Here is a 72,089-nt window from a genome sequence, read left to right as displayed (position 1 = left end):
GTGGATTTAGTGACAGTCAAAATACATTCAAAGGTTTTCTTCAAAAAACTGGCTCAGGGCAGTTCAGTTTCATGATGTTTTCATTAGAACCTGATTCTTACACACCTTTACTGGTTCACGGTACATTCTTAGCCTTTTATGCTCTTAAAATACGTTTCAGGCTTGGAAGAGGCCAAAAGTGGATTTTGTGACAGTCAAAATACATTCAAAGGTTTTCTTCAAAAAACTGGCTCAGGGCAGTTCAGTTTCATGATGTTTTCATTAGAACCTGATGATTACCCACCTCCACTGGTTTACGGTACATTCTCAGCCTTTTATGCTCTTAAAATACGTTTCAGGCTTGGAAGAGGCTAAAAGTGGATTTTGTGAAAGTCAACATAGTTTCAGAAAACTGGCTCAGGGCAGTTGATTTCACTGTTTCATGATGTTTTCGATAGAAACTGATTCTTACACACCTTTATTGGTTTACGGTACATTCTTAGCCTTTTATGCTCTGAAAATACGTTTCAGGCTTGGAAGGAAAACAAAAGTGGATTTTGTGACAGTCAATATAGTTTCAAAGATTTTCTTCAACAAAAGTGGATTTTGTGAAAGTCAAAATACTTTCAAAGGTTTTCTTCAAAAAACTGGCTCAGGGCAGTTCAGTTTCATGATGTTTTCATTAGAACCTGATGATTACCCACCGTTACTGGTTTACGGTACATTCTCAGCCTTTTATGCTCTTAAAATACGTTTCAGGCTTGGAAGAGGCCAAAAGTGCATTTTCTGAAAGTCAACATAGTTTCAAAAAACTGGCTTAGGGCAGTTGATTTCACTGTTTCATGATGTTTTCGATAGAAACTGATTCTTACACACCTTTATTGGTTTACGGTACATTCTTAGCCTTTTCTGCTCTTAAAATACATTTCAGACTTGGAAGAGGCCAAAAGTGGATTTTCTGAAAGTCAACACAGTTTCAAAGATTTTCTTCAAAAAAGTGGATTTTGTGAAAGTAAACATAGTTTCATAAAACTGGCTCAGGTCAGTTGATTTCACTGTTTCATGATGTTTTCATTACAACCTGCTTACCCACCTTTACTGGTTTACGGTACATTTTCAGCCTTTTATGTTCTTAAAATACGTTTCAGGCTTGAAAGAGGCCAAAAGTGGATTCTGTGAAAGTAAACATAGTTTCAAAAAACTGGCTTAGGGCAGTTGATTTCATTGTTTCATGATGTTTTCGATAGAAACTGATTCTTACACACCTTTATTGGTTCACGGTACATTCTTAGCCTTTTATGCTCTTAAAATACGTTTAAGGCTTGGAAGAAAAAAAAAAAGTGGATTTAGTGACAGTCAAAATACATTCAAAGGTTTTCTTCAAAAAACTGGCTCAGGGCAGTTCAGTTTCATGATGTTTTCATTAGAACCTGATTCTTACACACCTTTACTGGTTCACGGTACATTCTTAGCCTTTTATGCTCTTAAAATACGTTTCAGGCTTGGAAGAGGCCAAAAGTGGATTTTGTGAAAGAAAACATAGTTTCAAAAAACTGGCTTAGGGCAGTGGATTTCACTGTTTCATGATGTTTTCATTACAACCTGCTTACCCACCTTTACTGGTTTACGGTACATTCTCAGCCTTTTATGCTCTTAAAATACGTTTCAGGCTTGGAAGAGGCCAAAAGTGGATTTTGTGAAAGTCAACATCGTTTCAAGGATGTTCTTTAAAAAACTGGCTCAGGGCAGTTGATTTCATTGTTTCATGATGTTTTCATTAGAACCTGATGCGTACCCACCTTTACTGATTTGATGTAGCCTTTTATGTTCTTAAAATACGTTTCAGGCTTGGAAGAGGCCAAAAGTGAATTTTGTGAAAGTAAACATAGTTTCAAAAAACTGGCTTAGGGCAGTTGATTTCACTGTTTAATGATGTTTTCGATAGAAACTGATTCTTACCCACCTTTACTGGTTTACGGTACATTCTCAGCCTTTTCTGCTCTTAAAATACGTTTAAGGCTTGGAAGAAAAAAAAAAAGTGGATTTAGTGACAGTCAAAATACATTCAAAGGTTTTCTTCAAAAAACTGGCTCAGAGCAGTTCAGTTTCATGATGTTTTCATTAGAACCTGATTCTTACACACCTTTACTGGTTCACGGTACATTCTTAGCCTTTTATGCTCTTAAAATACGTTTCAGGCTTGGAAGAGGCCAAAAGTGGATTTTGTGAAAGTAAACATAGTTTCAAAAAACTGGCTTAGGGCAGTGGATTTCACTGTTTCATGATGTTTTCATTACAACCTGCTTACCCACCTTTACTGGTTTACGGTACATTCTCAGCCTTTTATGCTCTTAAAATACGTTTCAGGCTTGGAAGAGGCCAAAAGTGGATTTTGTGAAAGTCAACATAGTTTCAAAAAACTGGCTTAGGGCAGTTGATTTCACTGTTTCATGATGTTTTCGATAGAAACTGATTCCTACACACCTTTATTGGTTCACGGTACATTCTTAGCCTTTTATGCTCTTAAAATACGTTTAAGGCTTGGAAGAAAAAAAAAAAGTGGATTTAGTGACAGTCAAAATACATTCAAAGGTTTTCTTTAAAAAACTGGCTCAGGGCAGTTCAGTTTCATGATGTTTTCATTAGAACCTGATTCTTACACACCTTTACTGGTTCACGGTACATTCTTAGCCTTTTATGCTCTTAAAATACGTTTCAGGCTTGGAAGAGGCCAAAAGTGGATTTTGTGAAAGTAAACATAGTTTCAAAAAACTGGCTTAGGGCAGTGGATTTCACTCTTTCATGATGTTTTCATTACAACCTGCTTACCCACCTTTACTGGTTTACGGTACATTCTCAGCCTTTTATGCTCTTAAAATACGTTTCAGGCTTGGAAGAGGCCAAAAGTGGATTTTGTGAAAGTCAACATCGTTTCAAGGATGTTCTTTAAAAAACTGGCTCAGGGCAGTTGATTTCATTGTTTCATGATGTTTTCATTAGAACCTGATGCGTACCCACCTTTACTGATTTGATGTAGCCTTTTATGTTCTTAAAATACGTTTCAGGCTTGAAAGAGGCCAAAAGTGGATTTTGTGAAAGTAAACATAGTTTCAAAAAACTGGCTTAGGGCAGTTGATTTCATTGTTTCATGATGTTTTCGATAGAAACTGATTCTTACACACCTTTATTGGTTCACGGTACATTCTTAGCCTTTTATGCTCTTAAAATACGTTTAAGGCTTGGAAGAAAAAAAAAAAGTGGATTTAGTGACAGTCAAAATACATTCAAAGGTTTTCTTCAAAAAACTGGCTCAGGGCAGTTCAGTTTCATGATGTTTTCATTAGAACCTGATTCTTACACACCTTTACTGGTTCACGGTACATTCTTAGCCTTTTATGCTCTTAAAATACGTTTCAGGCTTGGAAGAGGCCAAAAGTGGATTTTGTGAAAGTAAACATAGTTTCAAAAAACTGGCTTAGGGCAGTGGATTTCACTGTTTCATGATGTTTTCATTACAACCTGCTTACCCACCTTTACTGGTTTACGGTACATTCTCAGCCTTTTATGCTCTTAAAATACGTTTCAGGCTTGGAAGAGGCCAAAAGTGGATTTTGTGAAAGTCAACATAGTTTCAAAAAACTGGCTTAGGGCAGTTGATTTCACTGTTTCATGATGTTTTCGATAGAAACTGATTCCTACACACCTTTATTGGTTCACGGTACATTCTTAGCCTTTTATGCTCTTAAAATACGTTTAAGGCTTGGAAGAAAAAAAAAAAGTGGATTTAGTGACAGTCAAAATACATTCAAAGGTTTTCTTTAAAAAACTTGCTCAGGGCAGTTCAGTTTCATGATGTTTTCATTAGAACCTGATTCTTACACACCTTTACTGGTTCACGGTACATTCTTAGCCTTTTATGCTCTTAAAATACGTTTCAGGCTTGGAAGAGGCCAAAAGTGGATTTTGTGAAAGTAAACATAGTTTCAAAAAACTGGCTTAGGGCAGTGGATTTCACTCTTTCATGATGTTTTCATTACAACCTGCTTACCCACCTTTACTGGTTTACGGTACATTCTCAGCCTTTTATGCTCTTAAAATACGTTTCAGGCTTGGAAGAGGCCAAAAGTGGATTTTGTGAAAGTCAACATCGTTTCAAGGATGTTCTTTAAAAAACTGGCTCAGGGCAGTTGATTTCATTGTTTCATGATGTTTTCATTAGAACCTGATGCGTACCCACCTTTACTGATTTGATGTAGCCTTTTATGTTCTTAAAATACGTTTCAGGCTTGAAAGAGGCCAAAAGTGGATTTTGTGAAAGTAAACATAGTTTCAAAAAACTGGCTTAGGGCAGTTGATTTCATTGTTTCATGATGTTTTCGATAGAAACTGATTCTTACACACCTTTATTGGTTCACGGTACATTCTTAGCCTTTTATGCTCTTAAAATACGTTTAAGGCTTGGAAGAAAAAAAAAAAGTGGATTTAGTGACAGTCAAAATACATTCAAAGGTTTTCTTCAAAAAACTGGCTCAGGGCAGTTCAGTTTCATGATGTTTTCATTAGAACCTGATTCTTACACACCTTTACTGGTTCACGGTACATTCTTAGCCTTTTATGCTCTTAAAATACGTTTCAGGCTTGGAAGAGGCCAAAAGTGGATTTTGTGAAAGTAAACATAGTTTCAAAAAACTGGCTTAGGGCAGTGGATTTCACTGTTTCATGATGTTTTCATTACAACCTGCTTACCCACCTTTACTGGTTTACGGTACATTCTCAGCCTTTTATGCTCTTAAAATACGTTTCAGGCTTGGAAGAGGCCAAAAGTGGATTTTGTGAAAGTCAACATAGTTTCAAAAAACTGGCTTAGGGCAGTTGATTTCACTGTTTCATGATGTTTTCGATAGAAACTGATTCCTACACACCTTTATTGGTTCACGGTACATTCTTAGCCTTTTATGCTCTTAAAATACGTTTAAGGCTTGGAAGAAAAAAAAAAAGTGGATTTAGTGACAGTCAAAATACATTCAAAGGTTTTCTTTAAAAAACTTGCTCAGGGCAGTTCAGTTTCATGATGTTTTCATTAGAACCTGATTCTTACACACCTTTACTGGTTCACGGTACATTCTTAGCCTTTTATGCTCTTAAAATACGTTTCAGGCTTGGAAGAGGCCAAAAGTGGATTTTGTGAAAGTAAACATAGTTTCAAAAAACTGGCTTAGGGCAGTGGATTTCACTCTTTCATGATGTTTTCATTACAACCTGCTTACCCACCTTTACTGGTTTACGGTACATTCTCAGCCTTTTATGCTCTTAAAATACGTTTCAGGCTTGGAAGAGGCCAAAAGTGGATTTTGTGAAAGTCAACATCGTTTCAAGGATGTTCTTTAAAAAACTGGCTCAGGGCAGTTGATTTCATTGTTTCATGATGTTTTCATTAGAACCTGATGCGTACCCACCTTTACTGATTTGATGTAGCCTTTTATGTTCTTAAAATACGTTTCAGGCTTGAAAGAGGCCAAAAGTGGATTTTGTGAAAGTAAACATAGTTTCAAAAAACTGGCTTAGGGCAGTTGACTTCATTGTTTCATGATGTTTTCGATAGAAACTGATTCTTACACACCTTTATTGGTTCACGGTACATTCTTAGCCTTTTATGCTCTTAAAATACGTTTAAGGCTTGGAAGAAAAAAAAAAAGTGGATTTAGTGACAGTCAAAATACATTCAAAGGTTTTCTTCAAAAAACTGGCTCAGGGCAGTTCAGTTTCATGATGTTTTCATTAGAACCTGATTCTTACACACCTTTACTGGTTCACGGTACATTCTTAGCCTTTTATGCTCTTAAAATACGTTTCAGGCTTGGAAGAGGCCAAAAGTGGATTTTGTGAAAGTAAACATAGTTTCAAAAAACTGGCTTAGGGCAGTGGATTTCACTCTTTCATGATGTTTTCATTACAACCTGCTTACCCACCTTTACTGGTTTACGGTACATTCTCAGCCTTTTATGCTCTTAAAATACGTTTCAGGCTTGGAAGAGGCCAAAAGTGGATTTTGTGAAAGTCAACATAGTTTCAAAAAACTGGCTTAGGGCAGTTGATTTCACTGTTTCATGATGTTTTCGATAGAAACTGATTCCTACACACCTTTATTGGTTCACGGTACATTCTTAGCCTTTTATGCTCTTAAAATACGTTTAAGGCTTGGAAGAAAAAAAAAAAGTGGATTTAGTGACGGTCAAAATACATTCAAAGGTTTTCTTCAAAAAACTGGCTCAGGGCAGTTCAGTTTCATGATGTTTTCATTAGAACCTGATTCTTACACACCTTTACTGGTTCACGGTACATTCTTAGCCTTTTATGCTCTTAAAATACGTTTCAGGCTTGGAAGAGGCCAAAAGTGGATTTTGTGAAAGTAAACATAGTTTCAAAAAACTGGCTTAGGGCAGTGGATTTCACTCTTTCATGATGTTTTCATTACAACCTGCTTACCCACCTTTACTGGTTTACGGTACATTCTCAGCCTTTTATGCTCTTAAAATACGTTTCAGGCTTGGAAGAGGCCAAAAGTGGATTTTGTGAAAGTCAACATAGTTTCAAAAAACTGGCTTAGGGCAGTTGATTTCACTGTTTCATGATGTTTTCGATAGAAACTGATTCCTACACACCTTTATTGGTTCACGGTACATTCTTAGCCTTTTATGCTCTTAAAATACGTTTAAGGCTTGGAAGAAAAAAAAAAAGTGGATTTAGTGACAGTCAAAATACATTCAAAGGTTTTCTTCAAAAAACTGGCTCAGGGCAGTTCAGTTTCATGATGTTTTCATTAGAACCTGATTCTTACACACCTTTACTGGTTCACGGTACATTCTTAGCCTTTTATGCTCTTAAAATACGTTTCAGGCTTGGAAGAGGCCAAAAGTGGATTTTGTGAAAGTAAACATAGTTTCAAAAAACTGGCTTAGGGCAGTGGATTTCACTCTTTCATGATGTTTTCATTACAACCTGCTTACCCACCTTTACTGGTTTACGGTACATTCTCAGCCTTTTATGCTCTTAAAATACGTTTCAGGCTTGGAAGAGGCCAAAAGTGGATTTTGTGAAAGTCAACATAGTTTCAAAAAACTGGCTTAGGGCAGTTGATTTCACTGTTTCATGATGTTTTCGATAGAAACTGATTCCTACACACCTTTATTGGTTCACGGTACATTCTTAGCCTTTTATGCTCTTAAAATATGTTTCAGGCTTGGAAGAAAAAAAAAAGTGGATTTAGTGACAATCAAAATACTTTCAAAGGTTTTCTTCAAAAAACTGGCTCAGGGCAGTTCAGTTTCATGATGTTTTCATTAGAACCTGATGATTACCCACCGTTACTGGTTTACGGTACATTCTCAGCCTTTTATGCTCTTAAAATACGTTTCAGGCTTGGAAGAGGCCAAAAGTGGATTTTGTGAAAGTAAACATAGTTTCAAAAAACTGGCTTAGGGCAGTTGATTTCACTGTTTCATGATGTTTTCGATAGAAACTGATTCTTACCCACCTTTACTGGTTTACGGTACATTCTCAGCCTTTTCTGCTCTTAAAATACGTTTCAGGCTTGGAAGAGGCCAAAAGTGGATTTTGTGAAAGTCAACATCGTTTCAAGGATGTTCTTTAAAAAACTAGCTCAGGGCAGTTGATTTCATTGTTTCATGATGTTTTCATTAGAACCTGATGCGTACCCACCTTTACTGGTTTGATGTAGCCTTTTATGTTCTTAAAATACGTTTCAGGCTTGAAAGAGGCCAAAAGTGGATTTTGTGAAAGTAAACAGAGTTTCAAAAAACTGGCTTAGGGCAGTTGATTTCACTGTTTCATGATGTTTTCGATAGAAACTGATTCTTACACACCTTTATTGGTTCACGGTACATTCTTAGCCTTTTATGCTCTTAAAATACGTTTAAGGCTTGGAAGAAAAAAAAAAAGTGGATTTAGTGATAGTCAAAATACATTCAAAGGTTTTCTTCAAAAAACTGGCTCAGGGCAGTTCAGTTTCATGATGTTTTCATTAGAACCTGATTCTTACACACCTTTACTGGTTCACGGTACATTCTTAGCCTTTTATGCTCTTAAAATACGTTTCAGGCTTGGAAGAGGCCAAAAGTGGATTTTGTGAAAGTAAACATAGTTTCAAAAAACTGGCTTAGGGCAGTGGATTTCACTCTTTCATGATGTTTTCATTACAACCTGCTTACCCACCTTTACTGGTTTACGGTACATTCTCAGCCTTTTATGCTCTTAAAATACGTTTCAGGCTTGGAAGAGGCCAAAAGTGGATTTTGTGAAAGTCAACATCGTTTCAAGGATGTTCTTTAAAAAACTGGCTCAGGGCAGTTGATTTCATTGTTTCATGATGTTTTCATTAGAACCTGATGCGTACCCACCTTTACTGATTTGATGTAGCCTTTTATGTTCTTAAAATACGTTTCAGGCTTGAAAGAGGCCAAAAGTGGATTTTGTGAAAGTAAACATAGTTTCAAAAAACTGGCTTAGGGCAGTTGATTTCATTGTTTCATGATGTTTTCGATAGAAACTGATTCTTACACACCTTTATTGGTTCACGGTACATTCTTAGCCTTTTATGCTCTTAAAATACGTTTAAGGCTTGGAAGAAAAAAAAAAAGTGGATTTAGTGACAGTCAAAATACATTCAAAGGTTTTCTTCAAAAAACTGGCTCAGGGCAGTTCAGTTTCATGATGTTTTCATTAGAACCTGATTCTTACACACCTTTACTGGTTCACGGTACATTCTTAGCCTTTTATGCTCTTAAAATACGTTTCAGGCTTGGAAGAGGCCAAAAGTGGATTTTGTGAAAGTAAACATAGTTTCAAAAAACTGGCTTAGGGCAGTGGATTTCACTCTTTCATGATGTTTTCATTACAACCTGCTTACCCACCTTTACTGGTTTACGGTACATTCTCAGCCTTTTATGCTCTTAAAATACGTTTCAGGCTTGGAAGAGGCCAAAAGTGGATTTTGTGAAAGTCAACATCGTTTCAAGGATGTTCTTTAAAAAACTGGCTCAGGGCAGTTGATTTCATTGTTTCATGATGTTTTCATTAGAACCTGATGCGTACCCACCTTTACTGATTTGATGTAGCCTTTTATGTTCTTAAAATACGTTTCAGGCTTGAAAGAGGCCAAAAGTGGATTTTGTGAAAGTAAACATAGTTTCAAAAAACTGGCTTAGGGCAGTTGATTTCATTGTTTCATGATGTTTTCGATAGAAACTGATTCTTACACACCTTTATTGGTTCACGGTACATTCTTAGCCTTTTATGCTCTTAAAATACGTTTAAGGCTTGGAAGAAGAAAAAAAAAGTGGATTTAGTGACAGTCAAAATACATTCAAAGGTTTTCTTCAAAAAACTGGCTCAGGGCAGTTCAGTTTCATGATGTTTTCATTAGAACCTGATTCTTACACACCTTTACTGGTTCACGGTACATTCTTAGCCTTTTATGCTCTTAAAATACGTTTCAGGCTTGGAAGAGGCCAAAAGTGGATTTTGTGAAAGAAAACATAGTTTCAAAAAACTGGCTTAGGGCAGTGGATTTCACTGTTTCATGATGTTTTCATTACAACCTGCTTACCCACCTTTACTGGTTTACGGTACATTCTCAGCCTTTTATGCTCTTAAAATACGTTTCAGGCTTGGAAGAGGCCAAAAGTGGATTTTGTGAAAGTCAACATCGTTTCAAGGATGTTCTTTAAAAAACTGGCTCAGGGCAGTTGATTTCATTGTTTCATGATGTTTTCATTAGAACCTGATGCGTACCCACCTTTACTGATTTGATGTAGCCTTTTATGTTCTTAAAATACGTTTCAGGCTTGAAAGAGGCCAAAAGTGGATTTTGTGAAAGTAAACATAGTTTCAAAAAACTGGCTTAGGGCAGTTGATTTCACTGTTTCATGATGTTTTCGATAGAAACTGATTCTTACCCACCTTTACTGGTTTACGGTACATTCTCAGCCTTTTCTGCTCTTAAAATACGTTTCAGGCTTGGAAGAGGCCAAAAGTGGATTTTGTGAAAGTCAACATCGTTTCAAAAAACTGGCTTAGGGCAGTGGATTTCACTGTTTCATGATGTTTTCATTACAACCTGCTTACCCACCTTTACTGGTTTACGGTACATTCTCAGCCTTTTATGCTCTTAAAATACGTTTCAGGCTTGGAAGAGGCCAAAAGTGGATTTTGTGAAAGTCAACATAGTTTCAAAAAACTGGCTTAGGGCAGTTGATTTCACTGTTTCATGATGTTTTCGATAGAAACTGATTCCTACACACCTTTATTGGTTCACGGTACATTCTTAGCCTTTTATGCTCTTAAAATACGTTTAAGGCTTGGAAGAAAAAAAAAAAGTGGATTTAGTGACAGTCAAAATACATTCAAAGGTTTTCTTCAAAAAACTGGCTCAGGGCAGTTCAGTTTCATGATGTTTTCATTAGAACCTGATTCTTACACACCTTTACTGGTTCACGGTACATTCTTAGCCTTTTATGCTCTTAAAATACGTTTCAGGCTTGGAAGAGGCCAAAAGTGGATTTTGTGAAAGTAAACATAGTTTCAAAAAACTGGCTTAGGGCAGTGGATTTCACTCTTTCATGATGTTTTCATTACAACCTGCTTACCCACCTTTACTGGTTTACGGTACATTCTCAGCCTTTTATGCTCTTAAAATACGTTTCAGGCTTGGAAGAGGCCAAAAGTGGATTTTGTGAAAGTCAACATAGTTTCAAAAAACTGGCTTAGGGCAGTTGATTTCACTGTTTCATGATGTTTTCGATAGAAACTGATTCCTACACACCTTTATTGGTTCACGGTACATTCTTAGCCTTTTATGCTCTTAAAATACGTTTAAGGCTTGGAAGAAAAAAAAAAAGTGGATTTAGTGACAGTCAAAATACATTCAAAGGTTTTCTTCAAAAAACTGGCTCAGGGCAGTTCAGTTTCATGATGTTTTCATTAGAACCTGATTCTTACACACCTTTACTGGTTCACGGTACATTCTTAGCCTTTTATGCTCTTAAAATACGTTTCAGGCTTGGAAGAGGCCAAAAGTGGATTTTGTGAAAGTAAACATAGTTTCAAAAAACTGGCTTAGGGCAGTGGATTTCACTCTTTCATGATGTTTTCATTACAACCTGCTTACCCACCTTTACTGGTTTACGGTACATTCTCAGCCTTTTATGCTCTTAAAATACGTTTCAGGCTTGGAAGAGGCCAAAAGTGGATTTTGTGAAAGTCAACATAGTTTCAAAAAACTGGCTTAGGGCAGTTGATTTCACTGTTTCATGATGTTTTCGATAGAAACTGATTCCTACACACCTTTATTGGTTCACGGTACATTCTTAGCCTTTTATGCTCTTAAAATATGTTTCAGGCTTGGAAGAAAAAAAAAAGTGGATTTAGTGACAATCAAAATACTTTCAAAGGTTTTCTTCAAAAAACTGGCTCAGGGCAGTTCAGTTTCATGATGTTTTCATTAGAACCTGATGATTACCCACCGTTACTGGTTTACGGTACATTCTCAGCCTTTTATGCTCTTAAAATACGTTTCAGGCTTGGAAGAGGCCAAAAGTGGATTTTGTGAAAGTAAACATAGTTTCAAAAAACTGGCTTAGGGCAGTTGATTTCACTGTTTCATGATGTTTTCGATAGAAACTGATTCTTACCCACCTTTACTGGTTTACGGTACATTCTCAGCCTTTTCTGCTCTTAAAATACGTTTCAGGCTTGGAAGAGGCCAAAAGTGGATTTTGTGAAAGTCAACATCGTTTCAAGGATGTTCTTTAAAAAACTAGCTCAGGGCAGTTGATTTCATTGTTTCATGATGTTTTCATTAGAACCTGATGCGTACCCACCTTTACTGGTTTGATGTAGCCTTTTATGTTCTTAAAATACGTTTCAGGCTTGAAAGAGGCCAAAAGTGGATTTTGTGAAAGTAAACAGAGTTTCAAAAAACTGGCTTAGGGCAGTTGATTTCACTGTTTCATGATGTTTTCGATAGAAACTGATTCTTACACACCTTTATTGGTTCACGGTACATTCTTAGCCTTTTATGCTCTTAAAATACGTTTAAGGCTTGGAAGAAAAAAAAAAAGTGGATTTAGTGATAGTCAAAATACATTCAAAGGTTTTCTTCAAAAAACTGGCTCAGGGCAGTTCAGTTTCATGATGTTTTCATTAGAACCTGATTCTTACACACCTTTACTGGTTCACGGTACATTCTTAGCCTTTTATGCTCTTAAAATACGTTTCAGGCTTGGAAGAGGCCAAAAGTGGATTTTGTGAAAGTAAACATAGTTTCAAAAAACTGGCTTAGGGCAGTGGATTTCACTCTTTCATGATGTTTTCATTACAACCTGCTTACCCACCTTTACTGGTTTACGGTACATTCTCAGCCTTTTATGCTCTTAAAATACGTTTCAGGCTTGGAAGAGGCCAAAAGTGGATTTTGTGAAAGTCAACATCGTTTCAAGGATGTTCTTTAAAAAACTGGCTCAGGGCAGTTGATTTCATTGTTTCATGATGTTTTCATTAGAACCTGATGCGTACCCACCTTTACTGATTTGATGTAGCCTTTTATGTTCTTAAAATACGTTTCAGGCTTGAAAGAGGCCAAAAGTGGATTTTGTGAAAGTAAACATAGTTTCAAAAAACTGGCTTAGGGCAGTTGATTTCATTGTTTCATGATGTTTTCGATAGAAACTGATTCTTACACACCTTTATTGGTTCACGGTACATTCTTAGCCTTTTATGCTCTTAAAATACGTTTAAGGCTTGGAAGAAAAAAAAAAAGTGGATTTAGTGACAGTCAAAATACATTCAAAGGTTTTCTTCAAAAAACTGGCTCAGGGCAGTTCAGTTTCATGATGTTTTCATTAGAACCTGATTCTTACACACCTTTACTGGTTCACGGTACATTCTTAGCCTTTTATGCTCTTAAAATACGTTTCAGGCTTGGAAGAGGCCAAAAGTGGATTTTGTGAAAGTAAACATAGTTTCAAAAAACTGGCTTAGGGCAGTGGATTTCACTCTTTCATGATGTTTTCATTACAACCTGCTTACCCACCTTTACTGGTTTACGGTACATTCTCAGCCTTTTATGCTCTTAAAATACGTTTCAGGCTTGGAAGAGGCCAAAAGTGGATTTTGTGAAAGTCAACATCGTTTCAAGGATGTTCTTTAAAAAACTGGCTCAGGGCAGTTGATTTCATTGTTTCATGATGTTTTCATTAGAACCTGATGCGTACCCACCTTTACTGATTTGATGTAGCCTTTTATGTTCTTAAAATACGTTTCAGGCTTGAAAGAGGCCAAAAGTGGATTTTGTGAAAGTAAACATAGTTTCAAAAAACTGGCTTAGGGCAGTTGATTTCATTGTTTCATGATGTTTTCGATAGAAACTGATTCTTACACACCTTTATTGGTTCACGGTACATTCTTAGCCTTTTATGCTCTTAAAATACGTTTAAGGCTTGGAAGAAAAAAAAAAAGTGGATTTAGTGACAGTCAAAATACATTCAAAGGTTTTCTTCAAAAAACTGGCTCAGGGCAGTTCAGTTTCATGATGTTTTCATTAGAACCTGATTCTTACACACCTTTACTGGTTCACGGTACATTCTTAGCCTTTTATGCTCTTAAAATACGTTTCAGGCTTGGAAGAGGCCAAAAGTGGATTTTGTGAAAGTAAACATAGTTTCAAAAAACTGGCTTAGGGCAGTGGATTTCACTCTTTCATGATGTTTTCATTACAACCTGCTTACCCACCTTTACTGGTTTACGGTACATTCTCAGCCTTTTATGCTCTTAAAATACGTTTCAGGCTTGGAAGAGGCCAAAAGTGGATTTTGTGAAAGTCAACATCGTTTCAAGGATGTTCTTTAAAAAACTGGCTCAGGGCAGTTGATTTCATTGTTTCATGATGTTTTCATTAGAACCTGATGCGTACCCACCTTTACTGATTTGATGTAGCCTTTTATGTTCTTAAAATACGTTTCAGGCTTGAAAGAGGCCAAAAGTGGATTTTGTGAAAGTAAACATAGTTTCAAAAAACTGGCTTAGGGCAGTTGATTTCATTGTTTCATGATGTTTTCGATAGAAACTGATTCTTACACACCTTTATTGGTTCACGGTACATTCTTAGCCTTTTATGCTCTTAAAATACGTTTAAGGCTTGGAAGAAGAAAAAAAAAGTGGATTTAGTGACAGTCAAAATACATTCAAAGGTTTTCTTCAAAAAACTGGCTCAGGGCAGTTCAGTTTCATGATGTTTTCATTAGAACCTGATTCTTACACACCTTTACTGGTTCACGGTACATTCTTAGCCTTTTATGCTCTTAAAATACGTTTCAGGCTTGGAAGAGGCCAAAAGTGGATTTTGTGAAAGAAAACATAGTTTCAAAAAACTGGCTTAGGGCAGTGGATTTCACTGTTTCATGATGTTTTCATTACAACCTGCTTACCCACCTTTACTGGTTTACGGTACATTCTCAGCCTTTTATGCTCTTAAAATACGTTTCAGGCTTGGAAGAGGCCAAAAGTGGATTTTGTGAAAGTCAACATCGTTTCAAGGATGTTCTTTAAAAAACTGGCTCAGGGCAGTTGATTTCATTGTTTCATGATGTTTTCATTAGAACCTGATGCGTACCCACCTTTACTGATTTGATGTAGCCTTTTATGTTCTTAAAATACGTTTCAGGCTTGAAAGAGGCCAAAAGTGGATTTTGTGAAAGTAAACATAGTTTCAAAAAACTGGCTTAGGGCAGTTGATTTCACTGTTTCATGATGTTTTCGATAGAAACTGATTCTTACCCACCTTTACTGGTTTACGGTACATTCTCAGCCTTTTATGCTCTTAAAATACGTTTCAGGCTTGGAAGAGGCCAAAAGTGGATTTTGTGAAAGTCAACATCGTTTCAAGGATGTTCTTTAAAAAACTGGCTCAGGGCAGTTGATTTCATTGTTTCATGATGTTTTCATTAGAACCTGATGCGTACCCACCTTTACTGATTTGATGTAGCCTTTTATGTTCTTAAAATACGTTTCAGGCTTGAAAGAGGCCAAAAGTGGATTTTGTGAAAGTAAACATAGTTTCAAAAAACTGGCTTAGGGCAGTTGATTTCATTGTTTCATGATGTTTTCGATAGAAACTGATTCTTACACACCTTTATTGGTTCACGGTACATTCTTAGCCTTTTATGCTCTTAAAATACGTTTAAGGCTTGGAAGAAAAAAAAAAAGTGGATTTAGTGACAGTCAAAATACATTCAAAGGTTTTCTTCAAAAAACTGGCTCAGGGCAGTTCAGTTTCATGATGTTTTCATTAGAACCTGATTCTTACACACCTTTACTGGTTCACGGTACATTCTTAGCCTTTTATGCTCTTAAAATACGTTTCAGGCTTGGAAGAGGCCAAAAGTGGATTTTGTGAAAGTAAACATAGTTTCAAAAAACTGGCTTAGGGCAGTGGATTTCACTCTTTCATGATGTTTTCATTACAACCTGCTTACCCACCTTTACTGGTTTACGGTACATTCTCAGCCTTTTATGCTCTTAAAATACGTTTCAGGCTTGGAAGAGGCCAAAAGTGGATTTTGTGAAAGTCAACATCGTTTCAAGGATGTTCTTTAAAAAACTGGCTCAGGGCAGTTGATTTCATTGTTTCATGATGTTTTCATTAGAACCTGATGCGTACCCACCTTTACTGATTTGATGTAGCCTTTTATGTTCTTAAAATACGTTTCAGGCTTGAAAGAGGCCAAAAGTGGATTTTGTGAAAGTAAACATAGTTTCAAAAAACTGGCTTAGGGCAGTTGATTTCATTGTTTCATGATGTTTTCGATAGAAACTGATTCTTACACACCTTTATTGGTTCACGGTACATTCTTAGCCTTTTATGCTCTTAAAATACGTTTAAGGCTTGGAAGAAGAAAAAAAAAGTGGATTTAGTGACAGTCAAAATACATTCAAAGGTTTTCTTCAAAAAACTGGCTCAGGGCAGTTCAGTTTCATGATGTTTTCATTAGAACCTGATTCTTACACACCTTTACTGGTTCACGGTACATTCTTAGCCTTTTATGCTCTTAAAATACGTTTCAGGCTTGGAAGAGGCCAAAAGTGGATTTTGTGAAAGAAAACATAGTTTCAAAAAACTGGCTTAGGGCAGTGGATTTCACTGTTTCATGATGTTTTCATTACAACCTGCTTACCCACCTTTACTGGTTTACGGTACATTCTCAGCCTTTTATGCTCTTAAAATACGTTTCAGGCTTGGAAGAGGCCAAAAGTGGATTTTGTGAAAGTCAACATAGTTTCAAAAAACTGGCTTAGGGCAGTTGATTTCACTGTTTCATGATGTTTTCGATAGAAACTGATTCCTACACACCTTTATTGGTTCACGGTACATTCTTAGCCTTTTATGCTCTTAAAATATGTTTCAGGCTTGGAAGAAAAAAAAAAGTGGATTTAGTGACAATCAAAATACTTTCAAAGGTTTTCTTCAAAAAACTGGCTCAGGGCAGTTCAGTTTCATGATGTTTTCATTAGAACCTGATGATTACCCACCGTTACTGGTTTACGGTACATTCTCAGCCTTTTATGCTCTTAAAATACGTTTCAGGCTTGGAAGAGGCCAAAAGTGGATTTTGTGAAAGTAAACATAGTTTCAAAAAACTGGCTTAGGGCAGTTGATTTCACTGTTTCATGATGTTTTCGATAGAAACTGATTCTTACCCACCTTTACTGGTTTACGGTACATTCTCAGCCTTTTCTGCTCTTAAAATACGTTTCAGGCTTGGAAGAGGCCAAAAGTGGATTTTGTGAAAGTCAACATCGTTTCAAGGATGTTCTTTAAAAAACTAGCTCAGGGCAGTTGATTTCATTGTTTCATGATGTTTTCATTAGAACCTGATGCGTACCCACCTTTACTGGTTTGATGTAGCCTTTTATGTTCTTAAAATACGTTTCAGGCTTGAAAGAGGCCAAAAGTGGATTTTGTGAAAGTAAACAGAGTTTCAAAAAACTGGCTTAGGGCAGTTGATTTCACTGTTTCATGATGTTTTCGATAGAAACTGATTCTTACACACCTTTATTGGTTCACGGTACATTCTTAGCCTTTTATGCTCTTAAAATACGTTTAAGGCTTGGAAGAAAAAAAAAAAGTGGATTTAGTGATAGTCAAAATACATTCAAAGGTTTTCTTCAAAAAACTGGCTCAGGGCAGTTCAGTTTCATGATGTTTTCATTAGAACCTGATTCTTACACACCTTTACTGGTTCACGGTACATTCTTAGCCTTTTATGCTCTTAAAATACGTTTCAGGCTTGGAAGAGGCCAAAAGTGGATTTTGTGAAAGTAAACATAGTTTCAAAAAACTGGCTTAGGGCAGTGGATTTCACTCTTTCATGATGTTTTCATTACAACCTGCTTACCCACCTTTACTGGTTTACGGTACATTCTCAGCCTTTTATGCTCTTAAAATACGTTTCAGGCTTGGAAGAGGCCAAAAGTGGATTTTGTGAAAGTCAACATCGTTTCAAGGATGTTCTTTAAAAAACTGGCTCAGGGCAGTTGATTTCATTGTTTCATGATGTTTTCATTAGAACCTGATGCGTACCCACCTTTACTGATTTGATGTAGCCTTTTATGTTCTTAAAATACGTTTCAGGCTTGAAAGAGGCCAAAAGTGGATTTTGTGAAAGTAAACATAGTTTCAAAAAACTGGCTTAGGGCAGTTGATTTCATTGTTTCATGATGTTTTCGATAGAAACTGATTCTTACACACCTTTATTGGTTCACGGTACATTCTTAGCCTTTTATGCTCTTAAAATACGTTTAAGGCTTGGAAGAAAAAAAAAAAGTGGATTTAGTGACAGTCAAAATACATTCAAAGGTTTTCTTCAAAAAACTGGCTCAGGGCAGTTCAGTTTCATGATGTTTTCATTAGAACCTGATTCTTACACACCTTTACTGGTTCACGGTACATTCTTAGCCTTTTATGCTCTTAAAATACGTTTCAGGCTTGGAAGAGGCCAAAAGTGGATTTTGTGAAAGTAAACATAGTTTCAAAAAACTGGCTTAGGGCAGTGGATTTCACTCTTTCATGATGTTTTCATTACAACCTGCTTACCCACCTTTACTGGTTTACGGTACATTCTCAGCCTTTTATGCTCTTAAAATACGTTTCAGGCTTGGAAGAGGCCAAAAGTGGATTTTGTGAAAGTCAACATCGTTTCAAGGATGTTCTTTAAAAAACTGGCTCAGGGCAGTTGATTTCATTGTTTCATGATGTTTTCATTAGAACCTGATGCGTACCCACCTTTACTGATTTGATGTAGCCTTTTATGTTCTTAAAATACGTTTCAGGCTTGAAAGAGGCCAAAAGTGGATTTTGTGAAAGTAAACATAGTTTCAAAAAACTGGCTTAGGGCAGTTGATTTCATTGTTTCATGATGTTTTCGATAGAAACTGATTCTTACACACCTTTATTGGTTCACGGTACATTCTTAGCCTTTTATGCTCTTAAAATACGTTTAAGGCTTGGAAGAAGAAAAAAAAAGTGGATTTAGTGACAGTCAAAATACATTCAAAGGTTTTCTTCAAAAAACTGGCTCAGGGCAGTTCAGTTTCATGATGTTTTCATTAGAACCTGATTCTTACACACCTTTACTGGTTCACGGTACATTCTTAGCCTTTTATGCTCTTAAAATACGTTTCAGGCTTGGAAGAGGCCAAAAGTGGATTTTGTGAAAGAAAACATAGTTTCAAAAAACTGGCTTAGGGCAGTGGATTTCACTGTTTCATGATGTTTTCATTACAACCTGCTTACCCACCTTTACTGGTTTACGGTACATTCTCAGCCTTTTATGCTCTTAAAATACGTTTCAGGCTTGGAAGAGGCCAAAAGTGGATTTTGTGAAAGTCAACATCGTTTCAAGGATGTTCTTTAAAAAACTGGCTCAGGGCAGTTGATTTCATTGTTTCATGATGTTTTCATTAGAACCTGATGCGTACCCACCTTTACTGATTTGATGTAGCCTTTTATGTTCTTAAAATACGTTTCAGGCTTGAAAGAGGCCAAAAGTGGATTTTGTGAAAGTAAACATAGTTTCAAAAAACTGGCTTAGGGCAGTTGATTTCACTGTTTCATGATGTTTTCGATAGAAACTGATTCTTACCCACCTTTACTGGTTTACGGTACATTCTCAGCCTTTTCTGCTCTTAAAATACGTTTCAGGCTTGGAAGAGGCCAAAAGTGGATTTTGTGAAAGTCAACATCGTTTCAAAAAACTGGCTTAGGGCAGTGGATTTCACTGTTTCATGATGTTTTCATTACAACCTGCTTACCCACCTTTACTGGTTTACGGTACATTCTCAGCCTTTTATGCTCTTAAAATACGTTTCAGGCTTGGAAGAGGCCAAAAGTGGATTTTGTGAAAGTCAACATAGTTTCAAAAAACTGGCTTAGGGCAGTTGATTTCACTGTTTCATGATGTTTTCGATAGAAACTGATTCCTACACACCTTTATTGGTTCACGGTACATTCTTAGCCTTTTATGCTCTTAAAATACGTTTAAGGCTTGGAAGAAAAAAAAAAAGTGGATTTAGTGACAGTCAAAATACATTCAAAGGTTTTCTTCAAAAAACTGGCTCAGGGCAGTTCAGTTTCATGATGTTTTCATTAGAACCTGATTCTTACACACCTTTACTGGTTCACGGTACATTCTTAGCCTTTTATGCTCTTAAAATACGTTTCAGGCTTGGAAGAGGCCAAAAGTGGATTTTGTGAAAGTAAACATAGTTTCAAAAAACTGGCTTAGGGCAGTGGATTTCACTCTTTCATGATGTTTTCATTACAACCTGCTTACCCACCTTTACTGGTTTACGGTACATTCTCAGCCTTTTATGCTCTTAAAATACGTTTCAGGCTTGGAAGAGGCCAAAAGTGGATTTTGTGAAAGTCAACATAGTTTCAAAAAACTGGCTTAGGGCAGTTGATTTCACTGTTTCATGATGTTTTCGATAGAAACTGATTCCTACACACCTTTATTGGTTCACGGTACATTCTTAGCCTTTTATGCTCTTAAAATACGTTTAAGGCTTGGAAGAAAAAAAAAAAGTGGATTTAGTGACAGTCAAAATACATTCAAAGGTTTTCTTCAAAAAACTGGCTCAGGGCAGTTCAGTTTCATGATGTTTTCATTAGAACCTGATTCTTACACACCTTTACTGGTTCACGGTACATTCTTAGCCTTTTATGCTCTTAAAATACGTTTCAGGCTTGGAAGAGGCCAAAAGTGGATTTTGTGAAAGTAAACATAGTTTCAAAAAACTGGCTTAGGGCAGTGGATTTCACTCTTTCATGATGTTTTCATTACAACCTGCTTACCCACCTTTACTGGTTTACGGTACATTCTCAGCCTTTTATGCTCTTAAAATACGTTTCAGGCTTGGAAGAGGCCAAAAGTGGATTTTGTGAAAGTCAACATAGTTTCAAAAAACTGGCTTAGGGCAGTTGATTTCACTGTTTCATGATGTTTTCGATAGAAACTGATTCCTACACACCTTTATTGGTTCACGGTACATTCTTAGCCTTTTATGCTCTTAAAATATGTTTCAGGCTTGGAAGAAAAAAAAAAGTGGATTTAGTGACAATCAAAATACTTTCAAAGGTTTTCTTCAAAAAACTGGCTCAGGGCAGTTCAGTTTCATGATGTTTTCATTAGAACCTGATGATTACCCACCGTTACTGGTTTACGGTACATTCTCAGCCTTTTATGCTCTTAAAATACGTTTCAGGCTTGGAAGAGGCCAAAAGTGGATTTTGTGAAAGTAAACATAGTTTCAAAAAACTGGCTTAGGGCAGTTGATTTCACTGTTTCATGATGTTTTCGATAGAAACTGATTCTTACCCACCTTTACTGGTTTACGGTACATTCTCAGCCTTTTCTGCTCTTAAAATACGTTTCAGGCTTGGAAGAGGCCAAAAGTGGATTTTGTGAAAGTCAACATCGTTTCAAGGATGTTCTTTAAAAAACTAGCTCAGGGCAGTTGATTTCATTGTTTCATGATGTTTTCATTAGAACCTGATGCGTACCCACCTTTACTGGTTTGATGTAGCCTTTTATGTTCTTAAAATACGTTTCAGGCTTGAAAGAGGCCAAAAGTGGATTTTGTGAAAGTAAACAGAGTTTCAAAAAACTGGCTTAGGGCAGTTGATTTCACTGTTTCATGATGTTTTCGATAGAAACTGATTCTTACACACCTTTATTGGTTCACGGTACATTCTTAGCCTTTTATGCTCTTAAAATACGTTTAAGGCTTGGAAGAAAAAAAAAAAGTGGATTTAGTGATAGTCAAAATACATTCAAAGGTTTTCTTCAAAAAACTGGCTCAGGGCAGTTCAGTTTCATGATGTTTTCATTAGAACCTGATTCTTACACACCTTTACTGGTTCACGGTACATTCTTAGCCTTTTATGCTCTTAAAATACGTTTCAGGCTTGGAAGAGGCCAAAAGTGGATTTTGTGAAAGTAAACATAGTTTCAAAAAACTGGCTTAGGGCAGTGGATTTCACTCTTTCATGATGTTTTCATTACAACCTGCTTACCCACCTTTACTGGTTTACGGTACATTCTCAGCCTTTTATGCTCTTAAAATACGTTTCAGGCTTGGAAGAGGCCAAAAGTGGATTTTGTGAAAGTCAACATCGTTTCAAGGATGTTCTTTAAAAAACTGGCTCAGGGCAGTTGATTTCATTGTTTCATGATGTTTTCATTAGAACCTGATGCGTACCCACCTTTACTGATTTGATGTAGCCTTTTATGTTCTTAAAATACGTTTCAGGCTTGAAAGAGGCCAAAAGTGGATTTTGTGAAAGTAAACATAGTTTCAAAAAACTGGCTTAGGGCAGTTGATTTCATTGTTTCATGATGTTTTCGATAGAAACTGATTCTTACACACCTTTATTGGTTCACGGTACATTCTTAGCCTTTTATGCTCTTAAAATACGTTTAAGGCTTGGAAGAAAAAAAAAAAGTGGATTTAGTGACAGTCAAAATACATTCAAAGGTTTTCTTCAAAAAACTGGCTCAGGGCAGTTCAGTTTCATGATGTTTTCATTAGAACCTGATTCTTACACACCTTTACTGGTTCACGGTACATTCTTAGCCTTTTATGCTCTTAAAATACGTTTCAGGCTTGGAAGAGGCCAAAAGTGGATTTTGTGAAAGTAAACATAGTTTCAAAAAACTGGCTTAGGGCAGTGGATTTCACTCTTTCATGATGTTTTCATTACAACCTGCTTACCCACCTTTACTGGTTTACGGTACATTCTCAGCCTTTTATGCTCTTAAAATACGTTTCAGGCTTGGAAGAGGCCAAAAGTGGATTTTGTGAAAGTCAACATCGTTTCAAGGATGTTCTTTAAAAAACTGGCTCAGGGCAGTTGATTTCATTGTTTCATGATGTTTTCATTAGAACCTGATGCGTACCCACCTTTACTGATTTGATGTAGCCTTTTATGTTCTTAAAATACGTTTCAGGCTTGAAAGAGGCCAAAAGTGGATTTTGTGAAAGTAAACATAGTTTCAAAAAACTGGCTTAGGGCAGTTGATTTCATTGTTTCATGATGTTTTCGATAGAAACTGATTCTTACACACCTTTATTGGTTCACGGTACATTCTTAGCCTTTTATGCTCTTAAAATACGTTTAAGGCTTGGAAGAAGAAAAAAAAAGTGGATTTAGTGACAGTCAAAATACATTCAAAGGTTTTCTTCAAAAAACTGGCTCAGGGCAGTTCAGTTTCATGATGTTTTCATTAGAACCTGATTCTTACACACCTTTACTGGTTCACGGTACATTCTTAGCCTTTTATGCTCTTAAAATACGTTTCAGGCTTGGAAGAGGCCAAAAGTGGATTTTGTGAAAGAAAACATAGTTTCAAAAAACTGGCTTAGGGCAGTGGATTTCACTGTTTCATGATGTTTTCATTACAACCTGCTTACCCACCTTTACTGGTTTACGGTACATTCTCAGCCTTTTATGCTCTTAAAATACGTTTCAGGCTTGGAAGAGGCCAAAAGTGGATTTTGTGAAAGTCAACATCGTTTCAAGGATGTTCTTTAAAAAACTGGCTCAGGGCAGTTGATTTCATTGTTTCATGATGTTTTCATTAGAACCTGATGCGTACCCACCTTTACTGATTTGATGTAGCCTTTTATGTTCTTAAAATACGTTTCAGGCTTGAAAGAGGCCAAAAGTGGATTTTGTGAAAGTAAACATAGTTTCAAAAAACTGGCTTAGGGCAGTTGATTTCACTGTTTCATGATGTTTTCGATAGAAACTGATTCTTACCCACCTTTACTGGTTTACGGTACATTCTCAGCCTTTTATGCTCTTAAAATACGTTTCAGGCTTGGAAGAGGCCAAAAGTGGATTTTGTGAAAGTCAACATCGTTTCAAGGATGTTCTTTAAAAAACTGGCTCAGGGCAGTTGATTTCATTGTTTCATGATGTTTTCATTAGAACCTGATGCGTACCCACCTTTACTGATTTGATGTAGCCTTTTATGTTCTTAAAATACGTTTCAGGCTTGAAAGAGGCCAAAAGTGGATTTTGTGAAAGTAAACATAGTTTCAAAAAACTGGCTTAGGGCAGTTGATTTCATTGTTTCATGATGTTTTCGATAGAAACTGATTCTTACACACCTTTATTGGTTCACGGTACATTCTTAGCCTTTTATGCTCTTAAAATACGTTTAAGGCTTGGAAGAAAAAAAAAAAGTGGATTTAGTGACAGTCAAAATACATTCAAAGGTTTTCTTCAAAAAACTGGCTCAGGGCAGTTCAGTTTCATGATGTTTTCATTAGAACCTGATTCTTACACACCTTTACTGGTTCACGGTACATTCTTAGCCTTTTATGCTCTTAAAATACGTTTCAGGCTTGGAAGAGGCCAAAAGTGGATTTTGTGAAAGTAAACATAGTTTCAAAAAACTGGCTTAGGGCAGTGGATTTCACTCTTTCATGATGTTTTCATTACAACCTGCTTACCCACCTTTACTGGTTTACGGTACATTCTCAGCCTTTTATGCTCTTAAAATACGTTTCAGGCTTGGAAGAGGCCAAAAGTGGATTTTGTGAAAGTCAACATCGTTTCAAGGATGTTCTTTAAAAAACTGGCTCAGGGCAGTTGATTTCATTGTTTCATGATGTTTTCATTAGAACCTGATGCGTACCCACCTTTACTGATTTGATGTAGCCTTTTATGTTCTTAAAATACGTTTCAGGCTTGAAAGAGGCCAAAAGTGGATTTTGTGAAAGTAAACATAGTTTCAAAAAACTGGCTTAGGGCAGTTGATTTCATTGTTTCATGATGTTTTCGATAGAAACTGATTCTTACACACCTTTATTGGTTCACGGTACATTCTTAGCCTTTTATGCTCTTAAAATACGTTTAAGGCTTGGAAGAAGAAAAAAAAAGTGGATTTAGTGACAGTCAAAATACATTCAAAGGTTTTCTTCAAAAAACTGGCTCAGGGCAGTTCAGTTTCATGATGTTTTCATTAGAACCTGATTCTTACACACCTTTACTGGTTCACGGTACATTCTTAGCCTTTTATGCTCTTAAAATACGTTTCAGGCTTGGAAGAGGCCAAAAGTGGATTTTGTGAAAGAAAACATAGTTTCAAAAAACTGGCTTAGGGCAGTGGATTTCACTGTTTCATGATGTTTTCATTACAACCTGCTTACCCACCTTTACTGGTTTACGGTACATTCTCAGCCTTTTATGCTCTTAAAATACGTTTCAGGCTTGGAAGAGGCCAAAAGTGGATTTTGTGAAAGTCAACATCGTTTCAAGGATGTTCTTTAAAAAACTGGCTCAGGGCAGTTGATTTCATTGTTTCATGATGTTTTCATTAGAACCTGATGCGTACCCACCTTTACTGATTTGATGTAGCCTTTTATGTTCTTAAAATACGTTTCAGGCTTGAAAGAGGCCAAAAGTGGATTTTGTGAAAGTAAACATAGTTTCAAAAAACTGGCTTAGGGCAGTTGATTTCACTGTTTCATGATGTTTTCGATAGAAACTGATTCTTACCCACCTTTACTGGTTTACGGTACATTCTCAGCCTTTTCTGCTCTTAAAATACGTTTCAGGCTTGGAAGAGGCCAAAAGTGGATTTTGTGAAAGTCAACATCGTTTCAAGGATGTTCTTTAAAAAACTAGCTCAGGGCAGTTGATTTCATTGTTTCATGATGTTTTCATTAGAACCTGATGCGTACCCACCTTTACTGGTTTGATGTAGCCTTTTATGTTCTTAAAATACGTTTCAGGCTTGAAAGAGGCCAAAAGTGGATTTTGTGAAAGTAAACAGAGTTTCAAAAAACTGGCTTAGGGCAGTTGATTTCACTGTTTCATGATGTTTTCGATAGAAACTGATTCTTACACACCTTTATTGGTTCACGGTACATTCTTAGCCTTTTATGCTCTTAAAATACGTTTAAGGCTTGGAAGAAAAAAAAAAAGTGGATTTAGTGACAGTCAAAATACATTCAAAGGTTTTCTTCAAAAAACTGGCTCAGGGCAGTTCAGTTTCATGATGTTTTCATTAGAACCTGATTCTTACACACCTTTACTGGTTCACGGTACATTCTTAGCCTTTTATGCTCTTAAAATACGTTTCAGGCTTGGAAGAGGCCAAAAGTGGATTTTGTGAAAGTAAACATAGTTTCAAAAAACTGGCTTAGGGCAGTTGATTTCACTGTTTAATGATGTTTTCGATAGAAACTGATTCTTACCCACCTTTACTGGTTTACGGTACATTCTCAGCCTTTTCTGCTCTTAAAATACGTTTCAGGCTTGGAAGAGGCCAAAAGTGGATTTTGTGAAAGTCAACATCGTTTCAAGGATGTTCTTTAAAAAACTAGCTCAGGGCAGTTGATTTCATTGTTTCATGATGTTTTCATTAGAACCTGATGCGTACCCACCTTTACTGGTTTGATGTAGCCTTTTATGTTCTTAAAATACGTTTCAGGCTTGAAAGAGGCTAAAAGTGGATTTTGTGAAAGTAAACAGAGTTTCAAAAAACTGGCTTAGGGCAGTTGATTTCACTGTTTCATGATGTTTTCGATAGAAACTGATTCTTACACACCTTTATTGGTTCACGGTACATTCTTAGCCTTTTATGCTCTTAAAATACGTTTAAGGCTTGGAAGAAAAAAAAAAAGTGGATTTAGTGACAGTCAAAATACATTCAAAGGTTTTCTTTAAAAAACTGGCTCAGGGCAGTTCAGTTTCATGATGTTTTCATTAGAACCTGATTCTTACACACCTTTACTGGTTCACGGTACATTCTTAGCCTTTTATGCTCTTAAAATACGTTTCAGGCTTGGAAGAGGCCAAAAGTGGATTTTGTGAAAGTAAACATAGTTTCAAAAAACTGGCTTAGGGCAGTGGATTTCACTCTTTCATGATGTTTTCATTACAACCTGCTTACCCACCTTTACTGGTTTACGGTACATTCTCAGCCTTTTATGCTCTTAAAATACGTTTCAGGCTTGGAAGAGGCCAAAAGTGGATTTTGTGAAAGTCAACATAGTTTCAAGGATGTTCTTCAAAAAACTGGCTCAGGGCAGTTGATTTCATTGTTTCATGATGTTTTCATTAGAATCTGATGCGTACCCACCTTTACTGGTTTAATGTAGCCTTTTATGTTGTTAAAATACATTTCAGGCTTGAAAGAGGCCAAAAGTGGATTTTGTGAAAGTCAACATAGTTTCAGAAAACTGGCTCAGGGCAGTTGATTTCACTGTTTCATGATGTTTTCATTACAACCTGCTTACCCACCTTTACTGGTTTACGGTATATTCTCAGCCTTTTATGCTCTTAAAATACGTTTCAGGCTTGGAAGAGGCCAAAAGTGCATTTTCTGAAAGTCAACATAGTTTCAAAAAACTGGCTTAGGGCAGTTGATTTCACTGTTTCATGATGTTTTCGATAGAAACTGATTCTTACACACCTTTATTGGTTTACGGTACATTCTTAGCCTTTTCTGCTCTTAAAATACATTTCAGACTCGGAAGAGGCCAAAAGTGGATTTTCTGAAAGTCAACACAGTTTCAAAGATTTTCTTCAAAAAAGTGGATTTTGTGAAAGTAAACATAGTTTCAAAAAACTGGCTCAGGTCAGTTGATTTCACTGTTTCATGATGTTTTCATTACAACCTGCTTACCCACCTTTAATGGTTTACGGTACATTTTCAGCCTTTTATGTTCTTAAAATACGTTTCAGGCTTGAAAGAGGCCAAAAGTGGATTTTGTGAAAGTAAACATAGTTTCAAAAAACTGGCTTAGGGCAGTTGATTTCATTGTTTCATGATGTTTTTGATAGAAACTGATTCTTACACACCTTTATTGGTTCACGGTACATTCTTAGCCTTTTATGCTCTTAAAATACGTTTAAGGCTTGGAAGAAAAATAAAAGTGGATTTAGTGACAGTCAAAATACATTCAAAGGTTTTCTTCAAAAAACTGGCTCAGGGCAGTTCAGTTTCATGATGTTTTCATTAGAACCTGATTCTTACACACCTTTACTGGTTCACGGTACATTCTTAGCCTTTTATGCTCTTAAAATACGTTTCAGGCTTGGAAGAGGCCAAAAGTGGATTTTGTGAAAGTAAACATAGTTTCAAAAAACTGGCTTAGGGCAGTGGATTTCACTGTTTCATGATGTTTTCATTACAACCTGCTTACCCACCTTTACTGGTTTACGGTACATTCTCAGCCTTTTATGCTCTTAAAATACGTTTCAGGCTTGGAAGAGGCCAAAAGTGGATTTTGTGAAAGTCAACATAGTTTCAAAAAACTGGCTTAGGGCAGTTGATTTCACTGTTTCATGATGTTTTCGATAGAAACTGATTCCTACACACCTTTATTGGTTCACGGTACATTCTTAGCCTTTTATGCTCTTAAAATATGTTTCAGGCTTGGAAGAAAAAAAAAAGTGGATTTAGTGACAATCAAAATACTTTCAAAGGTTTTCTTCAAAAAACTGGCTCAGGGCAGTTCAGTTTCATGATGTTTTCATTAGAACCTGATGATTACCCACCGTTACTGGTTTACGGTACATTCTCAGCCTTTTATGCTCTTAAAATACGTTTCAGGCTTGGAAGAGGCCAAAAGTGCATTTTCTGAAAGTCAACATAGTTTCAAAAAACTGGCTTAGGGCAGTTGATTTCACTGTTTCATGATGTTTTCGATAGAAACTGATTCTTACACACCTTTATTGGTTTACGGTACATTCTTAGCCTTTTCTGCTCTTAAAATACATTTCAGACTTGGAAGAGGCCAAAAGTGGATTTTCTGAAAGTCAACACAGTTTCAAAGATTTTCTTCAAAAAAGTGGATTTTGTGAAAGTAAACATAGTTTCATAAAACTGGCTCAGGTCAGTTGATTTCACTGTTTCATGATGTTTTCATTACAACCTGCTTACCCACCTTTTCTGGTTTACGGTACATTCTCAGCCTTTTATGTTCTTAAAATACGTTTCAGGCTTGAAAGAGGCCAAAAGTGGATTTTGTGAAAGTAAACATAGTTTCAAAAAACTGGCTCAGGGCAGTTGATTTCACTGTTTCATGATGTTTTCGATAGAAACTGATTCTTACCCACCTTTACTGGTTTACGGTACATTCTCAGCCTTTTCTGCTCTTAAAATACGTTTCAGGCTTGGAAGAGGCCAAAAGTGGATTTTGTGAAAGTCAACATCGTTTCAAGGATGTTCTTTAAAAAACTAGCTCAGGGCAGTTGATTTCATTGTTTCATGATGTTTTCATTAGAACCTGATGCGTACCCACCTTTACTGGTTTGATGTAGCCTTTTATGTTCTTAAAATACGTTTCAGGCTTGAAAGAGGCCAAAAGTGGATTTTGTGAAAGTAAACAGAGTTTCAAAAAACTGGCTTAGGGCAGTTGATTTCACTGTTTCATGATGTTTTCGATAGAAACTGATTCTTACACACCTTTATTGGTTCACGGTACATTCTTAGCCTTTTATGCTCTTAAAATACGTTTAAGGCTTGGAAGAAAAAAAAAAAGTGGATTTAGTGACAGTCAAAATACATTCAAAGGTTTTCTTCAAAAAACTGGCTCAGGGCAGTTCAGTTTCATGATGTTTTCATTAGAACCTGATTCTTACACACCTTTACTGGTTCACGGTACATTCTTAGCCTTTTATGCTCTTAAAATACGTTTCAGGCTTGGAAGAGGCCAAAAGTGGATTTTGTGAAAGTAAACATAGTTTCAAAAAACTGGCTTAGGGCAGTTGATTTCACTGTTTAATGATGTTTTCGATAGAAACTGATTCTTACCCACCTTTACTGGTTTACGGTACATTCTCAGCCTTTTCTGCTCTTAAAATACGTTTCAGGCTTGGAAGAGGCCAAAAGTGGATTTTGTGAAAGTCAACATCGTTTCAAGGATGTTCTTCAAAACACTGGCTCAGGGCAGTTGATTTCATTGTTTCATGATGTTTTCATTAGAACCTGATGCGTACCTACCTTTACTGGTTTATTAATGTAGCCTTTTATGTTGTTAAAATACGTTTCAGGCTTGGAAGAGGCCAAAAGTGGATTTTGTGAAAGTAAACATAGTTTCAAAAAACTGGCTTAGGGCAGTGGATTTCACTGTTTCATGATGTTTTCATTACAACCTGCTTACCCACCTTTACTGGTTTACGGTACATTCTCAGCCTTTTATGCTCTTAAAATACGTTTCAGGCTTGGAAGAGGCCAAAAGTGGATTTTGTGAAAGTCAACATAGTTTCAAAAAACTGGCTTAGGGCAGTTGATTTCACTGTTTCATGATGTTTTCGATAGAAACTGATTCCTACACACCTTTATTGGTTCACGGTACATTCTTAGCCTTTTATGCTCTTAAAATATGTTTCAGGCTTGGAAGAAAAAAAAAAGTGGATTTAGTGACAATCAAAATACTTTCAAAGGTTTTCTTCAAAAAACTGGCTCAGGGCAGTTCAGTTTCATGATGTTTTCATTAGAACCTGATGATTACCCACCGTTACTGGTTTACGGTACATTCTCAGCCTTTTATGCTCTTAAAATACGTTTCAGGCTTGGAAGAGGCCAAAAGTGCATTTTCTGAAAGTCAACATAGTTTCAAAAAACTGGCTTAGGGCAGTTGATTTCACTGTTTCATGATGTTTTCGATAGAAACTGATTCTTACACACCTTTATTGGTTTACGGTACATTCTTAGCCTTTTCTGCTCTTAAAATACATTTCAGACTTGGAAGAGGCCAAAAGTGGATTTTCTGAAAGTCAACACAGTTTCAAAGATTTTCTTCAAAAAAGTGGATTTTGTGAAAGTAAACATAGTTTCATAAAACTGGCTCAGGTCAGTTGATTTCACTGTTTCATGATGTTTTCATTACAACCTGCTTACCCACCTTTTCTGGTTTACGGTACATTCTCAGCCTTTTATGTTCTTAAAATACGTTTCAGGCTTGAAAGAGGCCAAAAGTGGATTTTGTGAAAGTAAACATAGTTTCAAAAAACTGGCTCAGGGCAGTTGATTTCACTGTTTCATGATGTTTTCGATAGAAACTGATTCTTACCCACCTTTACTGGTTTACGGTACATTCTCAGCCTTTTCTGCTCTTAAAATACGTTTCTGGCTTGGAAGAGGCCAAAAGTGGATTTTGTGAAAGTCAACATCGTTTCAAGGATGTTCTTTAAAAAACTAGCTCAGGGCAGTTGATTTCATTGTTTCATGATGTTTTCATTAGAACCTGATGCGTACCCACCTTTACTGGTTTGATGTAGCCTTTTATGTTCTTAAAATACGTTTCAGGCTTGAAAGAGGCCAAAAGTGGATTTTGTGAAAGTAAACATAGTTTCAAAAAACTGGCTTAGGGCAGTTGATTTCACTGTTTCATGATGTTTTCGATAGAAACTGATTCTTACCCACCTTTACTGGTTTACGGTACATTCTCAGCCTTTTCTGCTCTTAAAATACGTTTCAGGCTTGGAAGAGGCCAAAAGTGGATTTTGTGAAAGTCAACATCGTTTCAAGGATGTTCTTTAAAAAACTAGCTCAGGGCAGTTGATTTCATTGTTTCATGATGTTTTCATTAGAACCTGATGCGTACCCACCTTTACTGGTTTGATGTAGCCTTTTATGTTCTTAAAATACGTTTCAGGCTTGAAAGAGGCCAAAAGTGGATTTTGTGAAAGTAAACAGAGTTTCAAAAAACTGGCTTAGGGCAGTTGATTTCACTGTTTCATGATGTTTTCGATAGAAACTGATTCTTACACACCTTTATTGGTTCACGGTACATTCTTAGCCTTTTATGCTCTTAAAATACGTTTAAGGCTTGGAAGAAAAAAAAAAAGTGGATTTAGTGACAGTCAAAATACATTCAAAGGTTTTCTTCAAAAAACTGGCTCAGGGCAGTTCAGTTTCATGATGTTTTCATTAGAACCTGATTCTTACACACCTTTACTGGTTCACGGTACATTCTTAGCCTTTTATGCTCTTAAAATACGTTTCAGGCTTGGAAGAGGCCAAAAGTGGATTTTGTGAAAGTAAACATAGTTTCAAAAAACTGGCTTAGGGCAGTTGATTTCACTGTTTAATGATGTTTTCGATAGAAACTGATTCTTACCCACCTTTACTGGTTTACGGTACATTCTCAGCCTTTTCTGCTCTTAAAATACGTTTCAGGCTTGGAAGAGGCCAAAAGTGGATTTTGTGAAAGTCAACATCGTTTCAAGGATGTTCTTTAAAAAACTAGCTCAGGGCAGTTGATTTCATTGTTTCATGATGTTTTCATTAGAACCTGATGCGTACCCACCTTTACTGGTTTGATGTAGCCTTTTATGTTCTTAAAATACGTTTCAGGCTTGAAAGAGGCTAAAAGTGGATTTTGTGAAAGTAAACAGAGTTTCAAAAAACTGGCTTAGGGCAGTTGATTTCACTGTTTCATGATGTTTTCGATAGAAACTGATTCTTACACACCTTTATTGGTTCACGGTACATTCTTAGCCTTTTATGCTCTTAAAATACGTTTAAGGCTTGGAAGAAAAAAAAAAAGTGGATTTAGTGACAGTCAAAATACATTCAAAGGTTTTCTTTAAAAAACTGGCTCAGGGCAGTTCAGTTTCATGATGTTTTCATTAGAACCTGATTCTTACACACCTTTACTGGTTCACGGTACATTCTTAGCCTTTTATGCTCTTAAAATACGTTTCAGGCTTGGAAGAGGCCAAAAGTGGATTTTGTGAAAGTAAACATAGTTTCAAAAAACTGGCTTAGGGCAGTGGATTTCACTCTTTCATGATGTTTTCATTACAACCTGCTTACCCACCTTTACTGGTTTACGGTACATTCTCAGCCTTTTATGCTCTTAAAATACGTTTCAGGCTTGGAAGAGGCCAAAAGTGGATTTTGTGAAAGTCAACATAGTTTCAAGGATGTTCTTCAAAAAACTGGCTCAGGGCAGTTGATTTCATTGTTTCATGATGTTTTCATTAGAATCTGATGCGTACCCACCTTTACTGGTTTAATGTAGCCTTTTATGTTGTTAAAATACGTTTCAGGCTTGAAAGAGGCCAAAAGTGGATTTTGTGAAAGTCAACATAGTTTCAGAAAACTGGCTCAGGGCAGTTGATTTCACTGTTTCATGATGTTTTCATTACAACCTGCTTACCCACCTTTACTGGTTTACGGTATATTCTCAGCCTTTTATGCTCTTAAAATACGTTTCAGGCTTGGAAGAGGCCAAAAGTGCATTTTCTGAAAGTCAACATAGTTTCAAAAAACTGGCTTAGGGCAGTTGATTTCACTGTTTCATGATGTTTTCGATAGAAACTGATTCTTACACACCTTTATTGGTTTACGGTACATTCTTAGCCTTTTCTGCTCTTAAAATACATTTCAGACTCGGAAGAGGCCAAAAGTGGATTTTCTGAAAGTCAACACAGTTTCAAAGATTTTCTTCAAAAAAGTGGATTTTGTGAAAGTAAACATAGTTTCAAAAAACTGGCTTAGGGCAGTTGATTTCATTGTTTCATGATGTTTTTGATAGAAACTGATTCTTACACACCTTTATTGGTTCACGGTACATTCTTAGCCTTTTATGCTCTTAAAATACGTTTCAGGCTTGGAAGAGGCCAAAAGTGGATTTTGTGAAAGTAAACATAGTTTCAAAAAACTGGCTTAGGGCAGTGGATTTCACTCTTTCATGATATTTTCATTACAACCTGCTTACCCACCATTACTGGTTTACGGTACATTCTCAGCCTTTTATGCTCTTAAAATACGTTCCAGGCTTGGAAGAGGCCAAAAGTGCATTTTCTGAAATTCAACATAGTTTCAAAAAACTGGCTTAGGGCAGTTGATTTCACTGTTTCATGATGTTTTCGATAGAAACTGATTCTTACCCACCGTTACTGGTTCACGGTACATTCTCAGCCTTTTCTGCTCTTAAAATACGTTTCAGGCTTGGAAAAGGCCAAAAGTGGATTTTGTGAAAGTAAACATAGTTTCAAGGATGTTCTTCAAAACACTGGCTCAGGGCAGTTGATTTCATTGTTTCATGATGTTTTCATTAGAACCTGATGCGTACCTACCTTTACTGGTTTAATGTAGCCTTTTATGTTGTTAAAATACGTTTCAGGCTTGAAAGAGGCCAAAAGTGGATTTTGTGAAAGTCAACATCGTTTCAAGGATGTTCTTTAAAAAACTGGCTCAGGGCAGTTGATTTCATTGTTTCATGATGTTTTCATTAGAACCTGATGCGTACCCACCTTTACTGATTTGATGTAGCCTTTTATGTTCTTAAAATACGTTTCAGGCTTGAAAGAGGCCAAAAGTGGATTTTGTGAAAGTAAACATAGTTTCAAAAAACTGGCTTAGGGCAGTTGATTTCATTGTTTCATGATGTTTTCGATAGAAACTGATTCTTACACACCTTTATTGGTTCACGGTACATTCTTAGCCTTTTATGCTCTTAAAATACGTTTAAGGCTTGGAAGAAAAAAAAAAAGTGGATTTAGTGACAGTCAAAATACATTCAAAGGTTTTCTTCAAAAAACTGGCTCAGGGCAGTTCAGTTTCATGATGTTTTCATTAGAACCTGATTCTTACACACCTTTACTGGTTCACGGTACATTCTTAGCCTTTTATGCTCTTAAAATACGTTTCAGGCTTGGAAGAGGCCAAAAGTGGATTTTGTGAAATTAAACATAGTTTCAAAAAACTGGCTTAGGGCAGTGGATTTCACTGTTTCATGATGTTTTCATTACAACCTGCTTACCCACCTTTACTGGTTTACGGTACATTCTCAGCCTTTTATGCTCTTAAAATACGTTTCAGGCTTGGAAGAGGCCAAAAGTGGATTTTGTGAAAGTCAACATAGTTTCAAAAAACTGGCTTAGGGCAGTTGATTTCACTGTTTAATGATGTTTTCGATAGAAACTGATTCTTACCCACCTTTACTGGTTTACGGTACATTCTCAGCCTTTTCTGCTCTTAAAATACGTTTCAGGCTTGGAAGAGGCCAAAAGTGGATTTTGTGAAAGTCAACATCGTTTCAAGGATGTTCTTTAAAAAACTAGCTCAGGGCAGTTGATTTCATTGTTTCATGATGTTTTCATTAGAACCTGATGCGTACCCACCTTTACTGGTTTGATGTAGCCTTTTATGTTCTTAAAATACGTTTCAGGCTTGAAAGAGGCTAAAAGTGGATTTTGTGAAAGTAAACAGAGTTTCAAAAAACTGGCTTAGGGCAGTTGATTTCACTGTTTAATGATGTTTTCGATAGAAACTGATTCTTACCCACCTTTACTGGTTTACGGTACATACTCAGCCTTTTCTGCTCTTAAAATACGTTTCAGGCTTGGAAGAGGCCAAAAGTGGATTTTGTGAAAGTCAACATCGTTTCAAGGATGTTCTTTAAAAAACTAGCTCAGGGCAGTTGATTTCATTGTTTCATGATGTTTTCATTAGAACCTGATGCGTACCCACCTTTACTGGTTTGATGTAGCCTTTTATGTTCTTAAAATACGTTTCAGGCATGAAAGAGGCTAAAAGTGGATTTTGTGAAAGTAAACATAGTTTCAAAAAACTGGCTTAGGGCAGTGGATTTCACTCTTTCATGATGTTTTCATTACAACCTGCTTACCCACCTTTACTGGTTTACGGTACATTCTCAGCCTTTTATGCTCTTAAAATACGTTCCAGGCTTGGAAGAGGCCAAAAGTGCATTTTCTGAAATTCAACATAGTTTCAAAAAACTGGCTTAGGGCAGTTGATTTCACTGTTTCATGATGTTTTCGATAGAAACTGATTCTTACCCACCGTTACTGGTTCACGGTACATTCTCAGCCTTTTCTGCTCTTAAAATACGTTTCAGGCTTGGAAGAGGCCAAAAGTGGATTTTGTGAAATTAAACATAGTTTCAAAAAACTGGCTTAGGGCAGTGGATTTCACTGTTTCATGATGTTTTCATTACAACCTGCTTACCCACCTTTACTGGTTTACGGTACATTCTCAGCCTTTTATGCTCTTAAAATACGTTTAAGGCTTGGAAGAAAAAAAAAAAGTGGATTTAGTGACAGTCAAAATACATTCAAAGGTTTTCTTCAAAAAACTGGCTCAGGGCAGTTCAGTTTCATGATGTTTTCATTAGAACCTGATTCTTACACACCTTTACTGGTTCACGGTACATTCTTAGCCTTTTATGCTCTTAAAATACGTTTCAGGCTTGGAAGAGGCCAAAAGTGGATTTTGTGAAATTAAACATAGTTTCAAAAAACTGGCTTAGGGCAGTGGATTTCACTGTTTCATGATGTTTTCATTACAACCTGCTTACCCACCTTTACTGGTTTACGGTACATTCTCAGCCTTTTATGCTCTTAAAATACGTTTAAGGCTTGGAAGAAAAAAAAAAAGTGGATTTAGTGACAGTCAAAATACATTCAAAGGTTTTCTTCAAAAAACTGGCTCAGGGCAGTTCAGTTTCATGATGTTTTCATTAGAACCTGATTCTTACACACCTTTACTGGTTCACGGTACATTCTTAGCCTTTTATGCTCTTAAAATACGTTTCAGGCTTGGAAGAGGCCAAAAGTGGATTTTGTGAAAGTAAACATAGTTTCAAAAAACTGGCTTAGGGCAGTTGATTTCACTGTTTAATGATGTTTTCGATAGAAACTGATTCTTACCCACCTTTACTGGTTTACGGTACATTCTCAGCCTTTTCTGCTCTTAAAATACGTTTCAGGCTTGGAAGAGGCCAAAAGTGGATTTTGTGAAAGTCAACATCGTTTCAAGGATGTTCTTTAAAAAACTAGCTCAGGGCAGTTGATTTCATTGTTTCATGATGTTTTCATTAGAACCTGATGCGTACCCACCTTTACTGGTTTGATGTAGCCTTTTATGTTCTTAAAATACGTTTCAGGCTTGAAAGAGGCTAAAAGTGGATTTTGTGAAAGTAAACAGAGTTTCAAAAAACTGGCTTAGGGCAGTTGATTTCACTGTTTCATGATGTTTTCGATAGAAACTGATTCTTACACACCTTTATTGGTTCACGGTACATTCTTAGCCTTTTATGCTCTTAAAATACGTTTAAGGCTTGGAAGAAAAAAAAAAAGTGGATTTAGTGACAGTCAAAATACATTCAAAGGTTTTCTTTAAAAAACTGGCTCAGGGCAGTTCAGTTTCATGATGTTTTCATTAGAACCTGATTCTTACACACCTTTACTGGTTCACGGTACATTCTTAGCCTTTTATGCTCTTAAAATACGTTTCAGGCTTGGAAGAGGCCAAAAGTGGATTTTGTGAAAGTAAACATAGTTTCAAAAAACTGGCTTAGGGCAGTGGATTTCACTCTTTCATGATGTTTTCATTACAACCTGCTTACCCACCTTTACTGGTTTACGGTACATTCTCAGCCTTTTATGCTCTTAAAATACGTTTCAGGCTTGGAAGAGGCCAAAAGTGGATTTTGTGAAAGTCAACATAGTTTCAAGGATGTTCTTCAAAAAACTGGCTCAGGGCAGTTGATTTCATTGTTTCATGATGTTTTCATTAGAATCTGATGCGTACCCACCTTTACTGGTTTAATGTAGCCTTTTATGTTGTTAAAATACGTTTCAGGCTTGAAAGAGGCCAAAAGTGGATTTTGTGAAAGTCAACATAGTTTCAGAAAACTGGCTCAGGGCAGTTGATTTCACTGTTTCATGATGTTTTCATTACAACCTGCTTACCCACCTTTACTGGTTTACGGTATATTCTCAGCCTTTTATGCTCTTAAAATACGTTTCAGGCTTGGAAGAGGCCAAAAGTGCATTTTCTGAAAGTCAACATAGTTTCAAAAAACTGGCTTAGGGCAGTTGATTTCACTGTTTCATGATGTTTTCGATAGAAACTGATTCTTACACACCTTTATTGGTTTACGGTACATTCTTAGCCTTTTCTGCTCTTAAAATACATTTCAGACTCGGAAGAGGCCAAAAGTGGATTTTCTGAAAGTCAACACAGTTTCAAAGATTTTCTTCAAAAAAGTGGATTTTGTGAAAGTAAACATAGTTTCAAAAAACTGGCTTAGGGCAGTTGATTTCATTGTTTCATGATGTTTTTGATAGAAACTGATTCTTACACACCTTTATTGGTTCACGGTACATTCTTAGCCTTTTATGCTCTTAAAATACGTTTCAGGCTTGGAAGAGGCCAAAAGTGGATTTTGTGAAAGTAAACATAGTTTCAAAAAACTGGCTTAGGGCAGTGGATTTCACTCTTTCATGATATTTTCATTACAACCTGCTTACCCACCATTACTGGTTTACGGTACATTCTCAGCCTTTTATGCTCTTAAAATACGTTCCAGGCTTGGAAGAGGCCAAAAGTGCATTTTCTGAAATTCAACATAGTTTCAAAAAACTGGCTTAGGGCAGTTGATTTCACTGTTTCATGATGTTTTCGATAGAAACTGATTCTTACCCACCGTTACTGGTTCACGGTACATTCTCAGCCTTTTCTGCTCTTAAAATACGTTTCAGGCTTGGAAAAGGCCAAAAGTGGATTTTGTGAAAGTAAACATAGTTTCAAGGATGTTCTTCAAAACACTGGCTCAGGGCAGTTGATTTCATTGTTTCATGATGTTTTCATTAGAACCTGATGCGTACCTACCTTTACTGGTTTAATGTAGCCTTTTATGTTGTTAAAATACGTTTCAGGCTTGAAAGAGGCCAAAAGTGGATTTTGTGAAAGTCAACATCGTTTCAAGGATGTTCTTTAAAAAACTGGCTCAGGGCAGTTGATTTCATTGTTTCATGATGTTTTCATTAGAACCTGATGCGTACCCACCTTTACTGATTTGATGTAGCCTTTTATGTTCTTAAAATACGTTTCAGGCTTGAAAGAGGCCAAAAGTGGATTTTGTGAAAGTAAACATAGTTTCAAAAAACTGGCTTAGGGCAGTTGATTTCATTGTTTCATGATGTTTTCGATAGAAACTGATTCTTACACACCTTTATTGGTTCACGGTACATTCTTAGCCTTTTATGCTCTTAAAATACGTTTAAGGCTTGGAAGAAAAAAAAAAAGTGGATTTAGTGACAGTCAAAATACATTCAAAGGTTTTCTTCAAAAAACTGGCTCAGGGCAGTTCAGTTTCATGATGTTTTCATTAGAACCTGATTCTTACACACCTTTACTGGTTCACGGTACATTCTTAGCCTTTTATGCTCTTAAAATACGTTTCAGGCTTGGAAGAGGCCAAAAGTGGATTTTGTGAAATTAAACATAGTTTCAAAAAACTGGCTTAGGGCAGTGGATTTCACTGTTTCATGATGTTTTCATTACAACCTGCTTACCCACCTTTACTGGTTTACGGTACATTCTCAGCCTTTTATGCTCTTAAAATACGTTTAAGGCTTGGAAGAAAAAAAAAAAGTGGATTTAGTGACAGTCAAAATACATTCAAAGGTTTTCTTCAAAAAACTGGCTCAGGGCAGTTCAGTTTCATGATGTTTTCATTAGAACCTGATTCTTACACACCTTTACTGGTTCACGGTACATTCTTAGCCTTTTATGCTCTTAAAATACGTTTCAGGCTTGGAAGAGGCCAAAAGTGGATTTTGTGAAAGTAAACATAGTTTCAAAAAACTGGCTTAGGGCAGTTGATTTCACTGTTTAATGATGTTTTCGATAGAAACTGATTCTTACCCACCTTTACTGGTTTACGGTACATTCTCAGCCTTTTCTGCTCTTAAAATACGTTTCAGGCTTGGAAGAGGCCAAAAGTGGATTTTGTGAAAGTCAACATCGTTTCAAGGATGTTCTTTAAAAAACTAGCTCAGGGCAGTTGATTTCATTGTTTCATGATGTTTTCATTAGAACCTGATGCGTACCCACCTTTACTGGTTTGATGTAGCCTTTTATGTTCTTAAAATACGTTTCAGGCTTGAAAGAGGCTAAAAGTGGATTTTGTGAAAGTAAACAGAGTTTCAAAAAACTGGCTTAGGGCAGTTGATTTCACTGTTTCATGATGTTTTCGATAGAAACTGATTCTTACACACCTTTATTGGTTCACGGTACATTCTTAGCCTTTTATGCTCTTAAAATACGTTTAAGGCTTGGAAGAAAAAAAAAAAGTGGATTTAGTGACAGTCAAAATACATTCAAAGGTTTTCTTCAAAAAACTGGCTCAGGGCAGTTCAGTTTCATGATGTTTTCATTAGAACCTGATTCTTACACACCTTTACTGGTTCACGGTACATTCTTAGCCTTTTATGCTCTTAAAATACGTTTCAGGCTTGGAAGAGGCCAAAAGTGGATTTTGTGAAAGTAAACATAGTTTCAAAAAACTGGCTTAGGGCAGTGGATTTCACTCTTTCATGATGTTTTCATTACAACCTGCTTACCCACCTTTACTGGTTTACGGTACATTCTCAGCCTTTTATGCTCTTAAAATACGTTTCAGGCTTGGAAGAGGCCAAAAGTGGATTTTGTGAAAGTCAACATAGTTTCAAGGATGTTCTTCAAAAAACTGGCTCAGGGCAGTTGATTTCATTGTTTCATGATGTTTTCATTAGAACCTGATGCGTACCCACCTTTACTGGTTTAATGTAGCCTTTTATGTTGTTAAAATACGTTTCAGGCTTGAAAGAGGCCAAAAGTGGATTTTGTGAAAGTCAACATAGTTTCAGAAAACTGGCTCAGGGCAGTTGATTTCACTGTTTCATGATGTTTTCATTACAACCTGCTTACCCACCTTTACTGGTTTACGGTATATTCTCAGCCTTTTATGCTCTTAAAATACGTTTCAGGCTTGGAAGAGGCCAAAAGTGCATTTTCTGAAAGTCAACATAGTTTCAAAAAACTGGCTTAGGGCAGTTGATTTCACTGTTTCATGATGTTTTCGATAGAAACTGATTCTTACACACCTTTATTGGTTTACGGTACATTCTTAGCCTTTTCTGCTCTTAAAATACATTTCAGACTCGGAAGAGGCCAAAAGTGGATTTTCTGAAAGTCAACACAGTTTCAAAGATTTTCTTCAAAAAAGTGGATTTTGTGAAAGTAAACATAGTTTCAAAAAACTGGCTTAGGTCAGTTGATTTCATTGTTTCATGATGTTTTTGATAGAAACTGATTCTTACACACCTTTATTGGTTTACGGTACATTCTTAGCCTTTTATGCTCTTAAAATACGTTTCAGGCTTGGAAGAGGCCAAAAGTGGATTTTGTGAAAGTAAACATAGTTTCAAAAAACTGGCTTAGGGCAGTGGATTTCACTCTTTCATGATATTTTCATTACAACCTGCTTACCCACCATTACTGGTTTACGGTACATTCTCAGCCTTTTATGCTCTTAAAATACGTTCCAGGCTTGGAAGAGGCCAAAAGTGCATTTTCTGAAATTCAACATAGTTTCAAAAAACTGGCTTAGGGCAGTTGATTTCACTGTTTCATGATGTTTTCGATAGAAACTGATTCTTACCCACCGTTACTGGTTCACGGTACATTCTCAGCCTTTTCTGCTCTTAAAATATGTTTCAGGCTTGGAAAAGGCCAAAAGTGGATTTTGTGAAAGTAAACATAGTTTCAAGGATGTTCTTCAAAACACTGGTTCAGGGCAGTTGATTTCATTGTTTCATGATGTTTTCATTAGAACCTGATGCGTACCTACCTTTACTGGTTTAATGTAGCCTTTTATGTTGTTAAAATACGTTTCAGGCTTGAAAGAGGCCAAAAGTGGATTTTGTGAAAGTCAACATCGTTTCAAGGATGTTCTTTAAAAAACTGGCTCAGGGCAGTTGATTTCATTGTTTCATGATGTTTTCATTAGAACCTGATGCGTACCCACCTTTACTGATTTGATGTAGCCTTTTATGTTCTTAAAATACGTTTCAGGCTTGAAAGAGGCCAAAAGTGGATTTTGTGAAAGTAAACATAGTTTCAAAAAACTGGCTTAGGGCAGTTGATTTCATTGTTTCATGATGTTTTCGATAGAAACTGATTCTTACACACCTTTATTGGTTCACGGTACATTCTTAGCCTTTTATGCTCTTAAAATACGTTTAAGGCTTGGAAGAAAAAAAAAAAGTGGATTTAGTGACAGTCAAAATACATTCAAAGGTTTTCTTCAAAAAACTGGCTCAGGGCAGTTCAGTTTCATGATGTTTTCATTAGAACCTGATTCTTACACACCTTTACTGGTTCACGGTACATTCTTAGCCTTTTATGCTCTTAAAATACGTTTCAGGCTTGGAAGAGGCCAAAAGTGGATTTTGTGAAATTAAACATAGTTTCAAAAAACTGGCTTAGGGCAGTGGATTTCACTGTTTCATGATGTTTTCATTACAACCTGCTTACCCACCTTTACTGGTTTACGGTACATTCTCAGCCTTTTATGCTCTTAAAATACGTTTCAGGCTTGGAAGAGGCCAAAAGTGGATTTTGTGAAAGTCAACATAGTTTCAAAAAACTGGCTTAGGGCAGTTGATTTCACTGTTTAATGATGTTTTCGATAGAAACTGATTCTTACCCACCTTTACTGGTTTACGGTACATTCTCAGCCTTTTCTGCTCTTAAAATACGTTTCAGGCTTGGAAGAGGCCAAAAGTGGATTTTGTGAAAGTCAACATCGTTTCAAGGATGTTCTTTAAAAAACTAGCTCAGGGCAGTTGATTTCATTGTTTCATGATGTTTTCATTAGAACCTGATGCGTACCCACCTTTACTGGTTTGATGTAGCCTTTTATGTTCTTAAAATACGTTTCAGGCTTGAAAGAGGCTAAAAGTGGATTTTGTGAAAGTAAACAGAGTTTCAAAAAACTGGCTTAGGGCAGTTGATTTCACTGTTTAATGATGTTTTCGATAGAAACTGATTCTTACCCACCTTTACTGGTTTACGGTACATACTCAGCCTTTTCTGCTCTTAAAATACGTTTCAGGCTTGGAAGAGGCCAAAAGTGGATTTTGTGAAAGTCAACATCGTTTCAAGGATGTTCTTTAAAAAACTAGCTCAGGGCAGTTGATTTCATTGTTTCATGATGTTTTCATTAGAACCTGATGCGTACCCACCTTTACTGGTTTGATGTAGCCTTTTATGTTCTTAAAATACGTTTCAGGCTTGAAAGAGGCTAAAAGTGGATTTTGTGAAAGTAAACATAGTTTCAAAAAACTGGCTTAGGGCAGTGGATTTCACTCTTTCATGATGTTTTCATTACAACCTGCTTACCCACCTTTACTGGTTTACGGTACATTCTCAGCCTTTTATGCTCTTAAAATACGTTCCAGGCTTGGAAGAGGCCAAAAGTGCATTTTCTGAAATTCAACATAGTTTCAAAAAACTGGCTTAGGGCAGTTGATTTCACTGTTTCATGATGTTTTCGATAGAAACTGATTCTTACCCACCGTTACTGGTTCACGGTACATTCTCAGCCTTTTCTGCTCTTAAAATACGTTTTAGGCTTGGAAAAGGCCAAAAGTGGATTTTGTGAAAGTAAACATAGTTTCAAGGATGTTCTTCAAAACACTGGCTCAGGGCAGTTGATTTCATTGTTTCATGATGTTTTCATTAGAACCTGATGCGTACCTACCTTTACTGGTTTAATGTAGCCTTTTATGTTGTTAAAATACGTTTCAGGCTTGAAAGAGGCCAAAAGTGGATTTTGTGAAAGTCAACATCGTTTCAAGGATGTTCTTTAAAAAACTGGCTCAGGGCAGTTGATTTCATTGTTTCATGATGTTTTCATTAGAACCTGATGCGTACCCACCTTTACTGATTTGATGTAGCCTTTTATGTTCTTAAAATACGTTTCAGGCTTGAAAGAGGCCAAAAGTGGATTTTGTGAAAGTAAACATAGTTTCAAAAAACTGGCTTAGGGCAGTTGATTTCATTGTTTCATGATGTTTTCGATAGAAACTGATTCTTACACACCTTTATTGGTTCACGGTACATTCTTAGCCTTTTATGCTCTTAAAATACGTTTAAGGCTTGGAAGAAAAAAAAAAAGTGGATTTAGTGACAGTCAAAATACATTCAAAGGTTTTCTTCAAAAAACTGGCTCAGGGCAGTTCAGTTTCATGATGTTTTCATTAGAACCTGATTCTTACACACCTTTACTGGTTCACGGTACATTCTTAGCCTTTTATGCTCTTAAAATACGTTTCAGGCTTGGAAGAGGCCAAAAGTGGATTTTGTGAAATTAAACATAGTTTCAAAAAACTGGCTTAGGGCAGTGGATTTCACTGTTTCATGATGTTTTCATTACAACCTGCTTACCCACCTTTACTGGTTTACGGTACATTCTCAGCCTTTTATGCTCTTAAAATACGTTTCAGGCTTGGAAGAGGCCAAAAGTGGATTTTGTGAAAGTCAACATAGTTTCAAAAAACTGGCTTAGGGCAGTTGATTTCACTGTTTAATGATGTTTTCGATAGAAACTGATTCTTACCCACCTTTACTGGTTTACGGTACATTCTCAGCCTTTTCTGCTCTTAAAATACGTTTCAGGCTTGGAAGAGGCCAAAAGTGGATTTTGTGAAAGTCAACATCGTTTCAAGGATGTTCTTTAAAAAACTAGCTCAGGGCAGTTGATTTCATTGTTTCATGATGTTTTCATTAGAACCTGATGCGTACCCACCTTTACTGGTTTGATGTAGCCTTTTATGTTCTTAAAATACGTTTCAGGCTTGAAAGAGGCTAAAAGTGGATTTTGTGAAAGTAAACAGAGTTTCAAAAAACTGGCTTAGGGCAGTTGATTTCACTGTTTAATGATGTTTTCGATAGAAACTGATTCTTACCCACCTTTACTGGTTTACGGTACATACTCAGCCTTTTCTGCTCTTAAAATACGTTTCAGGCTTGGAAGAGGCCAAAAGTGGATTTTGTGAAAGTCAACATCGTTTCAAGGATGTTCTTTAAAAAACTAGCTCAGGGCAGTTGATTTCATTGTTTCATGATGTTTTCATTAGAACCTGATGCGTACCCACCTTTACTGGTTTGATGTAGCCTTTTATGTTCTTAAAATACGTTTCAGGCTTGAAAGAGGCTAAAAGTGGATTTTGTGAAAGTAAACAGAGTTTCAAAAAACTGGCTTAGGGCAGTTGATTTCACTGTTTAATGATGTTTTCGATAGAAACTGATTCTTACCCACCTTTACTGGTTTACGGTACATTCTCAGCCTTTTCTGCTCTTAAAATACGTTTCAGGCTTGGAAGAGGCCAAAAGTGGATTTTGTGAAAGTCAACATCGTTTCAAGGATGTTCTTTAAAAAACTAGCTCAGGGCAGTTGATTTCATTGTTTCATGATGTTTTCATTAGAACCTGATGCGTACCCACCTTTACTGGTTTGATGTAGCCTTTTATGTTCTTAAAATACGTTTCAGGCTTGAAAGAGGCTAAAAGTGGATTTTGTGAAAGTAAACATAGTTTCAAAAAACTGGCTTAGGGCAGTGGATTTCACTCTTTCATGATGTTTTCATTACAACCTGCTTACCCACCTTTACTGGTTTACGGTACATTCTCAGCCTTTTATGCTCTTAAAATACGTTTCAGGCTTGGAAGAGGCCAAAAGTGGATTTTGTGAAAGTCAACATAGTTTCAAGGATGTTCTTCAAAAAACTGGCTCAGGGCAGTTGATTTCATTGTTTCATGATGTTTTCATTAGAACCTGATGCGTACCCACCTTTACTGGTTTAATGTAGCCTTTTATGTTGTTAAAATACGTTTCAGGCTTGAAAGAGGCCAAAAGTGGATTTTGTGAAAGTCAACATAGTTTCAGAAAACTGGCTCAGGGCAGTTGATTTCACTGTTTCATGATGTTTTCATTACAACCTGCTTACCCACCTTTACTGGTTTACGGTATATTCTCAGCCTTTTATGCTCTTAAAATACGTTTCAGGCTTGGAAGAGGCCAAAAGTGCATTTTCTGAAAGTCAACATAGTTTCAAAAAACTGGCTTAGGGCAGTTGATTTCACTGTTTCATGATGTTTTCGATAGAAACTGATTCTTACACACCTTTATTGGTTTACGGTACATTCTTAGCCTTTTCTGCTCTTAAAATACATTTCAGACTCGGAAGAGGCCAAAAGTGGATTTTCTGAAAGTCAACACAGTTTCAAAGATTTTCTTCAAAAAAGTGGATTTTGTGAAAGTAAACATAGTTTCAAAAAACTGGCTCAGGTCAGTTGATTTCAATGTTTCATGATGTTTTCATTACAACCTGCTTACCCACCTTTAATGGTTTACGGTACATTTTCAGCCTTTTATGTTCTTAAAATACGTTTCAGGCTTGAAAGAGGCCAAAAGTGGATTTTGTGAAAGTAAACATAGTTTCAAAAAACTGGCTTAGGGCAGTTGATTTCATTGTTTCATGATGTTTTTGATAGAAACTGATTCTTACACACCTTTATTGGTTCACGGTACATTCTTAGCCTTTTATGCTCTTAAAATACGTTTCAGGCTTGGAAGAGGCCAAAAGTGGATTTTGTGAAAGTAAACATAGTTTCAAAAAACTGGCTTAGGGCAGTGGATTTCACTCTTTCATGATATTTTCATTACAACCTGCTTACCCACCATTACTGGTTTACGGTACATTCTCAGCCTTTTATGCTCTTAAAATACGTTCCAGGCTTGGAAGAGGCCAAAAGTGCATTTTCTGAAATTCAACATAGTTTCAAAAAACTGGCTTAGGGCAGTTGATTTCACTGTTTCATGATGTTTTCGATAGAAACTGATTCTTACCCACCGTTACTGGTTCACGGTACATTCTCAGCCTTTTCTGCTCTTAAAATACGTTTCAGGCTTGGAAAAGGCCAAAAGTGGATTTTGTGAAAGTAAACATAGTTTCAAGGATGTTCTTCAAAACACTGGCTCAGGGCAGTTGATTTCATTGTTTCATGATGTTTTCATTAGAACCTGATGCGTACCTACCTTTACTGGTTTAATGTAGCCTTTTATGTTGTTAAAATACGTTTCAGGCTTGAAAGAGGCCAAAAGTGGATTTTGTGAAAGTCAACATCGTTTCAAGGATGTTCTTTAAAAAACTGGCTCAGGGCAGTTGATTTCATTGTTTCATGATGTTTTCATTAGAACCTGATGCGTACCCACCTTTACTGATTTGATGTAGCCTTTTATGTTCTTAAAATACGTTTCAGGCTTGAAAGAGGCCAAAAGTGGATTTTGTGAAAGTAAACATAGTTTCAAAAAACTGGCTTAGGGCAGTTGATTTCATTGTTTCATGATGTTTTCGATAGAAACTGATTCTTACACACCTTTATTGGTTCACGGTACATTCTTAGCCTTTTATGCTCTTAAAATACGTTTAAGGCTTGGAAGAAAAAAAAAAAGTGGATTTAGTGACAGTCAAAATACATTCAAAGGTTTTCTTCAAAAAACTGGCTCAGGGCAGTTCAGTTTCATGATGTTTTCATTAGAACCTGATTCTTACACACCTTTACTGGTTCACGGTACATTCTTAGCCTTTTATGCTCTTAAAATACGTTTCAGGCTTGGAAGAGGCTAAAAGTGGATTTTGTGAAAGTCAACATAGTTTCAGAAAACTGGCTCAGGGCAGTTGATTTCACTGTTTCATGATGTTTTCGATAGAAACTGATTCTTACACACCTTTATTGGTTTACGGTACATTCTTAGCCTTTTATGCTCTGAAAATACGTTTCAGGCTTGGAAGGAAAACAAAAGTGGATTTTGTGACAGTCAATATAGTTTCAAAGATTTTCTTCAACAAAAGTGGATTTTGTGAAAGTCAAAATACTTTCAAAGGTTTTCTTCAAAAAACTGGCTCAGGGCAGTTCAGTTTCATGATGTTTTCATTAGAACCTGATGATTACCCACCGTTACTGGTTTACGGTACATTCTCAGCCTTTTATGCTCTTAAAATACGTTTCAGGCTTGGAAGAGGCCAAAAGTGCATTTTCTGAAAGTCAACATAGTTTCAAAAAACTGGCTTAGGCAGTTGATTTCACTGTTTCATGATGTTTTCGATAGAAATTGATTCTTACACACCTTTATTGGTTTACGGTACATTCTTAGCCTTTTCTGCTCTTAAAATACATTTCAGACTTGGAAGAGGCCAAAAGTGGATTTTCTGAAAGTCAACACAGTTTCAAAGATTTTCTTCAAAAAAGTGGATTTTGTGAAAGTAAACATAGTTTCATAAAACTGGCTCAGGTCAGTTGATTTCACTGTTTCATGATGTTTTCATTACAACCTGCTTACCCACCTTTACTGGTTTACGGTACATTTTCAGCCTTTTATGTTCTTAAAATACGTTTCAGGCTTGAAAGAGGCCAAAAGTGGATTCTGTGAAAGTAAACATAGTTTCAAAAAACTGGCTTAGGGCAGTTGATTTCATTGTTTCATGATGTTTTCGATAGAAACTGATTCTTACACACCTTTATTGGTTCACGGTACATTCTTAGCCTTTTATGCTCTTAAAATACGTTTAAGGCTTGGAAGAAAAAAAAAAAGTGGATTTAGTGACAGTCAAAATACATTCAAAGGTTTTCTTCAAAAAACTGGCTCAGGGCAGTTCAGTTTCATGATGTTTTCATTAGAACCTGATTCTTACACACCTTTACTGGTTCACGGTACATTCTTAGCCTTTTATGCTCTTAAAATACGTTTCAGGCTTGGAAGAGGCCAAAAGTGGATTTTGTGAAAGAAAACATAGTTTCAAAAAACTGGCTTAGGGCAGTGGATTTCACTGTTTCATGATGTTTTCATTACAACCTGCTAACCCACCTTTACTGGTTTACGGTACATTCTCAGCCTTTTATGCTCTTAAAATACGTTTCAGGCTTGGAAGAGGCCAAAAGTGGATTTTGTGAAAGTCAACATCGTTTCAAGGATGTTCTTTAAAAAACTGGCTCAGGGCAGTTGATTTCATTGTTTCATGATGTTTTCATTAGAACCTGATGCGTACCCACCTTTACTGATTTGATGTAGCCTTTTATGTTCTTAAAATACGTTTCAGGCTTGGAAGAGGCCAAAAGTGGATTTTGTGAAAGTAAACATAGTTTCAAAAAACTGGCTTAGGGCAGTTGATTTCACTGTTTAATGATGTTTTCGATAGAAACTGATTCTTACCCACCTTTACTGGTTTACGGTACATTCTCAGCCTTTTCTGCTCTTAAAATACGTTTAAGGCTTGGAAGAAAAAAAAAAAGTGGATTTAGTGACAGTCAAAATACATTCAAAGGTTTTCTTCAAAAAACTGGCTCAGGGCAGTTCAGTTTCATGATGTTTTCATTAGAACCTGATTCTTACACACCTTTACTGGTTCACGGTACATTCTTAGCCTTTTATGCTCTTAAAATACGTTTCAGGCTTGGAAGAGGCCAAAAGTGGATTTTGTGAAAGTAAACATAGTTTCAAAAAACTGGCTTAGGGCAGTGGATTTCACTCTTTCATGATGTTTTCATTACAACCTGCTTACCCACCTTTACTGGTTTACGGTACATTCTCAGCCTTTTATGCTCTTAAAATACGTTTCAGGCTTGGAAGAGGCCAAAAGTGGATTTTGTGAAAGTCAACATAGTTTCAAGGATGTTCTTCAAAAAACTGGCTCAGGGCAGTTGATTTCATTGTTTCATGATGTTTTCATTAGAACCTGATGCGTACCCACCTTTACTGGTTTAATGTAGCCTTTTATGTTGTTAAAATACGTTTCAGGCTTGAAAGAGGCCAAAAGTGGATTTTGTGAAAGTCAACATAGTTTCAGAAAACTGGCTCAGGGCAGTTGATTTCACTGTTTCATGATGTTTTCATTACAACCTGCTTACCCACCTTTACTGGTTTACGGTATATTCTCAGCCTTTTATGCTCTTAAAATACGTTTCAGGCTTGGAAGAGGCCAAAAGTGCATTTTCTGAAAGTCAACATAGTTTCAAAAAACTGGCTTAGGGCAGTTGATTTCACTGTTTCATGATGTTTTCGATAGAAACTGATTCTTACACACCTTTATTAGTTTACGGTACATTCTTAGCCTTTTCTGCTCTTAAAATACATTTCAGACTTGGAAGAGGCCAAAAGTGGATTTTCTGAAAGTCAACACAGTTTCAAAGATTTTCTTCAAAAAAGTGGATTTTGTGAAAGTAAACATAGTTTCAAAAAACTGGCTCAGGTCAGTTGATTTCACTGTTTCATGATGTTTTTGATAGAAACTGATTCTTACACACCTTTATTGGTTCACGGTACATTCTTAGCCTTTTATGCTCTTAAAATACGTTTCAGGCTTGGAAGAGGCCAAAAGTGGATTTTGTGAAAGTAAACATAGTTTCAAAAAACTGGCTTAGGGCAGTGGATTTCACTCTTTCATGATATTTTCATTACAACCTGCTTACCCACCATTACTGGTTTACGGTACATTCTCAGCCTTTTATGCTCTTAAAATACGTTTCAGGCTTGGAAGAGGCCAAAAGTGCATTTTCTGAAATTCAACATAGTTTCAAAAAACTGGCTTAGGGCAGTTGATTTCACTGTTTCATGATGTTTTCGATAGAAACTGATTCTTACCCACCTTTACTGGTTCACGGTACATTCTCAGCCTTTTCTGCTCTTAAAATACGTTTCAGGCTTGGAAGAGGCCAAAAGTGGATTTTGTGAAAGTCAACATCGTTTCAAGGATGTTCTTTAAAAAACTAGCTCAGGGCAGTTGATTTCATTGTTTCATGATGTTTTCATTAGAACCTGATGCGTACCCACCTTTACTGGTTTGATGTAGCCTTTTATGTTCTTAAAATACGTTTCAGGCTTGAAAGAGGCTAAAAGTGGATTTTGTGAAAGTAAACATAGTTTCAAAAAACTGGCTTAGGGCAGTGGATTTCACTCTTTCATGATGTTTTCATTACAACCTGCTTACCCACCTTTACTGGTTTACGGTACATTCTCAGCCTTTTATGCTCTTAAAATACGTTTCAGGCTTGGAAGAGGCCAAAAGTGGATTTTGTGAAAGTCAACATAGTTTCAAGGATGTTCTTCAAAAAACTGGCTCAGGGCAGTTGATTTCATTGTTTCATGATGTTTTCATTAGAACCTGATGCGTACCCACCTTTACTGGTTTAATGTAGCCTTTTATGTTGTTAAAATACGTTTCAGGCTTGAAAGAGGCCAAAAGTGGATTTTGTGAAAGTCAACATAGTTTCAGAAAACTGGCTCAGGGCAGTTGATTTCACTGTTTCATGATGTTTTCATTACAACCTGCTTACCCACCTTTACTGGTTTACGGTATATTCTCAGCCTTTTATGCTCTTAAAATACGTTTCAGGCTTGGAAGAGGCCAAAAGTGCATTTTCTGAAAGTCAACATAGTTTCAAAAAACTGGCTTAGGGCAGTTGATTTCACTGTTTCATGATGTTTTCGATAGAAACTGATTCTTACACACCTTTATTGGTTTACGGTACATTCTTAGCCTTTTCTGCTCTTAAAATACATTTCAGACTCGGAAGAGGCCAAAAGTGGATTTTCTGAAAGTCAACACAGTTTCAAAGATTTTCTTCAAAAAAGTGGATTTTGTGAAAGTAAACATAGTTTCAAAAAACTGGCTCAGGTCAGTTGATTTCACTGTTTCATGATGTTTTCATTACAACCTGCTTACCCACCTTTAATGGTTTACGGTACATTTTCAGCCTTTTATGTTCTTAAAATACGTTTCAGGCTTGAAAGAGGCCAAAAGTGGATTTTGTGAAAGTAAACATAGTTTCAAAAAACTGGCTTAGGGCAGTTGATTTCATTGTTTCATGATGTTTTTGATAGAAACTGATTCTTACACACCTTTATTGGTTCACGGTACATTCTTAGCCTTTTATGCTCTTAAAATACGTTTCAGGCTTGGAAGAGGCCAAAAGTGGATTTTGTGAAAGTAAACATAGTTTCAAAAAACTGGCTTAGGGCAGTGGATTTCACTCTTTCATGATATTTTCATTACAACCTGCTTACCCACCATTACTGGTTTACGGTACATTCTCAGCCTTTTATGCTCTTAAAATACGTTCCAGGCTTGGAAGAGGCCAAAAGTGCATTTTCTGAAATTCAACATAGTTTCAAAAAACTGGCTTAGGGCAGTTGATTTCACTGTTTCATGATGTTTTCGATAGAAACTGATTCTTACCCACCGTTACTGGTTCACGGTACATTCTCAGCCTTTTCTGCTCTTAAAATACGTTTCAGGCTTGGAAAAGGCCAAAAGTGGATTTTGTGAAAGTAAACATAGTTTCAAGGATGTTCTTCAAAACACTGGCTCAGGGCAGTTGATTTCATTGTTTCATGATGTTTTCATTAGAACCTGATGCGTACCTACCTTTACTGGTTTAATGTAGCCTTTTATGTTGTTAAAATACGTTTCAGGCTTGAAAGAGGCCAAAAGTGGATTTTGTGAAAGTCAACATCGTTTCAAGGATGTTCTTTAAAAAACTGGCTCAGGGCAGTTGATTTCATTGTTTCATGATGTTTTCATTAGAACCTGATGCGTACCCACCTTTACTGATTTGATGTAGCCTTTTATGTTCTTAAAATACGTTTCAGGCTTGAAAGAGGCCAAAAGTGGATTTTGTGAAAGTAAACATAGTTTCAAAAAACTGGCTTAGGGCAGTTGATTTCATTGTTTCATGATGTTTTCGATAGAAACTGATTCTTACACACCTTTATTGGTTCACGGTACATTCTTAGCCTTTTATGCTCTTAAAATACGTTTAAGGCTTGGAAGAAAAAAAAAAAGTGGATTTAGTGACAGTCAAAATACATTCAAAGGTTTTCTTCAAAAAACTGGCTCAGGGCAGTTCAGTTTCATGATGTTTTCATTAGAACCTGATTCTTACACACCTTTACTGGTTCACGGTACATTCTTAGCCTTTTATGCTCTTAAAATACGTTTCAGGCTTGGAAGAGGCCAAAAGTGGATTTTGTGAAAGTAAACATAGTTTCAAAAAACTGGCTTAGGGCAGTGGATTTCACTCTTTCATGATGTTTTCATTACAACCTGCTTACCCACCTTTACTGGTTTACGGTACATTCTCAGCCTTTTATGCTCTTAAAATACGTTTCAGGCTTGGAAGAGGCCAAAAGTGGATTTTGTGAAAGTCAACATAGTTTCAAGGATGTTCTTCAAAAAACTGGCTCAGGGCAGTTGATTTCATTGTTTCATGATGTTTTCATTAGAACCTGATGCGTACCCACCTTTACTGGTTTAATGTAGCCTTTTATGTTGTTAAAATACGTTTCAGGCTTGAAAGAGGCCAAAAGTGGATTTTGTGAAAGTCAACATAGTTTCAGAAAACTGGCTCAGGGCAGTTGATTTCACTGTTTCATGATGTTTTCATTACAACCTGCTTACCCACCTTTACTGGTTTACGGTATATTCTCAGCCTTTTATGCTCTTAAAATACGTTTCAGGCTTGGAAGAGGCCAAAAGTGCATTTTCTGAAAGTCAACATAGTTTCAAAAAACTGGCTTAGGGCAGTTGATTTCACTGTTTCATGATGTTTTCGATAGAAACTGATTCTTACACACCTTTATTGGTTTACGGTACATTCTTAGCCTTTTCTGCTCTTAAAATACATTTCAGACTTGGAAGAGGCCAAAAGTGGATTTTCTGAAAGTCAACACAGTTTCAAAGATTTTCTTCAAAAAAGTGGATTTTGTGAAAGTAAACATAGTTTCAAAAAACTGGCTCAGGTCAGTTGATTTCACTGTTTCATGATGTTTTTGATAGAAACTGATTCTTACACACCTTTATTGGTTCACGGTACATTCTTAGCCTTTTATGCTCTTAAAATACGTTTCAGGCTTGGAAGAGGCCAAAAGTGGATTTTGTGAAAGTAAACATAGTTTCAAAAAACTGGCTTAGGGCAGTGGATTTCACTCTTTCATGATATTTTCATTACAACCTGCTTACCCACCATTACTGGTTTACGGTACATTCTCAGCCTTTTATGCTCTTAAAATACGTTTCAGGCTTGGAAGAGGCCAAAAGTGCATTTTCTGAAATTCAACATAGTTTCAAAAAACTGGCTTAGGGCAGTTGATTTCACTGTTTCATGATGTTTTCGATAGAAACTGATTCTTACCCACCTTTACTGGTTCACGGTACATTCTCAGCCTTTTCTGCTCTTAAAATACGTTTCAGGCTTGGAAAAGGCCAAAAGTGGATTTTGTGAAAGTAAACATAGTTTCAAGGATGTTCTTCAAAACACTGGCTCAGGGCAGTTGATTTCATTGTTTCATGATGTTTTCATTAGAACCTGATGCGTACCTACCTTTACTGGTTTAATGTAGCCTTTTATGTTGTTAAAATACGTTTCAGGCTTGAAAGAGGCCAAAAGTGGATTTTGTGAAAGTCAACATCGTTTCAAGGATGTTCTTTAAAAAACTGGCTCAGGGCAGTTGATTTCATTGTTTCATGATGTTTTCATTAGAACCTGATGCGTACCCACCTTTACTGATTTGATGTAGCCTTTTATGTTCTTAAAATACGTTTCAGGCTTGAAAGAGGCCAAAAGTGGATTTTGTGAAAGTAAACATAGTTTCAAAAAACTGGCTTAGGGCAGTTGATTTCATTGTTTCATGATGTTTTCGATAGAAACTGATTCTTACACACCTTTATTGGTTCACGGTACATTCTTAGCCTTTTATGCTCTTAAAATACGTTTAAGGCTTGGAAGAAAAAAAAAAAGTGGATTTAGTGACAGTCAAAATACATTCAAAGGTTTTCTTCAAAAAACTGGCTCAGGGCAGTTCAGTTTCATGATGTTTTCATTAGAACCTGATTCTTACACACCTTTACTGGTTCACGGTACATTCTTAGCCTTTTATGCTCTTAAAATACGTTTCAGGCTTGGAAGAGGCCAAAAGTGGATTTTGTGACAGTCAAAATACATTCAAAGGTTTTCTTCAAAAAACTGGCTCAGGGCAGTTCAGTTTCATGATGTTTTCATTAGAACCTGATGATTACCCACCTCCACTGGTTTACGGTACATTCTCAGCCTTTTATGCTCTTAAAATACGTTTCAGGCTTGGAAGAGGCTAAAAGTGGATTTTGTGAAAGTCAACATAGTTTCAGAAAACTGGCTCAGGGCAGTTGATTTCACTGTTTCATGATGTTTTCGATAGAAACTGATTCTTACACACCTTTATTGGTTTACGGTACATTCTTAGCCTTTTATGCTCTGAAAATACGTTTCAGGCTTGGAAGGAAAACAAAAGTGGATTTTGTGACAGTCAATATAGTTTCAAAGATTTTCTTCAACAAAAGTGGATTTTGTGAAAGTCAAAATACTTTCAAAGGTTTTCTTCAAAAAACTGGCTCAGGGCAGTTCAGTTTCATGATGTTTTCGATAGAAACTGATTCTTACACACCTTTATTGGTTTACGGTACATTCTTAGCCTTTTCTGCTCTTAAAATACATTTCAGACTTGGAAGAGGCCAAAAGTGGATTTTCTGAAAGTCAACACAGTTTCAAAGATTTTCTTCAAAAAAGTGGATTTTGTGAAAGTAAACATAGTTTCATAAAACTGGCTCAGGTCAGTTGATTTCACTGTTTCATGATGTTTTCATTACAACCTGCTTACCCACCTTTACTGGTTTACGGTACATTTTCAGCCTTTTATGTTCTTAAAATACGTTTCAGGCTTGAAAGAGGCCAAAAGTGGATTCTGTGAAAGTAAACATAGTTTCAAAAAACTGGCTTAGGGCAGTTGATTTCATTGTTTCATGATGTTTTCGATAGAAACTGATTCTTACACACCTTTATTGGTTCACGGTACATTCTTAGCCTTTTATGCTCTTAAAATACGTTTAAGGCTTGGAAGAAAAAAAAAAAGTGGATTTAGTGACAGTCAAAATACATTCAAAGGTTTTCTTCAAAAAACTGGCTCAGGGCAGTTCAGTTTCATGATGTTTTCATTAGAACCTGATTCTTACACACCTTTACTGGTTCACGGTACATTCTTAGCCTTTTATGCTCTTAAAATACGTTTCAGGCTTGGAAGAGGCCAAAAGTGGATTTTGTGAAAGAAAACATAGTTTCAAAAAACTGGCTTAGGGCAGTGGATTTCACTGTTTCATGATGTTTTCATTACAACCTGCTAACCCACCTTTACTGGTTTACGGTACATTCTCAGCCTTTTATGCTCTTAAAATACGTTTCAGGCTTGGAAGAGGCCAAAAGTGGATTTTGTGAAAGTCAACATCGTTTCAAGGATGTTCTTTAAAAAACTGGCTCAGGGCAGTTGATTTCATTGTTTCATGATGTTTTCATTAGAACCTGATGCGTACCCACCTTTACTGATTTGATGTAGCCTTTTATGTTCTTAAAATACGTTTCAGGCTTGGAAGAGGCCAAAAGTGGATTTTGTGAAAGTAAACATAGTTTCAAAAAACTGGCTTAGGGCAGTTGATTTCACTGTTTAATGATGTTTTCGATAGAAACTGATTCTTACCCACCTTTACTGGTTTACGGTACATTCTCAGCCTTTTCTGCTCTTAAAATACGTTTAAGGCTTGGAAGAAAAAAAAAAAGTGGATTTAGTGACAGTCAAAATACATTCAAAGGTTTTCTTCAAAAAACTGGCTCAGGGCAGTTCAGTTTCATGATGTTTTCATTAGAACCTGATTCTTACACACCTTTACTGGTTCACGGTACATTCTTAGCCTTTTATGCTCTTAAAATACGTTTCAGGCTTGGAAGAGGCCAAAAGTGGATTTTGTGAAAGTAAACATAGTTTCAAAAAACTGGCTTAGGGCAGTGGATTTCACTCTTTCATGATGTTTTCATTACAACCTGCTTACCCACCTTTACTGGTTTACGGTACATTCTCAGCCTTTTATGCTCTTAAAATACGTTTCAGGCTTGGAAGAGGCCAAAAGTGGATTTTGTGAAAGTCAACATAGTTTCAAGGATGTTCTTCAAAAAACTGGCTCAGGGCAGTTGATTTCATTGTTTCATGATGTTTTCATTAGAACCTGATGCGTACCCACCTTTACTGGTTTAATGTAGCCTTTTATGTTGTTAAAATACGTTTCAGGCTTGAAAGAGGCCAAAAGTGGATTTTGTGAAAGTCAACATAGTTTCAGAAAACTGGCTCAGGGCAGTTGATTTCACTGTTTCATGATGTTTTCATTACAACCTGCTTACCCACCTTTACTGGTTTACGGTATATTCTCAGCCTTTTATGCTCTTAAAATACGTTTCAGGCTTGAAAGAGGCCAAAAGTGGATTTTCTGAAAGTCAACATAGTTTCAAAAAACTGGCTTAGGGCAGTTGATTTCACTGTTTCATGATGTTTTCGATAGAAACTGATTCTTACACACCTTTATTAGTTTACGGTACATTCTTAGCCTTTTCTGCTCTTAAAATACATTTCAGACTTGGAAGAGGCCAAAAGTGGATTTTCTGAAAGTCAACACAGTTTCAAAGATTTTCTTCAAAAAAGTGGATTTTGTGAAAGTAAACATAGTTTCAAAAAACTGGCTCAGGTCAGTTGATTTCACTGTTTCATGATGTTTTTGATAGAAACTGATTCTTACACACCTTTATTGGTTCACGGTACATTCTTAGCCTTTTATGCTCTTAAAATACGTTTCAGGCTTGGAAGAGGCCAAAAGTGGATTTTGTGAAAGTAAACATAGTTTCAAAAAACTGGCTTAGGGCAGTGGATTTCACTCTTTCATGATATTTTCATTACAACCTGCTTACCCACCATTACTGGTTTACGGTACATTCTCAGCCTTTTATGCTCTTAAAATACGTTTCAGGCTTGGAAGAGGCCAAAAGTGCATTTTCTGAAATTCAACATAGTTTCAAAAAACTGGCTTAGGGCAGTTGATTTCACTGTTTCATGATGTTTTCGATAGAAACTGATTCTTACCCACCTTTACTGGTTCACGGTACATTCTCAGCCTTTTCTGCTCTTAAAATACGTTTCAGGCTTGGAAGAGGCCAAAAGTGGATTTTGTGAAAGTCAACATCGTTTCAAGGATGTTCTTTAAAAAACTAGCTCAGGGCAGTTGATTTCATTGTTTCATGATGTTTTCATTAGAACCTGATGCGTACCCACCTTTACTGGTTTGATGTAGCCTTTTATGTTCTTAAAATACGTTTCAGGCTTGAAAGAGGCTAAAAGTGGATTTTGTGAAAGTAAACATAGTTTCAAAAAACTGGCTTAGGGCAGTGGATTTCACTCTTTCATGATGTTTTCATTACAACCTGCTTACCCACCTTTACTGGTTTACGGTACATTCTCAGCCTTTTATGCTCTTAAAATACGTTTCAGGCTTGGAAGAGGCCAAAAGTGGATTTTGTGAAAGTCAACATAGTTTCAAGGATGTTCTTCAAAAAACTGGCTCAGGGCAGTTGATTTCATTGTTTCATGATGTTTTCATTAGAACCTGATGCGTACCCACCTTTACTGGTTTAATGTAGCCTTTTATGTTGTTAAAATACGTTTCAGGCTTGAAAGAGGCCAAAAGTGGATTTTGTGAAAGTCAACATAGTTTCAGAAAACTGGCTCAGGGCAGTTGATTTCACTGTTTCATGATGTTTTCATTACAACCTGCTTACCCACCTTTACTGGTTTACGGTATATTCTCAGCCTTTTATGCTCTTAAAATACGTTTCAGGCTTGGAAGAGGCCAAAAGTGCATTTTCTGAAAGTCAACATAGTTTCAAAAAACTGGCTTAGGGCAGTTGATTTCACTGTTTCATGATGTTTTCGATAGAAACTGATTCTTACACACCTTTATTGGTTTACGGTACATTCTTAGCCTTTTCTGCTCTTAAAATACATTTCAGACTCGGAAGAGGCCAAAAGTGGATTTTCTGAAAGTCAACACAGTTTCAAAGATTTTCTTCAAAAAAGTGGATTTTGTGAAAGTAAACATAGTTTCAAAAAACTGGCTCAGGTCAGTTGATTTCACTGTTTCATGATGTTTTCATTACAACCTGCTTACCCACCTTTAATGGTTTACGGTACATTTTCAGCCTTTTATGTTCTTAAAATACGTTTCAGGCTTGAAAGAGGCCAAAAGTGGATTTTGTGAAAGTAAACATAGTTTCAAAAAACTGGCTTAGGGCAGTTGATTTCATTGTTTCATGATGTTTTTGATAGAAACTGATTCTTACACACCTTTATTGGTTCACGGTACATTCTTAGCCTTTTATGCTCTTAAAATACGTTTCAGGCTTGGAAGAGGCCAAAAGTGGATTTTGTGAAAGTAAACATAGTTTCAAAAAACTGGCTTAGGGCAGTGGATTTCACTCTTTCATGATATTTTCATTACAACCTGCTTACCCACCATTACTGGTTTACGGTACATTCTCAGCCTTTTATGCTCTTAAAATACGTTCCAGGCTTGGAAGAGGCCAAAAGTGCATTTTCTGAAATTCAACATAGTTTCAAAAAACTGGCTTAGGGCAGTTGATTTCACTGTTTCATGATGTTTTCGATAGAAACTGATTCTTACCCACCGTTACTGGTTCACGGTACATTCTCAGCCTTTTCTGCTCTTAAAATACGTTTCAGGCTTGGAAAAGGCCAAAAGTGGATTTTGTGAAAGTAAACATAGTTTCAAGGATGTTCTTCAAAACACTGGCTCAGGGCAGTTGATTTCATTGTTTCATGATGTTTTCATTAGAACCTGATGCGTACCTACCTTTACTGGTTTAATGTAGCCTTTTATGTTGTTAAAATACGTTTCAGGCTTGAAAGAGGCCAAAAGTGGATTTTGTGAAAGTCAACATCGTTTCAAGGATGTTCTTTAAAAAACTGGCTCAGGGCAGTTGATTTCATTGTTTCATGATGTTTTCATTAGAACCTGATGCGTACCCACCTTTACTGATTTGATGTAGCCTTTTATGTTCTTAAAATACGTTTCAGGCTTGAAAGAGGCCTAAAGTGGATTTTGTGAAAGTAAACATAGTTTCAAAAAACTGGCTTAGGGCAGTTGATTTCATTGTTTCATGATGTTTTCGATAGAAACTGATTCTTACACACCTTTATTGGTTCACGGTACATTCTTAGCCTTTTATGCTCTTAAAATACGTTTAAGGCTTGGAAGAAAAAAAAAAAGTGGATTTAGTGACAGTCAAAATACATTCAAAGGTTTTCTTCAAAAAACTGGCTCAGGGCAGTTCAGTTTCATGATGTTTTCATTAGAACCTGATTCTTACACACCTTTACTGGTTCACGGTACATTCTTAGCCTTTTATGCTCTTAAAATACGTTTCAGGCTTGGAAGAGGCCAAAAGTGGATTTTGTGAAAGTAAACATAGTTTCAAAAAACTGGCTTAGGGCAGTGGATTTCACTCTTTCATGATGTTTTCATTACAACCTGCTTACCCACCTTTACTGGTTTACGGTACATTCTCAGCCTTTTATGCTCTTAAAATACGTTTCAGGCTTGGAAGAGGCCAAAAGTGGATTTTGTGAAAGTCAACATAGTTTCAAGGATGTTCTTCAAAAAACTGGCTCAGGGCAGTTGATTTCATTGTTTCATGATGTTTTCATTAGAACCTGATGCGTACCCACCTTTACTGGTTTAATGTAGCCTTTTATGTTGTTAAAATACGTTTCAGGCTTGAAAGAGGCCAAAAGTGGATTTTGTGAAAGTCAACATAGTTTCAGAAAACTGGCTCAGGGCAGTTGATTTCACTGTTTCATGATGTTTTCATTACAACCTGCTTACCCACCTTTACTGGTTTACGGTATATTCTCAGCCTTTTATGCTCTTAAAATACGTTTCAGGCTTGGAAGAGGCCAAAAGTGCATTTTCTGAAAGTCAACATAGTTTCAAAAAACTGGCTTAGGGCAGTTGATTTCACTGTTTCATGATGTTTTCGATAGAAACTGATTCTTACACACCTTTATTGGTTTACGGTACATTCTTAGCCTTTTCTGCTCTTAAAATACATTTCAGACTTGGAAGAGGCCAAAAGTGGATTTTCTGAAAGTCAACACAGTTTCAAAGATTTTCTTCAAAAAAGTGGATTTTGTGAAAGTAAACATAGTTTCAAAAAACTGGCTCAGGTCAGTTGATTTCACTGTTTCATGATGTTTTTGATAGAAACTGATTCTTACACACCTTTATTGGTTCACGGTACATTCTTAGCCTTTTATGCTCTTAAAATACGTTTCAGGCTTGGAAGAGGCCAAAAGTGGATTTTGTGAAAGTAAACATAGTTTCAAAAAACTGGCTTAGGGCAGTGGATTTCACTCTTTCATGATATTTTCATTACAACCTGCTTACCCACCATTACTGGTTTACGGTACATTCTCAGCCTTTTATGCTCTTAAAATACGTTTCAGGCTTGGAAGAGGCCAAAAGTGCATTTTCTGAAATTCAACATAGTTTCAAAAAACTGGCTTAGGGCAGTTGATTTCACTGTTTCATGATGTTTTCGATAGAAACTGATTCTTACCCACCTTTACTGGTTCACGGTACATTCTCAGCCTTTTCTGCTCTTAAAATACGTTTCAGGCTTGGAAAAGGCCAAAAGTGGATTTTGTGAAAGTAAACATAGTTTCAAGGATGTTCTTCAAAACACTGGCTCAGGGCAGTTGATTTCATTGTTTCATGATGTTTTCATTAGAACCTGATGCGTACCTACCTTTACTGGTTTAATGTAGCCTTTTATGTTGTTAAAATACGTTTCAGGCTTGAAAGAGGCCAAAAGTGGATTTTGTGAAAGTAAACATAGTTTTAAAAAACTGGCTTAGGGCAGTGCATTTCACTGTTTCATGATGTTTTCATTACAACCTGCTTCCCCACCTTTACTGGTTTACGGTACATTATCAGCCTTTTATGCTCTTAAAATACGTTTCAGGCTTGGAAGAGGCCAAAAGTGGATTTTGTGAAAGTCAACATAGTTTCAGAAAACTGGCTCAGGGCAGTTGATTTCACTGTTTCATGATGTTTTCATTACAACCTGCTAACCCACCTTTACTGGTTTACGGTACATTCTCAGCCTTTTATGTTCTTAAAATACGTTTCAGGCTTGGAAGAGGCCAAAAGTGGATTTTGTGAAAGTAAACATAGTTTCAAAAAACTGGCTTAGGGCAGTTGATTTCACTGTTTAATGATGTTTTCGATAGAAACTGATTCTTACCCACCTTTACTGGTTTACGGTACATTCTCAGCCTTTTCTGCTCTTAAAATACGTTTAAGGCTTGGAAGAAAAAAAAAAAGTGGATTTAGTGACAGTCAAAATACATTTAAAGGTTTTCTTCAAAAAACTGGCTCAGGGCAGTTCAGTTTCATGATGTTTTCATTAGAACCTGATTCTTACACACCTTTACTGGTTCACGGTACATTCTTAGCCTTTTATGCTCTTAAAATACGTTTCAGGCTTGGAAGAGGCCAAAAGTGGATTTTGTGAAAGTAAACATAGTTTCAAAAAACTGGCTTAGGGCAGTGGATTTCACTCTTTCATGATGTTTTCATTACAACCTGCTTACCCACCTTTACTGGTTTACGGTACATTCTCAGCCTTTTATGCTCTTAAAATACGTTTCAGGCTTGGAAGAGGCCAAAAGTGGATTTTGTGAAAGTCAACATAGTTTCAAGGATGTTCTTCAAAAAACTGGCTCAGGGCAGTTGATTTCATTGTTTCATGATGTTTTCATTAGAACCTGATGCGTACCCACCTTTACTGGTTTAATGTAGCCTTTTATGTTGTTAAAATACGTTTCAGGCTTGAAAGAGGCCAAAAGTGGATTTTGTGAAAGTCAACATAGTTTCAGAAAACTGGCTCAGGGCAGTTGATTTCACTGTTTCATGATGTTTTCATTACAACCTGCTTACCCACCTTTACTGGTTTACGGTATATTCTCAGCCTTTTATGCTCTTAAAATACGTTTCAGGCTTGGAAGAGGCCAAAAGTGCATTTTCTGAAAGTCAACATAGTTTCAAAAAACTGGCTTAGGGCAGTTGATTTCACTGTTTCATGATGTTTTCGATAGAAACTGATTCTTACACACCTTTATTGGTTTACGGTACATTCTTAGCCTTTTCTGCTCTTAAAATACATTTCAGACTTGGAAGAGGCCAAAAGTGGATTTTCTGAAAGTCAACACAGTTTCAAAGATTTTCTTCAAAAAAGTGGATTTTGTGAAAGTAAACATAGTTTCAAAAAACTGGCTCAGGTCAGTTGATTTCACTGTTTCATGATGTTTTTGATAGAAACTGATTCTTACACACCTTTATTGGTTCACGGTACATTCTTAGCCTTTTATGCTCTTAAAATACGTTTCAGGCTTGGAAGAGGCCAAAAGTGGATTTTGTGAAAGTAAACATCGTTTCAAAAAACTTGCTTAGGGCAGTGGATTTCACTCTTTCATGATATTTTCATTACAACCTGCTTACCCACCATTACTGGTTTACGGTACATTCTCAGCCTTTTATGCTCTTAAAATACGTTTCAGGCTTGGAAGAGGCCAAAAGTGCATTTTCTGAAATTCAACATAGTTTCAAAAAACTGGCTTAGGGTAGTTGATTTCACTGTTTCATGATGTTTTCGATAGAAACTGATTCTTACCCACCTTTACTGGTTCACGGTACATTCTCAGCCTTTTCTGCTCTTAAAATACGTTTCAGGCTTGGAAAAGGCCAAAAGTGGATTTTGTGAAAGTAAACATAGTTTCAAGGATGTTCTTCAAAACACTGGCTCAGGGCAGTTGATTTCATTGTTTCATGATGTTTTCATTAGAACCTGATGCGTACCTACCTTTACTGGTTTAATGTAGCCTTTTATGTTGTTAAAATACGTTTCAGGCTTGAAAGAGGCCAAAAGTGGATTTTGTGAAAGTAAACATAGTTTTAAAAAACTGGCTTAGGGCAGTGCATTTCAATGTTTCATGATGTTTGCATTACAACCTGCTTCCCCACCTTTACTGGTTTACGGTACATTATCAGCCTTTTATGCTCTTAAAATACGTTTCAGGCTTGGAAGAGGCCAAAAGTGGATTTTGTGAAAGTCAACATAGTTTCAGAAAACTGGCTCAGGGCAGTTGATTTCACTGTTTCATGATGTTTTCATTACAACCTGCTAACCCACCTTTACTGGTTTACGGTACATTCTCAGCCTTTTCTGCTCTTAAAATACGTTTTAGGCTTGGAAGAGGCCAAAAGTGGATTTTGTGAAAGTAAACATAGTTTCAAAGATTTTCTTCAAAAAACTGGCTCAGGGCAGTTGATTTCATTGTTTCATGATGTTTTCATTAGAACCTGATGCGTACCCACCTTTACTGGTTTAATGTAGCCTTTTCTGCTCTTAAAATACGTTTTAGGCTTGGAAGAGGCCAAAAGTGGATTTTGTGAAAGTAAACATAGTTTCAAAGATTTTCTTCAAAAAACTTCCTCAAGACAGTTGATTTCACAGTCTGATGTCATGTTCATGAATATCTGCAGCTTTCAGCACTTTCCTGCCTAGAGATGCATTTTCACTTTTTATGCTCTTAAAAGACGTTTCAGGCAGAGAGGAGGCCAAAAGTTGATTTTGTGAAAGTAAGCATAGTTTCAAAGATTTTCTTCAAAAAACTTCCTCAAGACAGTTGATTTCACAGTCTGATGTCATGTTCATGAATATCTGCAGCTTTCAGCACTTTCCTGCCTAGAGATGCATTTTCACTTTTTATGCTCTTAAAAGACGTTTCAGGCAGAGAGGAGGCCAAAAGTTGATTTTGTGAAAGTAAGCATAGTTTCAAAGATTTTCTTCAAAAAACTTCCTCAAGACAGTTGATTTCACAGTCTGATGTCATGTTCATGAATATCTGCAGCTTTCAGCACTTTCCTGCCTAGAGATGCATTTTCACTTTTTATGCTCTTAAAAGACGTTTCAGGCAGAGAGGAGGCCAAAAGTTGATTTTGTGAAAGTAAGCATAGTTTCAAAGATTTTCTTCAAAAAACTTCCTCAAGACAGTTGATTTCACAGTCTGATGTCATGTTCATGAATATCTGCAGCTTTCAGCACTTTCCTGCCTAGAGATGCATTTTCACTTTTTATGCTCTTAAAAGACGTTTCAGGCAGAGAGGAGGCCAAAAGTTGATTTTGTGAAAGTAAGCATAGTTTCAAAGATTTTCTTCAAAAAACTTCCTCAAGACAGTTGATTTCACAGTCTGATGTCATGTTCATGAATATCTACCAGCTTTCAGCACTTTCCTGCCTAGAGATGCATTTTCACTTTTTATGCTCTTAAAAGACGTTTCAGGCAGAGAGGAGGCCAAAAGTTGATTTTGTGAAAGTAAGCATAGTTTCAAAGATTTTCTTCAAAAAACTTCCTCAAGACAGTTGATTTCACAATCTGATGTCATGTTCATGAATATCTGCAGCTTTCAGCACTTTGCTGGCTAGCCCTTGTGTTGTCCTCCCGATTGCCATACACTTGTTGTCCTCTGGGGTCAAAAATGACCCCACCTGGTTTGACTGTTTTTAAAGCATATAGTATAAATTGTCAATCAATTCTGTTTTACACCTTTAGTCTTACTTCAGTCCAACACATTTTTACCTTCGTTTTGGAATTTAGGGCCAATAGACCTTGTTTACATAAAAGTATACCCTGTTTTTGAGTGAAAATACAATGAAACAATGAATTATTTTGACTTTATATTATTTTTGACTATTTGACTTATCACAGAGAGGTATATATCAAAGTTTAGTGAGGATGCTGTTCTTGAATCATTTGAATTTTTTTAATGGCAGCAAATAATAACACCTGTTGTCCTCTGGGGTCAAAAATGACCCCGTCTGGTTTGACTGTTTATAAAGTATAAATTATCACCCAACTCTGTGTTTCAACTTTTTAGTCAACTTTATTCCAACTCATTACTGACATAAAACATGTCAACATTCATTTCCAAAACATTTAACTTTTCAAAACTAACTTTTCAGAAAAAAACAGTCTGAATGTGCCCTCAGATGCATGCAAGGCAGGTTGTAATGGCATGACTTTTGCAGATGTATGCATTGCATTTTTGGCACGTTTGTGTTGTTTTGAGATCACTCTGGCACAATTGGCACCTTCCCCTTTTGCATGGAGGGGCAGCTGGGCGAGGGGGAGCTGCTGCAGAGGTAGAGCTGGAGTAGAGCTGCTGGATAGACATAACCATTCTGGCAGCGGCTGGCGTGCGGGGAATAACCTGTCAAGTCAAGTCAAACTTTATTATAACAAATCACAGTACAAATACAAATAGTTCAAATTGTGAGGTCACTACAGAAGGAAGAGCAACATAAATGTAGCTTAATGCTGACCATGCGTCGCTTGATGTGAGGTATCACCAGTTGTCGCCCAAGCTCCTCCATGAACAGTCTCCTCCTGTTGGACTTCCCCTGATTCCAGGCTGGCTTGATCTCAGACCACAGGACAAATGAGTTGTATGCAGACACGTCGAGAATGTTGAAGAAGACAACGAGGGGCCAACGGGCTGTCTTCCTTTTGCACGTGTACACACTGTAACCTGAAACAAAAGAAACAAACCAAAAAATATTCAGAAATGTAGGTTTATTTTCCTACATACAAATTCAATGCATTATCCTTTCCATATATAATATTATAAATATTATGAATAATAAATGTGCATTACCTTGTCAAGGTTATCGACACCCCCTTTGTTGTGATTGTAATCTTCGATGATTTTTGGCCTTTTGTCATCCCTGTTGCTCACAGCAGCATCCCGATGCAGAGTGCTCATCAGAAGAACATTTCTCTGTTTTTTGGGGTGATAGGACACCAGAGCATGGGTCTCGGTGAAGGCAAACTTCGATGAGAACAGAGCCCTGTCCGTTTTTGACACCAGTGCAGGGGGAAGCTCAGGCTTATTCCTCCGTACTGTTCCCACCATGTACAGCTTTCTTTTCAGCAGCTGCAGGCCAAGGGCATGTGAAGTGAAGAAGTTGTCACAGGTGATCGTTTTCCCCTGGAGACCTCCTGTCATGTCAAGGACAACTCGCATGCCCTGATTTTTTTCTGACTGCGCACCAGCAGGTTTGCCAGTGTATATTTGCATGTTCCATGCATAGCTGGACCTGGCATCGCATGCTGCCCATATTTTGATCCCATATTTCCCTGGTTTACTCGGGATGTACTGTTTGAATGGACAGCGACCTCTGAAGGGGACCAGGCACATCCACAGTCACATTTGTGCCTGGATCGTACATCAATGGCAGGAGAGACACCCACTTGTCCCATACGTCTCGAATGTGAGCAAGTTTGTCTCGTGCACGGCGGTCTTCTCTTGTGTCTTTATCATCAAATCGAATCACTCTTGAGATTTTATGAAACATCTTGAGTGTCATGGTAGCACGGAAAATTGCCCTACCAGACTCGGCATGCCATAAACTAGATGTAGCTTCTTTACTGGATCGGTACACGCCTGCGAGAATCAACAAACCCACATATGCCTGCAGGTCCATTCGATCCATCTTTCTCCACTTGTTGCCATACACACGTCGCCCCTCCTTGTTTGTCATGTTCAGCACCACCTCTTCAATAGGCTTGGGCAGAAACAGGTCAAAAGTGGACTTTATGTCATCAATACGAGACCTTGCATATGCGGTTGGACCATGGTGGCTTGTCTCTCTCTCTGCTCTCTCGACTGTCAACATGCGTCGTCTGTCACTGGGAGGGATGGAAGACCAGATCATTTTTTCATCCTTTGACTGGAAATACCTGCTTACCCACCTTTACTGGTTTACGGTACATTCTCAGCCTTTTCTGCTCTTAAAATACGTTTCAGGCTTGGAAAAGGCCAAAAGTGGATTTTGTGAAAGTAAACATAGTTTCAAGGATGTTCTTCAAAACACTGGCTCAGGGCAGTTGATTTCATTGTTTCATGATGTTTTCATTAGAACCTGATGATTACCCACCGTTACTGGTTTACGGTACATTCTCAGCCTTTTATGCTCTTAAAATACGTTTCAGGCTTGGAAGAGGCCAAAAGTGGATTTTGTGAAAGTCAACATAGTTTCAAGGATGTTCTTTAAAAAACTGGCTCAGGGCAGTTGATTTCATTGTTTCATGATGTTTTCATTAGAACCTGATGCGTACCCACCTTTACTGGTTTAATGTAGCCTTTTATGCTCTTAAAATATGTTTCAGGCTTGGAAGAAAAAAAAAAAGTGGATTTTGTGACAGTCAAAATACTTTCAAAGGTTTTCATCAAAAAACTGGCTCAGGGCAGTTCAGTTTCATGATGTTTTCATTAGAACCTGATGATTACCCACCTTTACTGGTTTACGGTACATTCTCAGCCTTTTCTGCTCTTAAAATACATTTCAGACTTGGAAGAGGCCAAAAGTGGATTTTGTGAAAGTCAACATAGTTTCAGAAAACTGGCTCAGGGCAGTTGATTTCACTATTTCATGATGTTTTCATTACAACCTGCTTACCCACCTTTACTGGTTTACGGTACATTCTCAGCCTTTTCTGCTCTTAAAATACGTTTCAGGCTTGGAAAAGGCCAAAAGTGGATTTTGTGAAAGTAAACATAGTTTCAAGGATGTTCTTCAAAACACTGGCTCAGGGCAGTTGATTTCATTGTTTCATGATGTTTTCATTAGAACCTGATGTGTACCTTTACTGGTTTAATGTAGCCTTTTATGTTCTTAAAATACATTTCAGGCTTGGAAGAGGCCAAAAGTGGATTTTGTGAAAGTCAACATAGTTTCATGGATGTTCTTCAAAAAACTGGCTCAGGGCAGTTGATTTTATTGTTTCATGATGTTTTCATTAGAACCTGATGCGTACCCACCTTTACTGGTTTAATGTAGCCTTTTATGCTCTTAAAATATGTTTCAGGCTTGGAAGAAAAAAAAAAAGTGGATTTTGTGACAGTCAAAATACTTTCAAAGGTTTTCATCAAAAAACTGGCTCAGGGCAGTTCAGTTTCATGATGTTTTCATTAGAACCTGATGTGTACCTTTACTGGTTTAATGTAGCCTTTTATGTTCTTAAAATACATTTCAGGCTTGGAAGAGGCCAAAAGTGGATTTTGTGAAAGTCAACATAGTTTCAAAGATTTTCTTCAAAAAACTGGCTCAGGGCAGTTGATTTCACTCTTTCATGATGTTTTCATTACAACATGCTTACCCACCTTTGCTGGTTTAATGTAGCCTTTTATGTTCTTAAAATACGTTTCAGGCTTGGAAGAGGCCAAAAGTGGATTTTGTGAAAGTCAACATAGTGTCAAAAAACTGGCTCAGGTCAGTTGATTTCACTGTTTCATGATGTTTTCGATAGAAACTGATTCTTACACACCTTTATTGGTTTACGGTACATTCTCAGCCTTTTATGCTCTTAAAATACGTTTCAGGCTTGGAAGAGGCCAAAAGTGCATTTTCTGAAAGTCAACATAGTTTCAAAAAACTGGCTTAGGGCAGTTGATTTCACTGTTTCATGATGTTTTCGATAGAAACTGATTCTTACCCACCTTTACTGGTTTACGGTACATTCTCAGCCTTTTATGCTCTTAAAATACGTTTCAGGCTTGGAAGAGGCCAAAAGTGGATTTTGTGAAAGTCAACATAGTTTCAAGGATGTTCTTTAAAAAACTGGCTCAGGGCAGTTGATTTCATTGTTTCATGATGTTTTCATTAGAACCTGATGCGTACCTTTACTGGTTTAATGTAGCCTTTTATGTTCTTAAAATACATTTCAGGCTTGGAAGAGGCCAAAAGTGGATTTTGTGAAAGTCAACATAGTTTCAAAGATTTTCTTCAAAAAACTGGCTCAGGGCAGTTGATTTCACTCTTTCATGATGTTTTCATTACAACATGCTTACCCACCTTTGCTGGTTTAATGTAGCCTTTTATGTTCTTAAAATACGTTTCAGGCTTGGAAGAGGCCAAAAGTGGATTTTGTGAAAGTCAACATAGTTTCAAGGATGTTCTTCAAAAAACTGGCTCAGGGCAGTTGATTTCATTGTTTCATGATGTTTTCATTAGAACCTGATGCGTACCCACCTTTACTGGTTTAATGTAGCCTTTTATGTTGTTAAAATACGTTTCAGGCTTGAAAGAGGCCAAAAGTGGATTTTGTGAAAGTAAACAGAGTTTCAAAAAACTGGCTTAGGGCAGTGGATTTCACTATTTCATGATGTTTTCATTACAACCTGCTTACCCACCTTTACTGGTTTACGGTACATTCTCAGCCTTTTATGCTCTTAAAATATGTTTCAGGCTTGGAAAAGGCCAAAAGTGGATTTTGTGAAAGTAAACATAGTTTCAAAAAACTGGCTCAGGTCAGTTGATTTCACTGTTTCATGATGTTTTCATTACAACCTGCTTACCCACCTTTACTGGTTTAGGGTACATTCTCAGCCTTTTATGCTCTTAAAATACGTTTCAAGCTTGGAAGAGGCCAAAAGTGGATTTTGTGAAAGTCAACATCGTTTCAAAAAACTGGCTCAGGTCAGTTGATTTCACTGTTTCATGATGTTTTCATTACAACCTGCTTACCCACCTTTACTGGTTTAATGTAGCCTTTTTTGCTCTTAAAATACGTTTCAGGCTTGGAAGAGGCCAAAAGTGCATTTTCTGAAAGTCAACATAGTTTCAAAAAACTGGCTTAGGGCAGTTGATTTCACTGTTTCATGATGTTTTCGATAGAAACTGATTCTTACACACCTTTATTGGTTTACGGTACATTCTTAGCCTGTTATGCTCTTAAAATACGTTTCAGGCTTGGAAGAAAAATAAAAGTGGATTTTGTGACAGTCAAAATACTTTCAAAGGTTTTCTTCAAAAAACTGGCTCAGGGCAGTTCAGTTTCATGATGTTTTCATTAGAACCTGATGATTACCCACCGTTACTGGTTTACGGTACATTCTCAGCCTTTTATGCTCTTAAAATACGTTTCAGGCTTGGAAGAGGCCAAAAGTGGATTTTGTGAAAGTCAACATAGTTTCAGAAAACTGGCTCAGGGCAGTTGATTTCACTCTTTCATGATGTTTTCATAACAACCTGCTTACCCACCTTTACTGGTTTACGGTACATTCTCAGCCTTTTCTGCTCTTAAAATACGTTTCAGGCTTGGAAGAGGCCAAAAGTGGATTTTGTGAAAGTCAACATAGTTTCAAGGATGTTCTTCAAAAAACTGGCTCAGGGCAGTTGATTTCATTGTTTCATGATGTTTTCATTAGAACCTGATGCGTACCCACCTTTACTGGTTTAATGTAGCCTTTTATGTTGTTAAAATACGTTTCACGCTTGAAAGAGGCCAAAAGTGGATTTTGTGAAAGTAAACAGAGTTTCAAAAAACTGGCTTAGGGCAGTGGATTTCACTGTTTCATGATGTTTTCATTACAACCTGCTTACCCACCTTTACTGGTTTAATGTAGCCTTTTATGTTCTTAAAATACGTTTCAGGCTTGGAAGAGGCCAAAAGTGGATTTTGTGAAAGTCAACATAGTTTCAAAGATTTTCTTCAAAAAACTGGCTCAGGGCAGTTGATTTCACTGTTTCATGATGTTTTCATTACAACCTGCTTACCCACCTTTACTGGTTTAATGTAGCCTTTTTTGCTCTTAAAATACGTTTCAGGCTTGGAAGAGGCCAAAAGTGCATTTTCTGAAAGTCAACATAGTTTCAAAAAACTGGCTTAGGGCAGTTGATTTCACTGTTTCATGATGTTTTCGATAGAAACTGATTCTTACACACCTTTATTGGTTTACGGTACATTCTTAGCCTGTTATGCTCTTAAAATACGTTTCAGGCTTGGAAGAAAAAAAAAAGTGGATTTTGTGACAGTCAAAATACTTTCAAAGGTTTTCTTCAAAAAACTGGCTCAGGGCAGTTCAGTTTCATGATGTTTTCATTAGAACCTGATGATTACCCACCGTTACTGGTTTACGGTACATTCTCAGCCTTTTATGCTCTTAAAATACGTTTCAGGCTTGGAAGAGGCCAAAAGTGGATTTTGTGAAAGTCAACATAGTTTCAGAAAACTGGCTCAGGGCAGTTGATTTCACTCTTTCATGATGTTTTCATAACAACCTGCTTACCCACCTTTACTGGTTTACGGTACATTCTCAGCCTTTTCTGCTCTTAAAATACGTTTCAGGCTTGGAAGAGGCCAAAAGTGGATTTTGTGAAAGTCAACATAGTTTCAAGGATGTTCTTCAAAAAACTGGCTCAGGGCAGTTGATTTCATTGTTTCATGATGTTTTCATTAGAACCTGATGCGTACCCACCTTTACTGGTTTAATGTAGCCTTTTATGTTGTTAAAATACGTTTCACGCTTGAAAGAGGCCAAAAGTGGATTTTGTGAAAGTAAACAGAGTTTCAAAAAACTGGCTTAGGGCAGTGGATTTCACTGTTTCATGATGTTTTCATTACAACCTGCTTACCCACCTTTACTGGTTTAATGTAGCCTTTTATGTTCTTAAAATACGTTTCAGGCTTGGAAGAGGCCAAAAGTGGATTTTGTGAAAGTCAACATAGTTTCAAAGATTTTCTTCAAAAAACTGGCTCAGGGCAGTTGATTTCACTCTTTCATGATGTTTTCATTACAACCTGCTTACCCACCTTTACTGGTTTAA

This window comes from Anarhichas minor, unplaced genomic scaffold (genome assembly GCF_050575085.1).
Source record: "Anarhichas minor isolate MPS153535 unplaced genomic scaffold, ASM5057508v1 ptg000136l, whole genome shotgun sequence".
Lineage (NCBI taxonomy): Eukaryota > Metazoa > Chordata > Actinopteri > Perciformes > Anarhichadidae > Anarhichas > Anarhichas minor.
The sequence above is the reverse complement of the archived record's forward strand: the minus strand, read 5'-3'. Positions refer to the sequence as shown.